The 69,035-nt window shown below is 54.7% G+C and overlaps 4 protein-coding genes across 4 annotated transcripts; 3 read left to right on the top strand and 1 right to left on the bottom strand.

Moving 5' to 3' along the window:
* The first annotated feature begins 107 nt into the window (after positions 1–107).
* On the top strand, positions 108–4,127 carry LOC143384289 (sialic acid-binding Ig-like lectin 13). The gene is made up of 6 exons (XM_076839329.2): positions 108–528; positions 720–998; positions 1,219–1,266; positions 3,070–3,327; positions 3,637–3,730; positions 4,055–4,127. Exons 1-6 carry the CDS (start codon positions 108–110, stop codon positions 4,125–4,127), a joined length of 1,173 nt encoding a protein of 390 aa, XP_076695444.2.
* Positions 4,128–21,413: 17,286 nt separating this feature from the next.
* LOC143638206 (sialic acid-binding Ig-like lectin 13) lies at positions 21,414–29,867 on the top strand. The gene is made up of 7 exons (XM_077105898.1): positions 21,414–21,849; positions 22,034–22,312; positions 22,533–22,580; positions 23,461–23,718; positions 24,311–24,407; positions 24,768–24,849; positions 29,679–29,867. The coding sequence occupies exons 1-7, from the start codon at positions 21,414–21,416 to the stop codon at positions 29,865–29,867; spliced, it is 1,389 nt and encodes a 462-aa protein (XP_076962013.1).
* Positions 29,868–37,195: 7,328 nt separating this feature from the next.
* Ceacam18 (CEA cell adhesion molecule 18) lies at positions 37,196–44,131 on the bottom strand. The gene is made up of 6 exons (XM_077105897.1): positions 44,074–44,131; positions 43,628–43,987; positions 42,158–42,439; positions 40,385–40,657; positions 39,516–39,657; positions 37,196–37,214 (listed from the first exon to the last, which is right to left on the bottom strand). The coding sequence occupies exons 1-6, from the start codon at positions 44,129–44,131 to the stop codon at positions 37,196–37,198; spliced, it is 1,134 nt and encodes a 377-aa protein (XP_076962012.1).
* A 14,217-nt stretch (positions 44,132–58,348) lies between these two features.
* LOC143638205 (myeloid cell surface antigen CD33-like) lies at positions 58,349–68,820 on the top strand. Its single transcript, XM_077105896.1, has 9 exons — positions 58,349–58,492; positions 58,927–58,999; positions 59,190–59,249; positions 59,339–59,860; positions 60,047–60,325; positions 61,871–61,973; positions 62,306–62,387; positions 63,168–63,305; positions 68,779–68,820. Exons 1-9 carry the CDS (start codon positions 58,349–58,351, stop codon positions 68,818–68,820), a joined length of 1,443 nt encoding a protein of 480 aa, XP_076962011.1.
* Positions 68,821–69,035: the final 215 nt, after the last annotated feature.

The raw sequence follows: 69,035 nt of genomic DNA, 5'->3' as shown, positions 1-69,035 counted from the left end.
CACCGTCCCCTCTGTCCCCCCCGTGGGCCTCCTCCTGTGGGCTCTTAGTTCCTCAGAGAGGAGCTCTGGGGGCAGACTTCCCCTGTGGCCCTGCAGCCCTGGCCGACATGCTGCTGCTGCTGCTGCTGCTGCCCCTGCTGCAGGGCTGTGGGCGGGTGGAGGGCCAGGGGGGTTACACCCTGGAGGTGCCCAGGGAGGTGACAGTGCAGGAGGGCCTGTGTGTCCATGTGCCCTGCCAATTCTCCTACCCCTGGAGCAGCTGGACTAACAGGGACCCAGCGCATGGCTACTGGTTCCGGCGACGGGATAGGAACACGGATGCTCCAGTGGCCACCAATGACCCTGCCCGGAAAGTGCGGGAGGAGACCCAGGACCGGTTCCAGCTCCTTGGGGACCCAAGAACCGACAACTGCTCCCTGAGCATCAGAGACGCCAGGAAGACGGACGCGGGGTCCTACTACTTTCAGGTGGAGAGAGGAGACTTGAGACTCAGTTACCTATATGACATGGTCTCAGTGCGTGTGACAGGTAAGGCGCCAGGTCAAGGCAGCCTCAGGGAGGTCACGGGGCAGCAGGGCAGAGCTGGGTGGGACCCTGCCCTGGGGGAGTTTGGGTCAGGCATTAGGGGCTCAGGGAGCAGCTGGGTCAGAGCCTGAGCTTCTCTCAGGGCCCCATCTCCACCCTCCCTCCTGACCCTGCCTGTCCCCTCTGCTCACCAGCCCTGACCCACACCCCTGACATCCTCGTCCCTGGGACCCTGGAGTCTGGCCGTCCCAGCAACCTGACCTGCTCTGTGCCCTGGGCCTGTGAGCAGGGGACGCCCCCCACCTTCTCCTGGGTAGGGCCCTCTGTGTCCTCCCTGGGCCCCAACATCATCCACTCCTCGGTGCTCACCCTCACCCCGCGGCCCCAGGACCATGGCACCAACCTCACCTGCCAGGTGACCCTGCCTGGGGCCCGTGTGACCAGGACAAAGACCGTCCACCTGAACGTCTCATGTGAGAGCTGGGCTGGGACACCTGGGTCTCTGATGGGGCTGATCCCTGAGGGAGCAGGGAGAGGGGTCAGACCCTGGACACTGGGTGCTGGGTCCTGAAGTCATGTGGGGGCTGGGCCAGGAGGATGCAGCCTCCACCCCTCCCCACCATGAGGCTCCTGGGACAGAGGGCTGATGTCCCCAGCCTCCCACTGACAGGTCTGCGTGTCTCCCTGCCCCAGACTCTCCACAGAACCTGACTGTAACTGTGTCCCCAGGAGCTGGCCCAGGTAGGGAGGGGCCTCGCTGGGCCTGGGGGGGCAGGGCCTCTTCAGCTCAGGGCAGGGCTGGGTCCCCTCACCCTGGTGACAGACTCTTTTTTGGGGAACCCAGTGACTCTCCCCACCACAGCCCCATGGCTGACTTGAGCTCCTGTCCCCACCTCCCAGGCTCCCTGGACTCCAGCACCTGCCCCTCACCCCCACAGGGACAGGGTGACACTCTCACAGCAGAACTGGGCTCCCAGCCCCCTCCCAGCCTCTCCTGGACCCGCCTCCAGCCTCCTCTTCTTATTCCCCAACAGCTTTGATCTAAGTGCTTGTGGGAGGAGGCACAGTCCAGGGCACACGCAGAACACGCACTGCAGTCTGTCCCCAGAGCCTAGGTCCCTCCCAGAGGTGGCCAGTGTCCATGCAGGCTGCGCTGAGCCTTGGACTGTGCCCCTGAGGACTGAGAGGTCCCTGCATGTCAGTAGCACTCAGGGTCCTTGTTCTTGGTGGTGAGGGTGTCCCACTGCCCAGATGGACCCTGTTCTGTGGGCGTCCTCTGACAACCAAATTGGTGCCATGCGCCCAGCCCTGGTCATCTCCCAACAGGACTGTGCAGGGAACAGTCTCCTGTGTCCCTCCCGCGTGGTCAGTGGCGTAAATTCCTAAACCACAGGAGCTGGCTCGTCTGTCCCTCTGACCTGGAGGAAAGGCAGAGGGTCTCCAGGGAGTCCCCTCCCAGCACCCAGGGGGAGAGCGGGTCCCAGGCCTCGTTGCCCGTGTTGGTGACGACTGGGTGGCGTGTCTGCATGAGCCCCGTCTTCCCTGGAGGAGGCCTCTTCCCAGGGGCAGTTCCGGGGACTCCCACCCCCTCTGCTCAGTGCCCAGGTGACGCCTGTTTGACCTTGGTCCTGGGAAGCTCTGTCCAGGCCTGGGGGCCCTCCTCCTCACACCACGCCTGGCCTTTCCCTTGGAGCTTGCTGACTGCACAGGGAGTGGGTGGAGGTCTGTCCTGAGTCGTAGTCATCAGCTCTGTGGCAGCTCTGGGGTCCCCCTCTGAATTTCCAAGAACAAGCTCCTCCCCTGACCTCTGAGGCCCTGTGTGAGTCCGCCCCCCACCTCCCTGCACACCCCTCCCACCTCCCTGCAAGTCCTGGGCTCTCCCTGGTGCACTGGGCCTTGGTCCTTGGGCACTCTCTGTTCCCCTTGCGGAGCCCCTTCCTCCTCCACCATCTTTGCCAAACTTGACCTTCACGGGGTACTTTGTGTGTAAGGAAGCTGCGCCTCCTCCAGGAAGCCCTCCTGACCACATCGTCTCACTGTCTCATTTACATTGCTGTCCCCATCACTTGTCACGGGGCCTTAGGGACACCTGCTCCTGGGTCCCCAGTCCATCGGACTCTGAGTGCCTGGGAGTGAGTCCCTCTTAGAAACAGGCTGATAAACCAGAGGCTGGCGTCAGGTGAGGATGTGGTAGAGGGCAAGAGTCTCTAGGAAAGTCTGGCATCTGAAGTGTCACCGAGGGTCCCTGGGGACCTGGAATCTAGGGCTGGACTCACAACTTGCCTGAGGATCCTGTGAAGCCCAAGATGCTTCCTCTGAGAGAGCTGGGGCCTGAGTCCAGGGGACAGAGCCCATCAGGACAGAGCTGGATCTACACCACCCAGGGAGGGGGGCTGAGTCAGGCCCAGGGTCATGCTCTCCATCTCTGGGTCTCTGTTTCTCTCAGTACGTGTCTGTCCCTGAATCGACCCCTCTGCAGTCTCCTGTATTCTTCCTCTTTCCTTTGCTCTTTGTCACTCTGACCCTCTGTCTCTTTCTCCACAGCATCCACAACCCTGGGGAATGGCTCATCTCTTTCCATCCTGGGGGGTCAATCTCTGCGTCTCTTCTGTGTCGTCGACAGCCGTCCCCCTGCCAGGCTGAGCTGGTCCTGGGGGAACCTGACTCTGTATCCCTCGCAGACCATAGACCCTGGGGTGCTGGAGCTGTCTGCAGAGCACCTCAGGGAGGGAGGGGAATTCACCTGCCGTGCTCAGAACCCTCTGGGCTCCCAGCACATCTCCCTGAGCCTGTCACTGCAGAGTGAGTTTCACAGTGGGCTGCTCACCAGACCCCAGCCCAGGAAGGACCTGCAGGTCCCAGGCCTCTGAGCAAATGCCCACATGCGCAGCAGGGGGCATGAGGGTCCTCTGCTCAGCCTCAAGTCAGCTGTGAGGCTGGACAGTGCTTGGGGTCCAGCTGCTGGGCAGTTAGGGCCTGGGGGAGGCCTGGGCTGATGGCCCCACACTAGGTATGAAAGAGGATGGAGGAGCCATGTCCATGGCCTCAGGTGGAGGCGGGACATGGGTTGTGGATTAGCAGGTGACCCTGGCCTCGTCCACTTCTCTGCAGGGAGGTCAGGGCCCATGGCCCAGGTGGTCCTGGTGGCCATTGGGGAGGTGGCTGTCAAGATCCTGCTCCTCGGCCTCTGCCTCATCTTGCTCAGGTCAGCGCTGCCCAGGGGTGGAGAGGAGGTGTGGGCAGGGCAGGCACCTGGCACTGAATCCCAGAGTCCAGAGCTGGGGACCCAAGGGGTGAAGACTGCTCTGGCCAGGCAGGGGCTGAGGGAGTGCTGCCTGGGCCATGGGCCATCGCTGCCTGTCCCCAGTTCTGGCCCAACGTGGGGGGAAACAAGGCTCAACAAGGAGGTCTTCAGTCAGGCCTCCTCGCCTTCCCTTAGTCACCTCCAGTCTCTGAGAGGTCACAGGACAGGCGACCACTGCCCACTGTACCCAGCTGCCCCCCTGAGGGCCCTGGTTTCTTCCCTCAGAGTGAGGTCCCCCAGGAAGAGGGCAGCTAGGCCAGCAATGGGCGTGGACCTCGGAAACAGTGTCACCCGGTAGTCTCAGGTCAGTGACATGGCGTCTCCGCCTCCCACATGATCAGGGACCCCTCCCCCATCATGGCCCTAGGTTGGACACCTCCCCATGGCTGCAAATAAGCTGCCTGTCCCTGTCCTGAAGGCCACCCTTCCTGCTGGGGTCCTGTGTGGCTACTGACTCAGGGTCTCTCTGTACAGCAGAGCCAAGTGGGTCCCCACCTGGACCTTGCTGTACCTCCCTGGTCCCCTCAGTCACCACCTGGAGTTTCTTTCCTCCTAAGCCTGGCCTCCCTGATGTCTGTCCACTCTGACCCTGGTCTCCCTGCTCACTGGATCCACCTCAGCTCCTGCCATCTGTCCCTAGCACCAGCCTCCAGCATGTGCCCACCTCCTCCACGGCTGGACCAGCTGCGTGTCCTCTCCATGGATGGTGACTGGGAAACAAGGGAGCCTGGACGAGAGGGCCTCCCAGTGCCGTGCTGTGGACTCTCCCCCAGAGCTGTCCTCCCTCCTCTGCAGACCCCCACACCTTCAGGGCCAGGCTACTGGGATCCGAGACTTGGCAGGCGCAGACCCTGCTCCCGACACACAGCTCCACCCCTTCCTGCCTCTGCACTTCTTGGTCACCTCCAGGCCTTGGAGTCTGGCCTATGACTCCCAGAATGCACCAGTCCTCGGGGAGCCTGAGGCTGGGGGATTCCCACCAACCCTGGGGTCCAGGCTTCCACTCATGCTGAGTCTCCAAGGGCACTGCTGGGCATCTCTGTGCCTACGCGGGCGCTGAGCAGTCGGTACTGTGGCTGTGTCAGAAGGCTGTGGCTGGTGGATCACATGGAGGCGAAATACCTTTGTCCTGATTTCTGGTTTTGGCGACACTATAGGCTACAGGAATTATAGAATATAGGATTTGCACCCTTTGAGGAGGGGTTGAGGGGAGGGAGTGAAGGGGGTGCAGAGTCTGGGGACTTGTACAGGGCAGAACGCACATGCGCAGGGCAGAGTCTGGGAGGATGGGGACAGAGTGGGTCTGTGTTGGCCCTGGGGGTGGTAGTGGTGCGTGTGCACAGGTGAGTGTGGGAGAGAGCTGCGACGGTGGGTGCAGCAGAGGTCGATGGTGGGTGCAGCTGAGGTCCTCCGTGCAGACCTCGGGCAGTGAGACGACTGCCCTCTGCTTTACCATGGACCTGGGTGGAGCTCAGGGTGGAGGACGGGGGGTGGGACAGGTCTTGATGGGATCCCGAGATGCTGGAGACCCAAAACTGAGGGGCCCAAAGGCTTCCCTGGTCCCCCTTTCTCGAATCTCCGTCAGAACCAGAGTCTTCCCTCAGAGTTCCCAGGTGGACGAGTGTCCCTCCCTGTGAGGACCTGGCAGGCTCCCCAGTGCCATCATGATAAAGCCACCTCCTCAGACTGTGCTGGAGCCCTGCCCACCTCCACCTCCACATGCCTTGCTCTCTCTAGGGTCACTGAAGCAACTGCTGCCTGGTAGAGGGGACAGTGGTCTGGCCCGTCCCTGCCAGGTCTCCATCTTTCTGTGGCCCTGTGGACTTTGGTCCATGCAGTGTCACCTACATTTCTGAGGGTGGCCTCTGCACTGGCCCTGAGGGAGGAACTTGGGGATGCAGAAAAGTAAAGGTATAGTGAGTCTCAAAAGAGAAGCACCCATGAGCCATTGGAATGCCAAACAAGCCCTCCTGAGCCACCAACTCAGGTCCTCAGCCCCTGCCCTGTCTGCAAAGATGGACTCGAGGGCAGTGCACAAGGGCCAGAGAAACAGCCTGCTCCCCTCTATCCGGTCCCTGACTGTTGAGATCCACAAACAAGTCAAGAAGGCGCCTGGCACTTTGCTAAGAGGAGTGATTTGAGAAGTAACGCCAGCAAGTCATTAAGATGATGAGGGTTCCTTAATGACTGGCTGCTGTATCTAGATGATGTTAATTAAGTTAAGCTGTGTGTATTTAGTTGGATATAAGTACCTCTGCTGTCCGGCAGAGAGGCGGCTCCTGCTACCTTGGGTGCTAGCTACTTTGAGTTCTCACAGAGTTCCTGCTGAGTTCACTCACAATAAAGTAGTTCTCGCTTCAACCTTCAAGTTGCTTGTCACCTCTCGGTTATTTTGCCCAGCTGGACTTCCGCAGTTCGTGGCCGGTATGGGGACTGAGGGTAATAGATAAGGTAAACTGCTCGCCCCTGAGGGCAGGGAGAGAGGATGGGTAGCCATTTAAAGATTCTTCTTTCGTTTTGTTTCGCTTTTGTTTTAAGTTGTCTGTCCCTGGAGATGGGTGGGTCGGAAGAAAAACCGCTCACATCTGAGGAAAAACTATTTGCATCTGAGGAATAGATAGGGAGAAAGGATGGATGGACATTTCCAGAGGATAGAAAGGCTGATATAATGAATTTTTGTTCTATTTTTGTTTCATTTTGTCTCAGATTTGTTTTGCATTATCTTAGTGAGCCGTATCTTTGTCACAGAAATATGAGATTAAAAATCAATAAGAACCAAACCCAAAGGGCATTAAGTAAATTGTTAAAGGAAGGAGGCATCTCAGTAAAATCAAGAACAGTCAGGGCATATGTTAAGATGATACAAAAATGTAGCCCATGGTTCATTAAAGAGAGGTTGTTAAACATATCGCAATGGAATCACCATGGTGAAGATTTAAAAAAGATAAAAAAGGAAAACCCAGGAACTCTGCCAGTTGGCACATTACCATTGTGGACGTTGATACAATCCTGTTTGCTTAGTCAAGGAGAGGACATTTTAGATCTAGTCGTTAGTCAAACAGGGGAAGAAGGCTTAGAGAAGGAGGGGCTATCAGGGGAAAAGTTACAACAGGAGGTTGCTACCAGCCCCTTTCTATCACCAGAGGGTATTCGACCAACAGCTCCACCTATGGAAACAACATGTGCTGGGTGGCCCCCAACCCCCATAGTTGATAGATGGGATCCTGAGACAGGACCTTGGAGATTGGCATGTCCTGTATTTCAGAATGAGAAAGGGCAGTGAATTCACCATGCTTTAGATTTCAAAACTGTGAAGCAGCTGAAAAAGGCTGTAATAACCTGTGGTCCTCAAGCACCCTTCACTGTAAGCATGGTCGAATCCATTACCAACTTGAACATGATGCCAGCAGATTGGGCTAATATGTGTAAAGCTGTGCTAAATGGAGGACAATATTCGCTTTGGAAGGTTGCCAATCAGAAATTTTGTACGGAGACGACTAAGCGAAATGCAGCAGCCGGTTATCCTCAGAGAAATCTAGATAGGTTGTTAGGAGAGGGACCTTATGAGGGTGAGCTGCAACAAATTCAATATGATCCTGCCATTCATTCACAAATCACTTCAGTTGCAGTTAAGGCATGGAAAACTTTACAAGGGCATGGAGATTTGCAAGGTCACTTATCCAAAGTAATATAGGGGGGAAATGAACCTTATGCGGAATTTGTAGATAGGCTTTTACAAACAGCTACCAGAGTTTTGGGGGATGCAGACAAGCAATGCCATTAATTAAACAGCTAGCTTATGAACAAGCCAATAGATAGTATAGGAAGGCCATTAGACCATGGAGAAATACAGATTTAACACACATATCAAACTATGTAGAGATATTAATGAACAGGGGCAAGTCTTGGCAGCTGCAGTACAACAGGCATTAGGTGCCAGGCCAAAAACATGCTACTATTGTGGACAAATAGGACATTTAAGAAGGAGTTGCCCCATAGGAGGAGGGTTTAACAAAACTGGGTATCAAAGGGGTAGAATACTGGGTATTTGCCCAAGATGCCATAGAGGGAGACATTGGGCTAATGAATGCCATTCTCAGGCCACTGTGGAGGGTACTCCATTATCAAAAAACAGACAAAAACCAGATATTTATCCACGATACTGTGGAGGAAAAAATTGGACTTCATTGCCAAAAAACGGATATGGGGGCAAAATGCTCCGGGGCCCACGACCACAAATATACGGGGCACTGGAGGAACCCACCAACACCATCAGGGTGGTGCCCAGGACACATTATCCATTAGATCCCTCATCAGACAAACCAGAGGGAGCGCAGGGTTGAACATCTGCGCCTCCGCCAGAGCAGTACTAACTCCAGAGATGGAAGTCCAGGTAATTCCTACAGGGGTAAAAGGACCTCTTCCTAAAGGAACAGTAGTCTTATTATTAGGACACAGTTCTTCTACTCTAAAAGGACTTATGATAAGTCCTGGGATAATTGACCCCAATTATGAAGGTGAAATAAAAATTATAGCCAGTTCTCCAAGGGGTATATCAGTAATTTCACCAGGAGATAGAATAGCACAGTTATTAATAATACCCAGCCTACATGATAAATTTTCCAGTTGTTCTGTAGAAAGAGGTTCCAGGGGATTAGGCTGCACAGGTATAGATTGGGCTATGCTTTCTTTGAATTTGGATTCTCAGCCCATGCTAAAATTAAAAATACAAGGACATGAATTTAATGGGCTATTGTATACAGGCGCAGACCTTAGCATTATCTCCCGCCAAGAATGGCCAAAACATTGGCCATTTTGACAAGCCACTCAAATGCTTCCAGGCCTAGGAATGGAACTAATCCCCATAGAAGTGCAATGGTATTAGATTGGAAGGATCCTGAAGGATGTGAAGGAACTATACAGCCATATGTATTGGATCATCTTCCTATAAATTTATGGGGATGAGATGTTCTAGGTCAATTAGGTTTGACATTAACAATAACATCAATCCAAATGCGCCCACTAATATGGCTAGACAAGGTTTTAAAAAAGAAAAAGGATTAGGAGACAAGGACAAGGACAAGGTGTAGCGGCACCAATACAAACAGAGACAGATAAACAAGGATTGGGTTTTTCAGAAGGGGTCACTGAGACAATAAAAATTATTTGGAAATCAGAAAGGCCAGTATGGGTTCCTCAGTGGCCCCTGACTAAAGAAAAGATACAAGCAGCCCATGACCTGGTCAAACAACAATTAGCAGAGGGACATATACAACCTTCTGTATCTCCCCATAATACTCCCATTTTTGTTATTAAAAAGAAATCTGGCAAATGGAGATTATTGTAAGACCTGAGAGCCATCAATAAAGAGATGGTCATTATGGGACCTGCTCAATTGGGGATTCCTCAATTGACTGCTTTGCCAAAAAACTGGTATGTTTTAGTTATAGATATTAAGGATTGTTTTTTTTTCCATTCCAATTCATCCTGAGGATAGTCCACGTTTTGCATTTACTGTCCCTGTGCTGAATCATGAAGGTCCTGATCAGAGATATGAATGGAAAGTACTCCCTCAAGGGATGGCTAATTGTCCTACTATGTGTCAAATTTATGTTAACAGAGCAATCCAGCCACTAGAAATCAAAATCCTGAACTACAAGTATTTCATTATATGAACAATGTATTATTAGCACACAAAAATAAAGATACATTGCTAGAATGTTATGCCACACTTACAAACTTATTAAAAAGTTATGATCTAGAGATAGCAAAAGATAAAGTACAATTAAATATTCCAATTAATTATTTAGGAATTCTATTATCCTCGACCATGATCCGCCCACCAAAAATTCAAATACGAGTACATCAACTCAAATCACTTAATGATTTTCAAATATTATTGGAAGACATAAATTGGATAAGGCCTTATTTAGACATACCAACAGGAGAGTTGGGACCTTTATTTGATATCTTAAAAGGTCCATCAGATCCAAATTCACCCCGTATGTTAACACCTGAAGCAAGAAAGACATTAAAACTCATTGAAACATATATGGAAAACATGCATTTGGATAGAATTGATATAAATTTGCCTCTGTTATTCATTGTATTGCCAACAAAAAATATTCCTACAGGAGTATTTTGGCAAGAAATTTCATTATTATGGATACATTTACCTTATTCTCCTAACACTATTCTTACTAGTATCCTGAGGCTGTAGGACAATTAATACTCAAAGGAATAAAAGCAGCAAAGGAAGTGTTTGGAATTTCCCCCAATAAAATTATTACTCCATAAACTATAAATCAAATTGATGAGTTAGCTAATGAGTTAAATACTTGGGCAATAATCATGTGTAAATCTATTTGTTCATTTGATAACCACTTACCATCTAATCCTTTGTTATCTTTTTGGTCCTCACATTCTGTAATTTTTCCAAAAATGACAAGAAAAACACCTATCATGAATGCTCCAAATATATTCACTGATGGGTCAAATAATGGTACAGCAGCAGTAGTTACCCCTGATCAAGCTTTTATATTTTTAGTACCCAAACAATCAGCTCAAAAGGTAGAGCTTAATGCAGTATTACAAGCTTTTGTGATGTTTAAAGATTCCATATTTAATTTATTTTCTGACAGTTTATATATAGTTAATGCTATAAAATGCCTTGAAGATGCTGGTAGGATTTCCCCTTCCTCTACTGTTTTCTCTTTGTTTTCTGCTATACAAAGTTTAATCTGGGACAGAAAAGATCCATTCTTTATAGGACATATCAGGGCACATACAGGATTGCCTGAAGCCCTTAGTTTGGACAATGATTTAGCAGATAAAACCACACATGACATACATATTTTTTCTATACTAGAGGAAACTACAAATTTTCACAAATGCTTCCATGTTAATGCTAACACATTACAAAAGCGCTTTAAAATAACTAAGGAACAAGCTAGACATATAACAAAACAATGTAAAAATTGTATAACATTTTTACCTCAAATTAATCTTGGAGTAAATCCTAGAGGACTGATACCTAATCATATATGGCAGATGGATGTCACACATTTGCCGGAATTTAGAAAATTAAAATATTTGCATGTTATAGTTGATACTTATTCTGGATATTTGATGGGCTCCTTCATACCGGAGAAAAAACTAAAGATATTATAGACCATTTTTTACAAAATTTTACCACTGTGAGCATTCCAAAACAGTTAAAAACAGATAATGGCCGTGGCTATACTTCTACTTCTTTCAAACAATTTTGCTCATCATTTGGCATTACTCACATAACAGGTATCCCGTATAATCCACAGGGACAAGGCATAGTTGAAAGAGCTCATCAAACTATTAAAATGTACTTATTAAAACAAAAAGAGGGAATTGGGAAGGGATATATATCCCCCAAAGATAAACTTAACATAACTCTTTTTACATTAAACTTTCTAAATTTGGATTCATCAGGGCTTAGTGCTTCGGAAAGGCACATGTGTCCAAAAAATGTACATAAGCCAAAGGTACTTTGGAAGGATATTCTAACTGGACAATGGAAAGGTCCTGACCCAGTGATTGTCTGGAGTCGGGGGTCTGTTTGTGTGTTTCCACAGGGAGAACAGCAGCCGATTTGGATTCCAGAGAGACTAACTAGAGTGGTTTCTGCAGACCAAAAAGAAGATGCTTTGGCTCAAATCCATAACAACTAATATCCAGAACTCCAGTTTGGTTATCCTTACATCTGTGACAATGGTTTTCCCACACCTGGAAGCTAATGAATAATGAACATCATTAAGGCCTGCAGGCCGGCTCCTGTCCCACGACATCTTGACCAGCCCGTGACCAACTCAGGAGCTCTGCTGAAGTCCTCTCAGGTGTCACACGCTGAGCTGGGGGGGGCCTGGGGGGGGCTGCAGGGCAGGGACCTCAGCACCCAGTGCTCTGAGGAGAGATGCTGGTGGGAATCCCGGGGGACTGTCCTCTGCCACCTGAAGGTTCCCTTGGTAACACTGTACTGTCCTTACCCACCCTGAGGCTCTGCTGCATTCTAGATTTGTTGTATCCCATAAATCTGTGGCTTTAATGGTCTGCCTCTGTGTCACCTACAGTGGGCACAGCCTCCCCAGGGTTCTCAGGTTACAGATGTGAATGGGGTCATGGGACGTTTGGGGACAGGAATCCCGTCCATGACAATACCTGGTGACATGCAGCCCAGCTCCTACTTGCTTTGTATCTGTATGTCACCTGCTGTGATTGGAATGTGTCCCCCAACGTCCACATGGGGAAATGTGGTCCCAAAGCCACAGGAGGAGGGGCCTTGGGGAGTTGAGGAGGATTAGATGAGTTCCTGGGGGTGGGGACCCTGATGGCATTCGTGGCTTTGTCAGAAGAGACCTGGGTGGCGTCCTTGCCCCACCCCACCCTGTGGTGCCCTCTGCCATGTTATGACACAGCAGGGAGCCCCCCAGGGGAGAAGATGGGGCTCCACGCTCTTCATGTGGAGCCTCCAGAGCCATGAGGCAAATGAACTTCTGCTCTTTATAAATCACCAGACTCAGCTGCTTCATTATAGCATCAGAGAAGAGCCTGACTCTGTAGTGTCTGCCTGGCTCTCTCCCCCGCCTCCCCTCTCCCTCTTTCCTTCTCTCCCTCTCTCCCCCCCCTCTCTCTCTGACACACACACACACACACACACACACACTCACACACACCTACCTAGGCACTGGGGATTCTGAGTCCTGAGATGGGCCTCATCCTGCCCTCTTTCCTGGGAGGATGGGGCACTGTGAATAGGACCCTAGAGGTCAGGTCAGAGGTCCTAGGTCACTGTCTTGGCATCAGGGACGACATTTTCCCTGGTTGTTTGCATGTTGCTGTCCATTTCAGTCTCGGCCACTTGGGTCCCCCTGGGCCACCAGTGCTTGCCCCAGCATTCAGTGATCCCTGCTCCAGTGGCTGTCCCCAGGACACTCCTTCTGGCCTGGAAGTTAGGAGCCATTGCGTCTCACCAGTGAGATGACCAACAGATCCTGATGACCTGTGACCCGTCCCTGTAATAGCCCAGCTTCCTGACCCTCCCAGCCCTGTGGCTGCTTCTCCTTCACCTGGTCCTGGGTCCACTTTAGCCTGGAGCATGTAGAGCAAAGGATTCTGGGAATGCAGTTCCGGCCTGGCCAGGCTGACCGAGTGGAGACCTCCAGAGGGTCTCCACACAGGGCTCCTCCTGGCCAGCTGAGAGCAGTCCTCTCAGGTCAGTGAGCAGAAGAGCAGCCCACTGCATCCCTCCTTCTCCCTCAGCTGTGCCCCGTGGCCTGCTGTTCCAGGCAGGTACTGCTGCCCATCAGCCCCAGGACTCATGGGATTGTACGTCCCCTGCTGTGGGTGGGCGGGACCCTGGCTGGGCACTGTGGCTGGTGGTTGGCTCTGGGCTCTCTCAGGCAGCTGCACTGAGATGGTGGCCTCTGTCAGGGTGGGACATGTGACATCTTGGTGCTCCTCCACGTGGGTCTCTGTCCAGCAGAGGCCCAGGATGCCCAGGTGCCCAGGGATCCATGGGTGGGTGGAGGCTGCCTGACCTCCTCAGTCTCAGAACTTCTCAGCCTCCACATCCTATGGGCCAGAGCAGCCCTGGGCTCCATTCACCCCAAGAGGAGGGGCTGTGGGAATGGGGATAACCCTCTAGTGACCGAGGAACCCCTTGTTCTGTGGGTGGTGTCTGGGTGGTGTCTGGAGACTGTTTCCCACAGCTGCTCACCCACCTGCACACCAGCTGCCCCGTCCCCCTGCCAAGGACAATCCCCCCTCTCAGTCAGGGTGTAGGGAGGTGAAATGGGTCAGAGCCAGCAGCCTGGAGTGGTCCATAGGGCATTCCTGAGGGTGGACAGGACAGAAGCAGAGATCTGTCCCCTCCTGAGTGCCCCCTTCCAGGTGGACCTGGGCTCTCCCTGGCACACCTGACGTGCTGACCCCTGACTGCAGACTCTTTTTTTTTAATTAATTTTTATTGTTGGTTGTTCAAAACATTACATAGTTCTTGATATATCATATTTCACACTTTGATTCAAGTGGGATATGAACTCCCATTTTTACCCCGTATACAGATTGCAGAATCACATCAGTTGCACAACCATTGATTTACATATTGCCATTCTGGTGTCTGTTGTATTCTGCTGCCTTTCCTATCCTCTACTATCCCCCCTTCCCCCCTCCCCTCCCCTCTTCTTTATCTACCCCCTCTACTGTAATTCATTTCTCCCCCTTATATTTTTCCCCCTTTCCCCTCACTTCCTCTTGTATGTAATTTTGTATACCCCTGAGGGTCTCCTTCCATTTACATGCAATTTCCCTTCTCTCTCCCTTTCCCTCCCACCTCTCATCATTGTTTAATGTTAGTCTTCTTCTCATGCTCTTTGTCCCTACTCTGTTCTTAGTTACTCTCCTTATATCATAGAAGACATTTGACATTTGTTTTTAAGGGATTGGCTAGCTTCACTTAGCATAATCTGCTCTAATGCCATCCATTTTCCTCCAAATTCTATGATTTTGTCATTTTTTAATGCAGAGTAATACTCCATTGTGTATAAATGCCACATTTTTTTTTATCCATTCGTCTATTGAAGGGCATCTAGGTTGGTTCCACAGTCTTGCTATTGTGAATTGTGCTGCTATGAACATGGATGTAGCAGTGTCCCTATAGTGTGCTCTTTTTAGGTCTTTAGGGAATAGACCGAGTAGGGGAATAGCTGGATCAAATGGTGGTTCCATTCCGAGCTTTCCAAGAAATCTCCATACTGCTTTCCAAATTGGCTGCACCAATTTGCAGTCCCACCAGCAATGTACAAGAGTACCCTTTTCCCCACATCCTCGCCAGCACTTGTTGTTGTTTGACTTCCTATTGGCTGCCAATCTTACTGGAGTGAGATGGTATCTTAGGGTGGTTTTGATTTGCATTTCTCTGACTGCTAGAGATGGTGAGCATTTTTTCATGTACTTGTTGATTGATTGTATGTCCTCCTCTGAGAAATGTCTGTTCAGGTCCTTGGCCCATTTGTTGATTGGGTTATTTGTTATCTTATTGTCTAATTTTTTTAGTTCTTTGTATATTCTGGATATTAGGGCTCTGTCTGAAGTGTGAGGAGTAAAGATTTGTTCCCAGGACGTAGGCTCCCTATTTACCTCTCTTATTGTTTCTTTTGCTGAGAAAAAACTTTTTAGTTTGAGTAAGTCCCATTTGTTGATTCTAGTTATTAACACTTGTGCTATGGGTGTCCTATTGAGGAATTTGGAGCCCGACCCCACAGTATGTAGATCATAGCCAACTTTTTCTTCTATCAGACGCCATGTCTCTGATTTGATATCAAGTTCCTTGATCCACTTTGAGTTAACTTTTGTGCATGGCGAGAGAAAGGGATTCAGTTTCATTTTGTTGCATATGGATTTCCAGTTTTCCCAGCACCATTTATTGAAGATGCTGTCCTTCCTCCATTGCATGCTTTTAGCCCCTTTATCAAATATAAGATAGTTGTAATTTTGTGGATTGGTTTCTGTGTCCTCTATTCTGTACCATTGGTCCACCCGCCTGTTTTGGTACCAGTACCATGCTGTTTTTGTTACTATTGCTCTGTAGTATAGTTTGAAGTCTGGTATAGCTATACCGCCTGATTCACACTTCCTGCTTAGCAATTTTTTTGCTATTCTGGGTCTTTTATTTTTCCATATGAATTTCATGATTGCTTTCTCTATTTCTACAAGAAATGCCGTTGGGATTTTGATTGGCATTGCATTAAACCTATAGAGAACTTTTATTAATATCCCCATTTTGATGATGTTAGTTCTACCTATCCATGAACAGGGTATATTTTTCCATCTTCTAAGATCTTCTTCTATTTCTCTCTTTAGGGTTCTGTAGTTTTCATTGTATAAGTCTTTCACCTCTTTTGTTAGGTTGATTCCCAAGTATTTTATTTTTTTTGAGGATATTGTGAATGGAGTGGTTGTCCTCATTTCCATTTCAGAGGATTTGTCGCTGATATACAGGAATGCCTTTGATTTATGCATGTTGATTTTATATCCTGCCACTTTACTGAATTCATTTATTAGCTCTAATAGTTTCTTTGTAGACCCTTTTGTGTCTGCTAGGTATAGAATCATGTCATCTGCAAATAGTGATAATTTGAGTTCTTCTTTTCCTATTTTTATGCCTTTAATTTCTTTCGTCTGTCTAATTGCTCTGGCCAGTGATTCAAGAACTATGTTGAACAGAAGTGGTGAGAGAGGGCATCCCTGTCTTGTTCCAGATTTTAGAGGGAATGCCTTCAGTTTTTCTCCATTCAGAATGATGCTAGCCTGAGGCTTAGCATATATAGCTTTTACAATATTGAGGTATGTTCCTGTTATCTCTAGTTTTTCTAGAGTTTTGAACATAAAGGGATGCTGTACTTTGTTGAATGCTTTTTCCGCATCTATCGAGATGATCATATGGTTCTTATTTTTAAGCCTATTGATGTGGTGAATAACATTTATTGATTTCCGTATATTGAACCAACCTTGCATCCCAGGGATAAATCCTACCTGATCATGGTGCACAATTTTTTTGATATGTTTTTGTATCCAGTTCGCCAGAAGTTTATTGAGGATTTTTGCATCTAGGTTCATTAGAGATATTGGTCTGTAGTTTTCTTTCTTTGAAGTGTCTTTGTCTGGTTTAGGAATCAGGGTGATGTTGGCCTCGTAGAATGAATTTGGAAGTTCTCCCTCTTTTTCTATTTCCTGAAATAGCTTGAAAAGTATTGGTATTAGTTCCTCTTTAAAGGTTTTGTAAAACTCTGCTGTATACCCATCCGGTCCTGGGCTTTTCTTAGTTGGTAGTCTTTTGATGGTTTCTTCTATTTCCTCAATTGATATTGGTCTGTTTAGGTTGTCAATATCCTCCTGACTCAATCTGGGCAGATCATATGACTTAAGAAATTTATCGATGCCTTCACTATCTTCTATTTTATTGGAGTATAAGGATTCAAAATAATTTCTGATAATCTTCTGTATTTCTGAAGTGTCTGTTGTGATATTGCCTTTTTCATCCCATATGCTAGTAATTTGAGTTCTCTCTCTTCTTCTCTTCATTAGCATGGCTAAGGGTCTGTCGATTTTATTTATTTTTTCAAAGAACCAACTTTTAGTTTTGTCAATTTTTTCAATTGTTTCTTTTGTTTCGATTTCATTAATTTCAGCTCTGATTTTAATTATTTCTTGTCTTCTACTTCTTTTGCTGTTGTTTTGCTCTTCTTTTTCTAGGATTTTGAGTTGAAGTATTAGATCATTTATTTGTTGGTTTTTTCTTTTTTTAAGGAATGAACTCCAAGCAATAAATTTTCCTCTTAGAACTGCTTTCAATGTGTCCCATAGATTCCGATATGTTGTGTCTGTGTTTTCATTTATCTCTAAGAATTTTTTAATTTCCTCCTTGATGTCTTCTATAACCCATTGGTCATTCATTAACCTATTGTTCATTCTCCAAGTGATGCATGATTTTTCCTTACTTCTTTTATCGTTGATTTTCAATTTCATTCCATTATGATCAGATAAGATGCATGGTATTATCTCTACTCCTTTATATTGTCTAAGAGTTGCCCTGTGACATAATATATGATCTATTTTTGAGAAGGATCCATGTGCTGCTGAGAAATAAGTGTAACTGCTTGATCTTGGGTGGTATATTCTATATATGTCAATTAAGTCTAGGTTATTAATTATGTTATTGAGTTCTATAGTTTCCTTATTCAACTTTTGTTTGGAGGATCTGTCCAGTGGTGAGAGAGGTGTGTTGAAGTCTCCCATGATTATTGTATGGTGGTCTATTAGACTCTTGAACTTGAGAAGAGTTTGTTTGATGAACATAGCTGCACCATTGTTTGGGGCATATATATTTATGATTGTTATGTCTTGTTGGTGTATGGTTCCCTTGAGCAGTATGTAGTGTCCCTCTTTATCCCTTTTGATTAACTTTGGCTTGAAATCTATTTTATTTGATATGAGTATGGACACTCCTGCTTGTTTCCGAAGTCCATATGAGTGATATGATTTTTCCCAACCTTTCACCTTCAGTCTATGTATGTCTTTTCCTATCAAATGCGTCTCCTGTAGGCAGCATATTGTTGGGTCTTGTTTTGTGATTCATTCTACTAGCCTGTGTCTCTTAATTGGTGAGTTTAAGCCATTAACATTTAGGGTTATTATTGAGATATGGGTTGTTCTTCCAGCCATATTTGTTTATTTATGTTACTAAACATGGTTTGTTTTCCTCTTTGATTATTCCCCCCCCCCTTTACTGTACTACCTCCCGCTGTTGGTTTTCATTGATATTTTCCATTTCCTCTTCCTGTAATATTTTACCGAGGATGTTTTGAAGAGATGGTTTTCTAGCTGCAAATTCTTTTAACTTTTGTTTATCATGGAAGGTTTTAATTTCATCTTCCATCCTGAAGCTTAATTTCGCTGGATACACAATTCTTGGTTGGAACCCATTTTCTTTCAGTGTTTGAAATATGTTATTCCAGGATCTTCTAGCTTTCAGAGTCTGTGTTGAAAGATCAGCTGTTATCCTGATTGGTTTACCCCTAAATGTAATCTGCTTCCTTTCTCTTGTAGCTTTTAAAATTCTCTCCTTATTCTGTATGTTGGGCATCTTCATTATAATGTGTCTAGGTGTGGATCTCTTATGATTTTGCACATTCGGCGTCCTGTAGGCTTCTAGGATTTGGGATTCTGTCTCATTCTTCAAGTCTGGGAAGTTTTCTCATATTATTTCATTGAATAGATTGCTCATTCCTTTGGTTTGGACCTCTATACCTTCCTGTATCCCAATGACTCTTAAGTTTGGTCTCTTTGTGTTATCCCATATTTCTTGAATGTTCTGCTCATGGTTTCTTAACAGCTTTGCTGAGCTGTCTATGTTCTTCTCCAGTGGAAATACTCTCCTTCCTGTTCTTCTGTTTTTTTTTGCAAATTGGAGACTATGGAAATCATAGGGTCCTGAGCAGCCCTTCTGCCCACTGGGCTCTGCAGTTGCTCTTGCTGGGAGGGTGTCTGGGCAGTGGGGGGCCTAGGAGGCTGCAGGTGGGACTGCAGCTGGCAATGCAGGGGGTGGTGAGGGGGGTCTGCGTGTGGAACCCTGTTCCCTTCCAGCCATCACAGGGCACGACTCCTCCCCAGGTTTTGGGAGCTGGTTCTGGGGGATACCATGGAATGGACAGATCCATGGGGCTGAGTGGACGAACACAGACCAGCTTTCTGTGTGTACAGAGTCTCAGAGGAAGCCCATAGAGTTTGAGTGTTAGGGTGGCCCTAGACCTGAGTCTAAGCAACTCCATTTTAAAAACTCCAGTTTAACCTGCAGTCTCACCAGCATGCCCACAGAGCCCTCCAGTGTGGCCTCAAACAAGTCACTTCCCCTCACCCTGATAAACAGAGTGAAGCCCCTGGCAGGCTGTCCTTGGCCTGATAAGAGGGAAAGGCGAGGAGATCAGGGTGGAGACCAAGGGACCAGATGTTTCTGACCCGAGGGTAAACGATGTCACTGAGAAATCTGGTGGTAGCTGATAAGGATTGATAGTGGGGTCAAAACCCCCCAAATTTAGTATAAATAATAGAGCAAATGATCAGGGATTCAGCCAGCTGAAACAGGGGTGCACTCGAGCTGCAGAGCCTGATGAGGACGTGACATCCCATCACTTGTCATCGTTCCTGATCCTCTGTGTGACTCACTGGTTTCAAACTCTACCTTAGTGAGAGCCACAACTCCTCCCTATGACCCCCTCCTCAACTGTGGTCCACTCCACACCAGGAAAATCCTGCCTTGGTTCCGGACCTGGCCACCGCGGCCTGAGTGAGTGGGCAACTGCTGGACGGAAAGCCTGAGGCTTGAGACTTTTAAACTTAGCACCCAGAGGGGATGTCTGGTAGGAGCCTGATGATGAAGTGTGTCTGCAGTGCCTACAATGAATCTAGAGTTGTTTGCTGTGAATCGACTATGTCTGTTGCAGTGCCTGGCATTAAAGATTGTCCTTTTCTTGATTAAGAACCTATAGAGTGAAGCTGTATTTTGTGATTTGAGGGAATAAAGCATTGAAAAGCGGTAGAAGTGCATGGACATTCTTTATTTCTCCCCTTGACTGCATATGTCACAATTTTGCCCCTTCGCAACATCGAGGCGGTGAGCTCAGATGGGAGAACTGCAGAGGAAGGCCAGGGGCTGCCCTGAGAGGGAGCAGGGGTGGCCACGGGGAGCAGGACAAGGGGTGGCACTGGGTGCTGTGTGGCCTGTCCTGGAGGGCACTCATTTGGCCCTAATACATGGAGTTGTTTATTTTAAATTTTTTTTTTAGCTGTAGATGGACACACAATATCTTTATTTATTTTTATGTGGTGATGAGGGTCACACCCACTGCCTCACACACATGAGGCAAGCGCTTTACCACTGAGCGGCAGCCCCAGCCCCACGTGCAGCTGTTCTTTTGCGCACATTTACCCCATGACACATCTTTCCTGTCTTCCCCAGAAAAAGGTTTCAAGAAAAATTGACACGAGTCACAGGGCTCCCCCTCCCAGGACCCCCACGACTTGCCCCAACTATAGACAACTATATTCAGGCGCATGCTTCTGGTCACACGAAATCCTGGCCACCCCCAGGGTGGACCGTCCACACTGGCATTTCTTGCTGGGTGCCTTCTGTTCCCTGGGACTCCTGGGAGCGGAACCAAACTATCATTGGAGTCCACCAGATCTATGATGCTCTGGAGCAACCGGGCAGCAGAGAGCATGGCGGTGAGGGAGTCCGTCCTGGTGGCTGGAGATTGAGGGGACAGTTTTGCACCTTTTAAAATCTGCCTCTTCCCTTCCCACTGTCTTCCTGGTCAGTCCCCCCTCATGAGGCCTCAGCCTCGGGTCTCTGTCCCTCAGGCCACCTGCCAGCCGGGTCCCTCTGTGTCCTTGGTGTTTTACTGTAGAGAACTCAGCCCAGTGTCTCCTCTGCACAGTCCCCTGGGACCAAAGTCCAGCCAGGGTGGGAGCAGCCCTCCACGCTGCCCAGTGGATCCCACTATTGTCCAGGTGCCTGAATTCTTAGTGTCTGTAGCCTAAGCGGTGACTCCTTGGGGACAGTGTCCAGGTCTGCTGTGCAGAGAGGGTGTCACACTGTGTGGCTGCTGAGGGAGGGAGGAGAGGTGGCCTGCTCACCCCAGTGGCCTCCCTTGTCTCCTTTACCCTGGGGTCACTCAGGGCTCTGGTTAGAGGAAGCCCATTGAGTGACATTGCAGAAAAGTCTCCCAAGAGGAAAGACGTCAACAGGGAGGGAGGAGACGGGTGACTCAGGGAGGTCCCTGTCCTCTCTGTCCTCAGGGCTGCAGGCTGGATGTGGTGGTGGGGGCTGGTCTCCAAGGGCAGAGGCCACCCTGGCAGAGGCTGGCTGAAGGTCCTCCTCTAGGAGGCCACCGTCCCCTCTGTCCCCTTCCCGTGGGCCTCCTCCTGTGAGCTCTTAGTTCCTCAGAGAGGAGCTCTGGGGGCAGACTTCCCCTGTGGCCCTGCAGCCCCGGCCGACATGCTGCTGCTGCTGCTGCTGCTGCCCCTGCTGCAGGGCTGTGGGCGGGTGGAGGGCCAGGGGGGTTACGCCCTGCGGAGTCACACCCTGAAGGTGCCCAGGGAGGTGACAGCGCAGGAGGGGCTGTGTGTCCATGTGCCCTGCCAATTCTCCTACCCCAGGAGCAGCTGGACTACCTGGGACCCAGCTCATGGCTACTGGTTCCGGCGTCAGGACAAGAGCACGGATGCTCCAGTGGCCACCAATGACCCTGCCCGGAAAGTGCGGGAGGAGACCCAGGACCGGTTCTACCTCCTTGGGGACCCAAGAACCGACAACTGCTCCCTGAGCATCAGAGACGCCAGGAAGATGGACGCGGGGTCCTACTACTTTCGGGTGGAGAGAGGACACTTGAGACACAGTTACACAGATCACAGTGTGTCAGTGCGAGTGACAGGTAAGGCACCAGGTCAAGGCAGCCTCAGGGAGGTCACGGGGCAGAGCTGGGTGGGACCCTGCCTGGGGGAGCTGGGGTCAAGCATTAGGGGCTCAGGGAGCAGCTGGGTCACAGCCTGAGCTTCTCTCTGGGCCCCACCTCCCACCCTCCCCCCTGACCCTGCCTGTCCCCCTCTGCTCACCAGCCCTGACCCACACCCCTGACATCCTCGTACCTGGGACCCTGGAGTCTGGCCGTCCCAGCAACCTGACCTGCTCTGTGCCCTGGGCCTGTGAGCAGGGGACGCCCCCCACCTTCTCCTGGGTAGGGCCCTCTGTGTCCTCCCTGGGCCCCAACATCATCCACTCCTCGGTGCTCACCCTCACCCTGTGGCCCCAGGACCATGGCACCAACCTCACCTGCCAGGTGACCCTGCCTGGGGCCCGTGTGACCAGGACAAAGACCGTCCACCTGAACATCTCATGTAAGAGCTGGGCTGGGACACCTGGGTCTCTGATGGGGCTGGTCCCTGAGGGAGCAGGGAGAGGGGTCAGACCCTGGACACTGGGTGCTGGGTCCTGAAGTCATGTGGGGGCTGGGCCAGGAGGATGCAGCCTCCACCCCTCCCCACCATGAGGCTCCTGGGACAGAGGGCTGATGTCCCCAGCCTCCCACTGACAGATCTGCGTGTCTCCCTGCCCCAGACTCTCCACAGAACCTGACTGTAACTGTGTCCCCAGGAGCTGGCCCAGGTAGGGAGGGGCTCGCTGGGGCTGGGGGGGCAGGGCCTGTTCAGCTCAGGGCAGGGCTGGGTCCCCTCACCCTGGTGACAGAGCCCCTTATTGTGGAACCCATTGACCCCTTTCCACCGAAACCTCACGTCTGCCTTGAACACCTGTCCCCACCAACCCAGGCTCCCTGGGGTTCTAGTGCCTGTCCCTCACCCCCACAGGGACAGGGTAATACTCTCACAGCTGAACTGGCCTCCCAGGCCCCCTCCCAGCCTCCTCCTGGACCCGCCTCCAGCATCCTCTTTTTATTCCCCAACTGCTTTGCTCTAAGTACTTGTGGGAGGAGGCACAGTCCAGGGCACACACAGAGCAGTGTGTCCCCAGAGCCTAAGTCCCTCCCAGAAGTGGCCAGTATTCACACAGGCTGCGCTGAGCCTTGGACTGTGCCCCTGAGGACTGAGAGGTCACTGCATGTCAGTAGCACTTGGGGTCCTCGTTCTTGTTGGTGAGGGTGTCCCACTGCCCAGATGGACCCCGTTCTGTGGGCGTCCTCTGCCAACCAGCACTGAGTCCATTCAGCCCACAGGAGTGGGCAGTGGATGGTCCTGAGCCTCTGTCCACAGCTGGGTGTGCATGTCAGTGAGCTCAGCTCCTGAGCACAAAATACAGCTGTGCCACATGTTCTGGTTCAAGAGCTTGAGTCAATATAGCTGAAGGAGGTACAGGAAAACACATCCGTCACAGGAACATCAACTTGGCCATATTCCTGGGCCCAGGTCAAGGGTGTGTTTTCCTGTGCTTCATTCAGTCCATGAGTGTGTGTGGGTCCCCTCTCTGGACTCCAAGGTTCTCTTTCCTTTGCTCTCTTTGTCACTCTGACCCTCTGTCTCTTTCTCCACAGAATCCACAACCCTGGGGAATAGCTCATCTCTTTCCGTCCTGGAGGGTCAATCTCTGCGTCTGCTCTGTGTCGTCGACAGCCGTCCCCCTGCCAGGCTGAGCTGGTCCTGGGGGAACCTGACTCTGTGTCCCTCGCAGACCATGGACCCTGGGGTGCTGGAGCTGTCTGCAGAGCACCTCAGGAGTGGAGGGGAATTCACCTGCCGTGCTCAGAACCCTCTGGGCTCCCAGCACATCTCCCTGAGCCTGTCACCGCAGAGTGAGTGTCACAGTGGGCTGCAGAGGGGCAGGAGGAGGGGGCAGCACCTGCCCCACACCAGTCCCTGCAGCCACCTCCTTGGCTTGAGAGGGAAGCTCATCTCTGTCCTGCCCTCAGCTGGGGGCCTGGGACCCAGAGCCTGGCTGCCCCCTCCCTGCTGGGCCAAGGTGGGTGGTGGATCTTGGAGGCCAGGTGGGCCTTAGACAGGTGGTCTGGGCAGCAGGGCCCTTGCTTTGTGGGCCAGGACTCGTGAGGCATTTGCCTTGGGCACAACATTTAGGATGAAGCCAGAAGCCAGAAGCCAAGAGTAAAAGCAAACAAAACCCCCGTGAGAACAGAACCAGCCCAGACACTGAGCGAAGATAGTATCACGGTGCAATAATTAAAAAGTAAAAATGGAAGAAAAAATTCTATGGTGAACAAAATACCAAATTTTAATAACCACACGGCGCCCCCCCCCCCCATCCTAGTTCTCCTGGTCTGGGAGAGGGACCAGGAAGGCTCAGTCCAGGGTCCTGCAGGGAGCAGCAGGGAGGGAGGAGGGATCCTGGGAGCTGAGTCGGCAAAGCCATTCCCTCTGGTGCGTCCACAGGCAAAGCAGGGCCTCTATCTGGAGTGACGCGGGGGGCCCTCTGGGGCGCTGGAGCTACCTCCCTGCTCTTCCTGTCCTGCACCCTCCTCCTCCTCGGGTGAGCATTGGCGGGCGTCGGGGAGGCCGGGCAGCACCCTGGACAGGAGGAGGGCGAGCGGGGCCTGGCCCTGAGCTGGAGGGACCTGGATGGCCAAGGGCTTGAAGCCAGGGCACCTGAGGTCCAGGGGGGCTCTGGGGGAGCCAGCCACACAGGCCCGTGTCTGAGCAAGGGGCTCCCGGGCTGTCCCCACTCTCAGAGGCCGGAGCCGGGAGCCTGCCTTCCCAGTAGGAGCCTCCAGGACAGGACCGTCCTCTCCCACGTGGCCGCCCTCCTGGGCTCAGCAGGAAGCAGGGTGGGGTGGCCATCTGCCCTCTGTGCCGCCTGGCCCCACTGAGGCTCCTTGGTCTCCCCATTCAGAGCGCGCTCCTACAGGAAGAGGTCCGCCAGGCCAGCGGAGGGCTCGGGGGATGCCAACGCTGTCCAGGGCCCGGCCTCTCAGGTGAGTGACATGGCGCATCCCCACACCTCCCGGAGATGTCCCCAGGACTGCTCTGCTGAGGGTGGCACAGCTGGTCTCCCCTCTTCCCCGGGACAGCCGGCTGTCCAGCTGGATCCCCACACCGTGGGCTGCTGACAGCGCCCTCCTCCCTGCTTTCTCCCAGGCCAGGCCCCAGGGACCCCCCTCTGCTCTGCTGTCCTCCTGTTAAGCCATTGTGTCACATCATGTCTCCTCAGAGCAGCGAGCACCAGCCCCGCACTCCCTGACCCCTCACGGTTAGGGACTCGGGATCTCTTCCCTGGACCTGTTCCCCTCCCGCCTCTGTCTCCCCTTCCACCTGGTGCCATCTTCCAGGCGCCCAGTGTCCACTCCTCTGCACTTGAACACCTGTCTGCAGGGCCAGATGGTAGACCCCTTGGCTGCTGGTCCCCTGTCCCTGTTGTGGCTTCTCAGCTCTGCTACTGTGGCATGAGGATCTGCTGTGTCACAGGGTCTGTGCAAATGGTGACCATGGCCCTGTGCAAGGCTGACCCCCAGGGAAAGTGAGCTCCTCAGCCCCTGGTGGCCCCCTACCTCCCATCAGGTCAGGAGCCTGGGGGAGCCAAGGAGCCACTTGCCTTCAGTGAAAATTTAAGGGGTGCCAAGAAAATCTCAGGAATGGAGACAAATAGTGTCCTAATGAGCTGACAAAACCAGGTAAGGAAAAGTTAGTTAAGGTGACTTAAGGTTGTCATTCCGTCCAGAGACATTGTGCAGCGTGGCCGCATTCCCCTGAACAGAAGGGAATAAAGAGTAGGTTGTAAATACCGTCCCCTGTTCATCTCTAGAGAGCCAGGAGGCACAATGACCTCAGGGCTGGTGGGGACATCAGATCCTCAACTCAGGAAAAGGCTGTGCTACATATTAATGAAACGTGATCATTTCAGTTATTTTAAAGATCTCTAAAAAAGCTGACCATTACAAATGTCACTAAAACATATAATCAGAGTGTTCCTCCAGTTGGCTCAGCTGGACACTTTCACTAATGCTGGGTTTATTTTGTTTTCCATGAATTTTAGCATTAATTTCGATTTTTAAAATTTTTTCATTAAATATTTATCTCAATTTCTGACATTTTTCTCCCCCTTTTAAATTTTTCTCTCCTGGTGAGTACCCAGCTGGCTCGCCTGGCCCGTCCTCCCCACAGCCTGCTCCCGCCCCCCACACTGGGCTCCTCTGCAGAGGGCCTTCACTGTGGTCCCCCAGAACAGAACAAGGTCATTGGTGCCTCTGGGCCTGGGCCTGCCTGTTGCTCCCTCTCAGAGGCTCTTTGCAGTCCCACTATTCATTCCTGTCACCCTCCTTTCTCTAGGGACCTGTCACCCTCCTCCTTTGTGTTTTGTATCTAGAGCCTGCTTTGGAGAGTTTGGCAGCAAAGTAGCCTGCTCTGGAATTCCTTAACCCCTCAGGGAATGTCCCTGAGACCTACCAGGGACCAGCTGTGTAGGGGCCAGGGACCCATCTATGAGACACAGCAGCAAACTGAGGCTCGGAGCTTCTCTTCTAGACAGAGGGATGCAGCAAGCCACCAAGCAAACAGATGGTGGTGCATGGGCACAAGGAGAGAGAGACTGACTCTGGGGAGGAAGGGTGCAGGACTGGGAGGGGCTGAGAGGTTGTGTTTTTTAGATCTGTCCTCCATGGTGAAAACCCATGCAGCCTGAGTTTGACCATCTTAGCTGTGTTGAAGTTAGAGCTGGGCAGCAGACCCCCGGAGCACTCCATCTCCATCCATGAGCACAACCCCTGCCCTCCTGCCCCCCACCCTGCCAGCCACCCTCCTACTCTCTGTCTCTGCCTTTGCCTCCTCTGGGGCTCTCTGAGGTGGACTTGTACAGGATTTGCCCTTTGGTGACTGGCTTATGTCCTGCAGCAGGACCTCAAGGTTTGTCTGTGTTGTAGCAGGTGACAGAAGGTCTTTCTTTTTAAGGGTGAATAATATCCACCACATTTTCTTTGCCCATTTATCTGTTGATGGGCATTCTGGTTGCTACTATTTGTCGGCTACTGTGAATAATGCACAGCGGTGTGAGCATCCTTTCAAGATTCTGTTTTCTAGTCTTCTGGATATGTGCCTATAACTAGGATTTCTGGATTGTATAGTGTTCTATTTTTAATTTTTGAGGAACTTCCTGTTTCTGCAGAAGCTATACAATCTTATATGTACCAGAAGTGTTCGAAGCTTCCCATTTCTCAACATCCTTGGCAACACTTTTTTTTTTTTTTTAAATTTCCTATTATTTTCCTAATACTGTCCATCTAATGCATGTGAGTGACAGTTCTCTGTGGTTCTGACTTGCATTTCTCTGATCACTAGTGACACTGACGATTTTTGTGTGTGTGCTTCTTGGCCATTTCTGTGTCTTTTTGGAGAAATGTCTGGTCACGTTCTTTGCCCACTGTCTACTTGGGCTGTGTTTTGTGCTGACGTGCTGCAGGGGTCCTTCTGCAGCCTGGCTCTTGGGCCCTTATCAGATGGAAGGCTCTCCCAAGTGTCTTCCCACTGTGGCGAGGGCAGTGACGAGGGGGCTCTGGAGTCTGTGGTGTGAGGGATCCAGGCAGAGGGAGCAGTGGGTGCAGTTACTCCAACAGGAGGCTGCCCAGGGGTGGGGGCAGGGCCTGGGCTCTACAGAGGGAGGCAGGTGACCCCAGGAGATCAGTTGGGAGAGGCTGAGCTTATGCAAATCCCCTCTGCTGTGGGGCTGTGCAGGGTCTGCAGGCCTGAGCACCAGGAGGAGTTCTCTGGCTTCTGTGTGCAGGAGAGACCCTGTGTGTGTGTGTGTGTGTGTGTGTGTGGTGTGTGTGTGGTGAGGCCTGGTGTGTGTGTGTGTGCAGGAGAGACCATGTGAATGTGTGTGTGTGTGTGTGTGTGTGTGTGTGGTGGGGAGCAGGTGTGTGTGTGGGGGCAGAGGCTGGAGGTTATAAAGGAGGCTGGGAGGCATTGCCAGGCAGGAGGTCATGCTGGCTGGAACCTTGACTGGCCTCTGGCTGGATCCTGAGGTCAGCTGAGTGGGACCACTGTGGACGGGGAGCGGGGACTGAGTGACAGGATCCAGGATGCTTGACTCCGGGATCTTTGCCCTGAGCAGTCAGAATGGAGGCGCCAACCACTGAGGTCCTGATGAGGTAGGAGGAGGGACTTGGGGAGGGAAGGAGGAGTTCTGTTGAAATAGGTTTTAGCTCTGGACAAGGGAGGGGTTCCAGTACTGACAGCCCCTACTCACAGTGTTTCCATGGACGACTTCTCAACTTTAGGAACATGCAAAGCAGTACCCACTCAGAGAAGCCACATTTCAGATTTAGCATGTTGACCTTCTCCGGGACCAGGGATGGGTGGTACGTGACACGCTGTGGCCCTGGGCAGGGGCAGCATCCCCCCACAAGCCGAGGTAGACCAGCACTCTGTGGAGGACTGCGTTGCCCTGTTGTGGATGCGGTGTTGAGTGACTCCGCGGCTGTTCAAACTCGCTACAAAACAGGCTTTGTGTGAGAGCTCTCCCAGTGCCAGGCTCACGTGAGTGTGCTGAGCGTGCTTAAAGGTCGGGAGGTAAACTGGTGCTCCTGGCCGTCCAGTGCACTAAGCTCACTTTTGACCTTGACCTTTTTAGTTATGGTAGGTTTATTGGCTGTAACTTGAGGAGCGTCTGCACACAGTTGGCCCAGTCTGTGGTCAGAAGGGGGAGCAGGTCTTGATGGCGAGGGGCCGTGGGGACTGACCGTGACCACCAAGGAATGTTGCAGAGAAGAATGCGACGACTCTGAGGTTCAGGGATCAGGAGGTGTGGACAGGACAGAGGGCTGCCAGGCGGTGGATGGGCCTGGAGGTGTCCCGTAGCTCAGTGCAGAGGGCCTCTGCGTGGGGAAGGTGTGCTGCTGCGTCCTGGGCTTCTGCAGAGCCCGGGAGGAGCAGGGCTCGGGGGGCCTCAGGGTGGAGAAGCAGCTTGAGTGTGAATCCTCAGAGAATCACGAGGCAGGGGGCGGAGCCAAGTCACTGTGGCTCTGTGGTGCCATCTGCTGTCCAGGGTGGGCAGAGAAAGGCCTAAGAAGGGGACCCCTGGGGGAGCCCCTGTGGTTCTCTGCAGCCTGACCTGCTCTATTAGCTTCCCGCTGCTGCTGGAAGACTTGCCACAGATTTAGTGCCTTCAAACAAAAATACGTGTCACCTTACCATTCAGGAGGTCACAAGTCCTCTTCCTCTTGGGGGGGATACCATATCTTTGACTGGCGCCTGCCCCAACCCTTCAGGCTGTAAGCATCTCGGGGCGGGCGCCATGTCTGGTCCAGGCACGGCCTCTCCCAGGTGCCCTGTTCCTGCCTATCTTATCATAATGCACGATTTAATTTTTGTGTTTTGATTAGTCCTTATTGTGACCACCGTCCATTAAGAAATGAGCTGCAAGAGGCCAGGCCTAGGTCTGCTGTGTCCACAGGGTGCACTGAGCACCCAGCTTAGGATCTGGCACCGGGGCCCTCAGGAGGACACTGGGCTTTGGGGTCAGGAAGAAACAGATGAGACCCTGATTTTACCTGGGAGTTCGGGTGTGCTGCGTCCCTACTTCAACCTCGGTTTTCACTTCTATGAAATGGAGACGAAATAACCCCTCCCCCATGGAGCTGTTGGGGGGAGTTCACGAGCCTGGGTGCGCGTGGAGCATTCGGTGCTTGGGGAAGTGTCCATGAGGGACAGTTCAACTCTGGCGCACAGGGCTGTGTGGATGAAGGACACAGGGCACCCCTGCAGCCCTGGCCTCCTCCCCCTGTCCACCTGACTCTCTCCTCTCTCCACTCAGAGCCGCCGGGTCCAGTCCCAGGCAGAGGAACGCTCCCCAGAGCCAGCTGCCCTGGCCGTGGCCACCCGCCCCTCAGAGGATGAGGAGATCCATTATGCAGCCCTCAGGTTTCATGAGGTGAAGGCCAGCGAGCCGCAGGGAGAGCAGGCCCCCGACAGTGAGTACGCGGAGATCCACATCCAGCCATGAGAGTCTGAGACCGGCCCGGCTCAAGGAGGCGCAGCCTCTTCCAGGCCAAGGAAAAGTCAGGTCCCTGTAGAGGGACGCCTCTAGGTCCTGGCGCCACGCAGAGCTGGAACCCAGACCTATTCCCAGCTGCGCTCCGTGCTGTGCCTCCTCCTCCTCCCGCCCACCTGCCCACCCTGGGTATGAAGCTATTGAAACATCACATTGTCCCCGATAAATGCACACAGTTACTATTTGTACATCAAAACAAAACAAAACTTTAAAAAGCCCTACAGTGAGGAATGGAGGGACAGAAAGTCTCTCTGAACCTGGGCTGAGACGTCCGCCTGCCGGGTGGGGGTTAAGGAGTCAGGTCCTGTCAGCAGGGCGCCTGGAGGTGGGTGCTGAGCCCCTACGGGTCCCTGTGCTCTGAGCAGCAGGACCTGCGGGCTCCTCCTCTGGAGGCAGCAGTGGGCACCTGCCTGTGCCCTTGGCCACACATGGCCATTCCACAGCTTTCCAGGAAGTGACCGTGCCTTAGGGTCAGGCCTGCGCAGCTCTGGCCTGGCCTCCTTCCCTCCTTCCTGCCTTGGCCTCCCAGCTCTCCGTAGCTGTCACCTGCGTGCAGTCAGGGGGCATGGACACAGGAGCTCTCTGCTCTGCTCGCAGCTCACCGGGGCTCCCTGGTCCTGAGTGGCCCATCCCAGCCTCCTGCGGCCTCCCTCCACGCCCTCTCGGTCCTCACTGCTGCCCACGCCTCCCCTGGCCTTTCTGAGCCCTTTTCCGTCGGCCCCATGACGCATCCATGGTCCCTGGACACTGGTTCCCCCTGGAAGGCTGTCCTCCTGGTCTCCTGTTCCTGTGAGCGTGGAGCTCCAGGGGGGAGCTGAGAGGGGGAAGGAGCCATGGTCTCCCCCCTCCAGGGCCAAACCAGGGAGTGAGAAAAGTGTCCCACAGTTGGAGGGTCATCCCCAGAATGAACCACGTGACCTAAAGTCTTACCGACACCTGTCACCCCAACAAGGGAAGGAGTGGGTCATGGCAGTCACTTCACAAGTAGGCGGGAAGCAAGGACCCCAGGACTGGGGGGAGCACTCAGAGCCCTAAACCTGGGTCCCAGCCCACTCACAGCAGCGTCACAAATATCAAGGGACAGGATTGAGAACCGTGGAATACATCTGTCCCCACCCCACAGAGCACTGCCGCGGGAGTGGAAGGAAGATGCAAGGAATGCGTGGGGGACACCATGTCCACGGGTTGGAAGACTCCTAGGTGAGGTGTCACCTTCTCCATGTGGGTTTCAAATACCCAGTCACAACCCTACCCTCTGAGTGTGAGTAGGTGCACGTGTTAGTAGACACAGGTGTGTGAGTAGATGTGTGTATGTGAACATACAGGAGGTGACGGTCACCTCCATGTGTATAAATGCACAAGTGACTGTGAATCTTCATGGAAATATAAAGGGCCCAGAATAATGCGACCATCTTACAGAAGAAGAGCTGGAGGGTCAGAGTCCTTTTCAGGCAGAGTCACCAGGCAGTGCAGTGGGACGGTGGACTCCATGAATGGCCCTGCACCCTGTCAGTGGACTTCAAGTTCATTCCCTTGGGAGAGGAGAGACTTTTCAATTAGTGGAGTAGAAGGAGAGGATCAAGGGTTGGAGGTGGAAACTCTGACTCTCACCACGTCACACCCGAGAAACGTCTGCGGTGAGTCAGGGACCTGGAGGTGAGCGTGAACCTGTAAAGCGTCTACACTGGGTGGTCCACGAGGTAGCTGCCAGCCCCCAGGCCTGGGCACCCCCAGTGTGGCGCGTTGATTAGGCCAAAGAACACCGTGCTTCCTTAGTGATCTTAATACTTGATATTTTAATGTGTTAAATAAAACATCATTAAGTGATTCCACCTTTGACTTTATTGTGACCACTAAGACACTAACCCACATGTGGGCCTTGCCTTGTACCTCTACCTGGGGCAGCTCTGGTGAAGACCTGGAGGACATCGTCGGGTGTGCAAGGATTTCCTAGAGCAGATCCCAACCCTAAGCAGGAAAGGAAAGTCGCATGAATTAGACGCCATCCAAACGCCTAAAAGTCCCTCTGTGAATTACAGGAGCCGAGTAAGAAGATGAACGGGAAGTCCCCACCTGGGAGAGAGTGTGTACCCACATGTGTACCCCCACCTACACACATGTACACACACACCACACCTACACACATGTACACACACACCACATACACACATTTACACACACACCCCACCTACACACATGTACACACACTCCCCACATATACACACATGTACACACACCCCACCTACACACATTTACACACACACCCCACCTACACACATGTACACACACCCCACCTACACACATGTACACACACCCCACCTACACACATGTACACACACCACATACACACATGTACACACACCACCTACACACATGTGCACACACACTCCACACCTACACACATGTACACACACACCCCACCTACACACATGTACACACACACCCCACCTACACACATGTACACACACCCCACCTACACACATGTACACACACCACCTACACACATGTGCACACACTCCACACCTACACACATGTACACACACACCCCACCTACACACATGTACACACACCCCACCTACACACATGTACACACACCACCTACACATATGTGCACACACACTCCACACCTACACACATGTACACTCACACCACATACACACATGTACAGACACACCACCTACACACATGTACACACACACTCCACATATACACATATACACCCACACCACATACACACATTTACACACACACCCCACCTACACACATGTACACACACTCCCCACATACACACACATGTACACACACCACCTACACACATGTGCACACACACTCCACACCTACACACATGTACACACACACCCCACCTACACACATGTACACACACACCGCACCTACACACATGTACACACACCCCACCTACACACATGTACACACACCACCTACACACATGTGCACACACACTCCACACCTACACACATGTACACACACACCCCACCTACACACATGTACACACACACCCCACCTACACACATGTACACACACCCCACCTACACACATGTACACACACCACCTACACACATGTGCACACACACTCCACACCTACACACATGTACACACACACCCCACCTACACACATGTACACACACCCCACCTACACACATGTACACACACCACCTACACACATGTGCACACACACTCCACACCTACACACATGTACACTCACACCACATACACACATGTACAGACACACCACCTACACACATGTACACACACACTCCACATATACACATATACACCCACACCACATATACACATGTACACACACTCCCCACATACACACACATGTACACACACACCGCACATACACACCCCCCACACACGTACACACACTGCATACACACATATATAAACACCCTACATACACACATGTACACACACATTCCACATACACACACACCCCACATACACACATGTACACACACATTCCACATACACACACATACACACACAGCCCATATACACACACGTACACACACACCCCACATACACACACGTATACACACCCCCACATACACACATGTACACCCCCCACATACACACATGTACACACACACACCCTGCATACACATACACACACACACACACACCCCACATACACACATGTACACACCCCCCACACACCCCCTCACACGTGGCTGTGCACCATGTCACTGAACCTAGAACATACACAGAATACACACAGAATTCCCAGCTCTCAGGGCCTCTGGGTGCTGGGAGCAGTTGTTGGATTGGGATTCTGGCCACTTGGGTCTGTACTTCTCAGGACCTGGAGTTGCACATGGAGATGTTCACATTTCACTGTGTGGGATTGTACTTTGGGTGAAAACAGAAGTTAGTTTTTAAAGGATGAAAGGTGTTGGGTGAGATCTGAGCCCTTTCTAGTGGACACTGGGAGGTGAGAGGGGTGGACGTGGAGTCCCTCTCTCAGGAGTGCGGGGGCGCAGCTGCCTCCGAGTTCAGGGAAGTGGGGGGTCACTGGGCTGCGTTACCTTTTCTCCTGTTCACGTGGGGTGGGGGGCGTCAGGGGAGTGTCTGTGACGGCGCCTGTCAGTCACAGTTACGGCAGGTACAGAGACCACTGGACACTCGCATGAGCTGCGGTCCCAACAGCCCACAGCTGTTTCCAGTCTGTCCACCCAGGCTGAGGATGGTTCAGGAGACAGTGGTCAGCTCCTCTGAGGACCTGCCATCCCCTCAGGGGGACAGAGGTGCGCACCACCCCTCCCCCATGGTTCTGCCTGCGGGGGGAGGGCTCAGGAGTCAGCTTCCCAGCTCAGGACCCGTGGGGGGGGGTCCAGAGGCAGGACAGGAGTAAGGAGGGGACAGTCAGCGAGTGACGGGGAGGAGCTTCAGCGTCTTTCTGGGGACAGGTGGGGACCTGGGGGACCTGGGGCCTCCTCTTCCGGGTGTTGTGCCCTGTGCTGTAGGCAGGCTGTTGTGGTTACTGACAGGCGCAGACGCTCTGCCCCTGGGTTCCTGAGCTTCCTGGGGAAAGCTCCAGCCTCTCCCAGGGACAAAGGTCCCCATGTGCATGACGTGGAGTGGCTGCTGCCCAGCCCACCCGGGAGGCTCCCTGGGCTTCCCTGGGGGAATTCATAACCTGCCCCCCTGCCCCTGTGGAGCCAGGCGTTGATCCCCAGTTCCAGGAGACTTCTGCACCTGTCTGCAGGGATGGACTGGGGTGTCACGGTGGCAGATCACAGGGTGTCCTTGCTGGGCCACAGGTAGCCTTGCATTCAGGTATCAGCTTTCCCCTGAAAAACAAACCCAACGCACGTGCATCCACCTTCCAGGGGCTTTTATGTGGCCCTGGGCTGTGCTGTGGGAGTCTCCAGCCAGGGGCTTTGCTGTCAGTGCACTCATGTGCTGGAGCGTCCTGTAAGATGATCACCCCACAGTGCAGATGAAGAGACTGAGGTTCAGAGAGGCTATGCCACTGTCTCAGGGTTCCTGTGCTGCTCGGGGCAGGGCTGGAATTGGAACTCCAGCCTGATTCTGAGGTCTCTTCCCATCTGACATGGAGGGAGGCAGAGGGGACACATGTGCAGGGGACAACATTCCTTGGTGCTTCTCAGGGAGAGGGGCAGCTGCCGAGGAGAAGCCTAGAGACTCACCCTATGAGCTGCTCTTAGTCCTCACCGGCGTTTTTGTTTGTTGTTTGTTTGTTTTTTTAAATAAATCACAGGTTGCCCTCCCCCCCTGAAATGTCCACCTTTGATTGAGTCAGCCTGGTGATTACAGGACGCTTGGGGGTGGCCTGGTAGAGCTGTAGACCTGGGGGTAGCTGCCCGGGAGGGAGAGTGGCCTGGGAGTGACCGCCTGGGACAGTGGGTGGAGCCCAGGAGTCAGGACCTCACTCCTGCCCTTTGGGACCCTCTGCTCCCTGCGCGTCCTTCCTGCCCCACCTCCGGGCTGTGCCCAGCGGGCAGCGCAGGGAGCAGTTGGCGCTGTGTTCTGAGACTCATGCCACCGTGAGCAGCATGTCTGTCCCTTTGTGTGGCCAGAGGGTGACCTGGACGAGTCCATCCGGGCTCACTCACTCCCGTGCTCTTCCCGGGGCTGTGGATGGCTTCAGTCAGGGCTGTATGGGGACAGCGGCTGTGACCCTGTGTCCAATGCTGTGGGGGGCAGGGCCACCATGGAGGCCATGACAGCAGAGTCCAGGGCTCTGGGCCTCCTCCCAAGTCCATGGGGACCACCAGGAGGGAGGGAGGGAGTGGAGGGCCTTGGGGAGCATCAGGGTGTCTGTCATCCTGCTCACTGACACCCAGAGCTGTGGGTGCAGCCGCCGCCAGAGACGTGAGTTCAAGTCCTGAGCCAGGCTGTGAACGTGACTTGTCACCAGGTTAATATGAGGTCCTGCTGGATTCGAGTGACCTAGACCCAGTGCCTAGTGTCCTTATCCCAGGAGAAACTTTGGCAATGACCACAGAGTCCCATGTCCAGGTTCCAGGGCTCCAGGGCCCTCTGGACAGAGACACAGGGAAGCAGCCAGTGGACATGGAGGGCAGGATGGACCAGCAGCAACCCCAGAGCTGGAAGAAGCAGGCGGAGTCTTTCTAGAGACTTCAGAGGAGCGTGGCCAGCCACCAGGGAGCTCAGACCTGGCCTCCACAGGGAGTCTGGGGCTGCCTCCCTGGGGCCTCCCTGGCCAGGCCCTGTCCTAGCTGCTGTCTGGCAGTACCCTGTGAAGGGGGTCTGTCAGGTAGCCCCCGAGGGCAGGGACCCCTGAGCTGGCCAGGCGGCTGGCACCTGCCCGGGATTGGCCACTGAGGAATGTCTGCCCCCTCCCCCCGTTCCCATCCCCTTCCCCTGAGTCTTTGTCCCTGTGTGGTGCCATGTGATCAGCACACTGAGTTAGACGTTTGGGGACATTCAAGAGGACAGCTCAGAAGAGCCCCGATGTCCTATCATGGGCCCTGAGCTCAGGGCTCCTTAACTGTCCCAACTTTATTGTCTTTTTTTCTGGTTGTGAAGAGCTCAGGCCCTTGGTGAGGGGAGAGACCACTTAAGAAGAAACAGGAAAGTTTAAGGAGAGCAATTGGCACAGAGATAGCCCTGCACATCTGAGCCCCCCACAGTTTGTTGCAGGTGCGACACATAAACTGGGGACACCCCATGCCCACACTGCGCCTGCCCCTCATGTCCACTGATCCATACGTGTTCCTACGGGATCCTCTCAGCTGCCGCTGTGCGTTGAAGGTCTCCACCTTAGAATTCAGCACCTGAGTCTCTAACACGGCACAGAAGCTCAGCAAGTGCAGCGCCCCGGGAAGCCACTGTCTGTCTTTGGGCATTTGTGGGCTGCTTCCTTTCCCGTCCTCAGCAGTGCTGACCTGGGGACCCTTCCAGCCCCTCTGGTGACTCCAGGGCATGGGATGATGGAGATGAAGTGGGAAGGGAAACACTGAGGCAGATGGAGGAGGTGAAGGGTTAGAGTCAGAGCTCAGCCCAGGACCCGCCCAGCCTGCTCCCATTGGTCAGCTCTGACTGACAAGCCGAGTGGCCAGTGGCCATGCTGCCCATGATGTCATCTCTCAGGTCCCAGATGGGTCTTCAGACTTGTAGGAGCCTCTGTCTCCAAGCTCCCTCCCTGACTGTCCCTGCAGGGAGACCCTGAGGCCTTCCCAGTGCAGTTGTCCCTGGTTGGGACTCTGAGCTCTTCCCCGTCGCTCTCCACTCACCCCCTTGCTGGACGGGGCTGTCCTCCAGGTCTCAGGTCAGGTAGCCCGATTCCTCCTGGGGAAGAATGAAGGAGTCAGGTCCAAGGTCCTTAAGTCCTGGGGACACTGAGCATGAAGGAGCCCAAGGTCTCTCCAAGCCCCGTCTCAGGGGACCTAGGGGCTGGAGGAGATGAACTGCGGGCGTCCCCTCTGCTCTAGTCCTCAACACCCCAGACCTGACTTTAATACCAGGTTGTCTTGACCTCAGAAGAAGGACGAGCAGGATCCGCCCTGGACGGTGCCCTTCCTTATCCCAGTGCAGGTGAGGGTCAGAGGTGCTGATGGTGTCCTCCTAGAGGAGGGTCCAGGACCCCTGGCCACGTGGGCTCCCTGCTCCCCTCCAGCCTCCAGCCCCTGAGATCAGGAGGGGCCTGCTCCAGGAGGGATGTGGCCTCAGTGGGTCCCCCCTGCTCAGCGGGAAGCTCTGAGACCTGGTGTCCTCTGAGCCCTGCCTTGTGGAGGTCAGCAGCCCGCCTTTCCCCTGCCCTCCCAGGCTCCTGGCCTGCCCTGCCCTGCTCCTCCTCCTGCGTCCTGGACACTCTCAGTCTCCCTCCCAGCTGCCCCCTCTCTGCCCTGTTGAGGATGAGGTTCTGTCCCCCCTGGGCCTTTCCTTGTCCCATGCAGGGTGCTTTCTCATGGGGTGGTGGGAGGGGTCATTTGTGGTTCTCTCTCTACTTTTTATTGATAAAGACGTTGTTTTTTACTCTTTAAAACATCTCGTGTAACTGGCCTAGAGCAACTGTGCAGTGGAACCTTTGCAATGGTGCAGAAGGTCTGTGTCTGCATGTCCCATGTGGTGGCCACTGGCCACGCAGGGCAGCCAAGCACTTGACGGATGGTGGGACTGAGGACCTGAATTTTTTGCTTATTTAATTTTAAGCCATTTTAAATTTAAAGACCTGCATATGGCTAGTGTCCCCCATATGTTAACTCAAGCCTAGAGACCCTCCCTTTAAGGTCGCATAAATTAAATATTCAATGAAGCCAGTACTAAATGTCTTCAAATGTGTGACCTTTACATTAGAAGACCTTTCAAATAATTGTGATCTCAAGGTTTGCATTTCAGTTAGGTTTAAGTTTAGCTTTAATTTTGAAATGAAGGTTTGTTCAGTGAAGAAGAATTTTGGTGTGCTGGATACCTGGGTGTATGGGAGGGTCCTTGGGGACTGAACTGAGCCTGGACATGCCAATTCCAGGTGATGAGGACTGGCTGGTTGCCGTGGGTGACCAGCATGGTCTACCACACACTCTGCTGTGACGTGCTGCCTCGCCACAGGCCCCAGGACAGGGGATCAACTAACCAGGACTGACTTCCCAACACTGTGTTCCAACATCAACCTTCATCTGTACAAGTTGCCTCTCTCAGGTGTTTTGTTGCAGTGACAGAAGGCTGACAGTCACCATTGTCAGCATTATTACCACCATCACAGGGACCGTCTCCCTGTTACAGGACTGAATCACCATGATTGTCAATGTCACCATGGTCACCACCATTGTAACCAGCCTGGCCATCACCATCATTACCAACATGACCAGTGTCACTGCTATTTATTAACATCCACTCCAGTGGTTCTCAGCCAGGGGCATCTTGCCCTCCACATGGACTTCATGGTGCCTGGAGAGATTTAGTGGTCTAACCTGGGGGTGGTAGTGGTTTTTATTACTGGCCTTGAGTGGGCAGGGGCCAGGGACCTACAAGGCACAGGACAACCTTACCCCCACCTTGAAGAGTTTTCTGTCCCTAAATATCGGTGGTGCCAAGGTGAGACACTGGTCTACTTTCTGCCCAGGACACTGGGATCCCTGTCCTCCAGTGCATGTCCAATCCCCACATCATCCTGCAGGGCAGGTGGGACTCTCAGCGTCCTCCAGGAGGGGCTGGGGAAGCTCTGGGAGAAGTGGCCTGCTCAGGACCCCTGTCCAGCTAGTGCAGGGCGGGGTCTTGACCACACTGTCCATCTCTCCCTGCCTGGACGACCTCTGGCCCCTGTGTCCCCACTTCCTTGGCAACATGTGACCACTGGGTCCCTGACACATGCTGGATGCCTGATGTGACCCTCCCACTGTCAGCCCTGCCCTCGAGGCAGAGACCGAGACCCACAGTTTAAACACAGAGAAACTGGGCTGAGGAGAAGGGGTCCCTGCAGCTACCTGGAGTCGTGGCCAGCGCTCACACCCACCGTGTCCACCCCTCTGGCCTGGGTTCTGTCCACCTGCTCCAGCTCCTGGCCTGTGTCCCCTCCAGCTTTCCCTTCTGCAGCCAGAGCTGGCCTTGAGTCCAGCCCAGCCAGGTCCCCCCTGCCAGAGCCATGGGCACCTGCGGAGGTAGAGTTTGACCAGGCCGTAGACCAGGATCCCACAGAGGTAGCCGCAGCCCAGGGACGTCACCAAAACGAGGAACACCACCAAGGGGCCCGAGATGGAGAAGCCAGGAGGAGGCGGAGGAGCAGGCGAGGGTCCTGGGGAGAGACCACCCGGGTCAGGACCCCACGCAGCCTCATTCACCCCCTCCCTGGGCCCACCCCCCTCTGTGCTTCAAAGACTTATCAGCGCCTCCTCTGGGCCCAGCACATGGTGCCTGGCCCACTGTGGGGTGTGACCTAGTCTCCAGCCCACATCCTGCCCCTGCTCGCAGCTGGCTCTGGGGTGACCGGCTGGCAGCCCCCTGGGCCCTTCCTTGCAGTCCCACGCTGTGTGGGGACTGTCCTGACACTGCAGATGGGGACCTGAGTCTGGAACCTGAGCTGCCTGCTCCTGCTCCGTGTGATGGCCAGGGCAGGGCCAGGATGTGACCTGGGTCTGGACCCCAGATTCCTCCTGCTCCTTGGCCTGTCCTGGGCTCTCTGGGCCTGTCGGCCTCTCCCCTCGACACAGAAACCTGGATGTGTGGATGGGGAGGAGCCCTTCCCTGTCTTAGACTCAAGTCCAGGATTCCGTGACAGGCACACAGGTAGCATGGTGGCCAGCACGGGACACGTGCTCAGTAAATGACAGCTCCCACTGTCCCCAGGATTCTCCCTGGTCCCTATGTGAGGGGTCTGGGGCATTCAGAGGAGGCAGCTTTGGACCTGGACACTGAGGACAGGGAGGACACCACCGGAAGCCGTTAGCATGGGATGGCACTGTCTAGGCACAGCAGGGAGGGGAGACCTGGAGAGGTGACCTGTGAGGGGCTGTGGCACTCACGGGGAGGCTGGATCCTGACGTCCCCGTAGAAGGCCAGCTGGGTCACCAGGTTCTCTCCGACGCATCGGTAATTTCCCATCTGCTCCCAGGCCAAGAGGGAGAAGTTCAAGTTTGCATCCGAGCTCAGCAGGGAGCCATTGTGGAGCCAGTGGTACTTGGGACTTGGGTGGGAATCGCAAGAGCATTCCAGCTGCACCTGGGAGCCGATGCCAGCAGTCAGGGCGCCGTCGAAGCCCTGGAGGTTGGTGGACAGGCTCACGTAGTCAGGCCCATCTGCAGAGACAGGGCAGGAGACCTGCAGCTGCGCTTCTGCCCTCTGCAGCCAGGAGTGCCCCCACTCTGTGCCCCAAGCTGGTCAGGACCCCTGCTACCAAGCAGGGGAGCCGTGTCAGCGACTTTAGGAGCAGTGACAGCATCTGTCACCCTTAGCCCTAGGGGCCCCTCGGTCCCAGGGAGATGGCCTCCGGTGACAGCGCAGGTTGGTGTGCCGCAGGCCAGGGAGTGTGCTGGTCTCTGGGCACCTCCACACGCCTGTTGAGTTCCCTCAACTCATTGGTCAGTGCCAGTTGTGCTCCATTCACAGGTGAAATGCGACTCAGAGGAGAGGACTCGGGGTCTGGGCACTCTGTGGACACCGCAGCAGGCAAGTCGGGGGCTCAGAAGCCATCAGCCCGAGTCGCTGCAGCCTGTGTGCCCTGGTCTTGTTCCAAACCTCTGACCCATAAAGGGCCACATGGGGGTGAGAAGTTGCCTGTCTAGTGACTTTAGCGTCCTCAGATGGTCCCATGGCCTGCACCTTAGGAAATAAGAAGGACCACAGAGCAGTTCCGGGTGGACATGTGAGTGTGATTTGGACACGTGACTTTTCCAAATGGTTTTTTTTTTAGTTGTTGGTGGACACAATATCTTAATTTTATTGATTTATTTTTTGTGTGGTGCTGAGGATGGATCCCAGGTCCTCACACGTGCCAGGCAAGCCCCTACCACTGAGCCACAGCCCAGGCGGATGTGTGCTTCTTGTTGTCATTATTATTATTACATATTTCTGTTTTTGAAGACTCTGAGGACCTCTGGATCAGCAGTCCTGGGCACAGTCAAGATCAAGTGTGACGTATTTCCAAGCCCCGGATGTGATTGACAAGAGCTGTTGGGGAATGTGAGGTCGTGGGGGGCCGTGGCCTTGCCTTGGTGGGCAGTGGACCTTTCCCATGAGGGACAAGGACATGTGAGATGCAGGAGGAAGACTTTCCTTTCAGAGCCTCTAACTCTGGGCAGGGCTCCCCCGCTGGCCCACAGCCGCCCTCTGACGGGTTTGAAATCCAGACTCCTGTTGTAACAGGAGTGTCCTCAATTCCACTGAGTAAAGGGGCCTGGAGGAGGGAGGCTGGGTCTAGAGGAGTGCTGCGAGGGGAAGGCCCAGCGTGGAGGCTCCCGGGTCACCAGCTTGGAAACTTAATCGACGGAATCAACTCAAACTGATCCTCTGAGAACCGCTTTCTTGTAAGCAGCCCCCTCTGTACAAAGCCAGAGCTCAATGACCTCCCAGAGCCCATTTCTAATCACAGAAATGGGGACATGGGTTCCCCTTGAGAACCGAGTCAGCATGGTGCTGTGTGGGGTGGGGACAGTTCCGGATCCAGAGCAGAAGATCCGGAGCCGGGATTCGAACCTGCACCAAGTAGGCTTGCTGGCTCTCCTGATCCGCCTGCCTCATGGCCACGTCCCAGGAAGTCCTTGCCCCTGGCCTCTCGCCCACCCCCCCGGAGCACTCACAGGCCACAGTCAGAGAGACGGTGTCACTTTTCTGAAGAATGTCTGGGAAGCTCTCGTATCTCTGTATGACACACTGCAGAGTCCTGTCTTGGCGGCTGACCCTGCGGATGACCAGCGTCCTGCCGTCTGCAGATATTGCTATGCGCTGACTGGCCGAGATGGGCACGCTGTTCCGGTACCACTCGATGTGGGAGGCGTTGGTGTGGCATTCGGCCGCCACGGAATCCAAGTTCTCCACCACGGAGCTGGTGTTGGCCGAGATGACCGGTGGGGGCCCCAACTCTGGGTGAAGCGGGAGAAGAGGGTTAGGTGTGGGGACTGCCTCCCCAGCTCTGCTCTCCCAGGGTGGTTTTGGGGTGTGTGGAAGAGAAGCCAAGAGCTTGGAGCTCAGAGCGTCGGAGAAACAGGGCGTGGGCAATCAGCTGCCCAGGTGGGCCCTTACCTGGGCCCCTACTGTCCATCTGCTGCAATATGATGAGCTCTTGGCATAACAATAGGGACTGATGGTTTTGAACCCCAAACCAGGGTCCCTCATCCGAGGAGCCATGAGAGATGGCAACTGGACCCCCCATGGGGCTCCTGTTACCTGGGTCTGGTTCACTTTACAAGTGCTCCCTCCGACCTACAGCAGACACATGGTGGGAATCTCCCCATGCCACGGAGGAGGACACTGGGGGTCACAGAGAGAAGACACCTGGCTCAGGGCTGTGTAGCACTCTGAGTCAGAGGCGACCACAGGCTCCCTGTCTACCACGTGGACAGTCTCCTCCCCTGGCTCTGGGGAGCCCTGGAGCTGTCTGGTGGCCCCTGGGTTAAGCTCTGTAAAATCTCCACCCTGAAGCATGGGAGGGGCTGGTGGTTTGTGTCCCATCTGTAGATAGGTGAGGGGTGACATCCTATCACTGCTTTTTGTTATATAGGATTCTGTCTCAGCCAACTAGAGAGAGATTCCCACTGACCCTAAAGCCATATGAGAAATGCCCTTGGACAGAGCCACAAGGTGAGTAATCGCAGTGTCTTCTAGGACCCCAGAGCCTCTGCTAAGCAGCCACAAGAAACAAATTCGGTCATCAGCCTGCAAGAGCCTGGACGTGGCTTCTCCCCCAGCTAATCCTCTACAAGGGACCAGCGCTGGCCAGAGTCCTTGGGAGACTCAGAACAGAGACCAGCTGAGCGTCACCGGGACCTCTGGCCAGCAGGAGCTGTGTGGTAGTGCAGGGGTGGCTTTAGGCAGCTGGCCTGTGGCTGGTGTTACGCAGCAGTAAAAAGTCCCACTTTCCCACAGTGAAACCAGAGCCCTGGAGGTGGCGAGCGGCCCTGTGCGCAGGAGAAGCTGGCGGCCATCGCCAAGGCTCCCTGTGCCGCGCCTTCCAGAGACACTCAGACTGCATGATCTCCAATGTGTCCTCTCCTAGAGTCCCCGGATCCAGCTTCTATCTGCGGTGGGCAAAGGGACCACCTGCCATTCACCTAGAACCTCCAGCCAGCCAGTGGCTCTTTGGGTCCCGTTGGCAGTGTCCACCCGAGCTGTGTAGTTCCCCGTGTCATTTAAGGTGCACTTCCTGAAGGACAGGTAGCCTTTGCTGGTCACCGTCAGCAGGTTGCTGTACAAGGGCCCAGGGACCTCGGAATCGGGGGGCCTGAAGCTGATGATCATGGTCTCCGCGCTGTCCTCTGCGCCCCGGTACCAGCTGTATTCCTGAACATCCTCGGGCACGTTCTCCAGGGCCAGGACAGTCCTGTGTCTCTCAACGGCAGTGAGTGAGTCTGGGCTGATGAAGAGCTGCCCGGAGGCCTGGCAGGGCCCACAGGCCAGCAGGCTGGCTGCCACTGGTAAGAGAGGAGGAGAGACTGAGTCCTGAGCCACCCAGGGGTGGCCCCGGAACGCTGTGTGCGAGGGAGAGCGACTCCCTGGCCTGGCCCTTCCTCTCCGCTGCCCTTGGCCGCTGCCGGGTCCATTATTTCCTTCGTCATCTCCTAGCCTGCCCTCCCCCTTGGTCCCTCAGCTCCCACCCACCCTCACAGGACCGTCACGTGGACCTCAACGAAGCCCAATGGTGACCCTGCTGTCACCTCCAGTGCCTCCTCTGGCCCAGTGTTCTCAGGTCAGGTTCTGACTCAGCACATCCTCAGGACTTTCTCAGCAAGAGGTGATTAGGGTCGCCTCCTTTGGCCTCACCTGCCCCACTCCTGCCTCACACCTCTGCACACCTTCAGTCCTCCATGTATTTAGTTTTGAGAAGACGTGGCTTCGGGCTCTGCCCAGGCACACGGGGCTCTCTGGATGCACCGCGCTCTCCTAGTGCCAGCTTGGCCCCCGCTGTTCCCCTTCCTGACACAGCGCCTGCTCCCCGCTGCACCCTCACTTCTCGGCTCTGATGTCCCCCCCAGCCTGGGTCAGGAGCCCTGCCAGGCTTTCCCAGCTCCCTGGACTTCCCTCATCCCAGCCAGGGGCACTGCTGTCAGGGCCTGGTGACGGGTCCCTCTGTCACCCTGTGCCTAGAGGTCCAGGGGGTGCAGGGCCGGGCACGTCTTGCTGAGCCCTGAGTGTGCAGCACCCTGAGCGGAACCCGGGGTGCTCGGCAGGGGCTGTCGGGGTGCTATTACTCTGACACGGTCCACACTCGTCCAGGGTCTCGGGAGTGGGTGTGCGTGGGGGTGGGACCTGTTAACACCCAGGACTCTGGCAGGTGTCCCCTGCTCTGTGCAGCCCACACCTTGGCTGTGGGAAGAGGCAAAGGAGCTTGAGACCCTGCTGCAGGCCTGGGTGGGGCACTGGACATGTTCCAGGCCTGCGTGGGGGACACTGGACATGTTCAGGGACAGCACTTGTGACCTCCAGTGAAGGATGACAGTTGTACAGGTTCAGGGCCCAGAGGGTGTTGGGAAGGAGGGGTTGGGTGGGATCCACCCGGGAGCTGGTGCAGGGCCAGGCAGACAGGCGCAGGGAGAGGTGGTGGCAGGTCACGGGTGGTCCAGGTTCAGGGCTCTGTGGTGTCGGGACTCAGAGCTGCGTGTGTCCCCGGGGCTGCGTGTGCCTGCGCAGGCGTCCTGCGGTCTGTGTGCGTCTGTGGCCTGTGTCTGTGGTGGGGGTGCCCAGGTGTGTGAGCCCAGGAGGGTCCTGTGGGGTCCTTCCCCTCCCTCCCCACCGTCCTGGGAGTGGGGCTGGCCCTGGATGGGGAGGTTTCTGGCTCCCTCCCAGCCTGACTCCCCAGCTGACCTTCCCTGGTCCTGGAAAACAGGTCTGGTCCCGCTTACCCACAAGGAACAGGGGCCTGCAGGGGCCGCGCCTGGGGACGGGAAGGTCCATGAACTGCTGGGGTCCCCAGGAAGAGTGTCCCCCCAGAGCCGGCAGCCTCTCTCCTCCCCCGACCTGCGTCTTCTGAGATGTGCTCTGTCCTGTCCCCTCTTCCTGGTGCTGGTCCTCCCAGGGTGGACTCTGCCCCGCAGGGCGGGAGTCGGGGAGGAGGGGCCCCGGGAGGAGGTCATTATCTTCATGGCCTCCTGTTGCCTTGAGCTCATTACTGGACTCTAATTGTCCCTGTGTCTGTATTATATTTATGACCCAGACTTGCTGCTGGTGAGCCAGGAGACACAGAAAAGCACATGAAAGACAGCAGAGAGCACTTTACCTGGCGTCTCGTTTCCCTTTGATCTGGGCTTCCTTCCAGGGCTGGGCCCACGTTTTCCGTGTCCTCTCGGGTTCTGGCCGGCTGCTGTGGCCCCTCCACCCTGTTCTTCCCTCCCTTGGGGGCAGTGGACATGTTCAGGGACAGCACTTGTGACCGCCAGTGAAGGGTGACAGACTTCCTTCCCCAGGGCCGTGTGGATGGCTGCAAGGTGTGCGTCAGACACCCAGACCCAACTCAGTGCAGGTGCGTTCCCTGCCAGGGGACCACAGGGTGATGTTGGTCCCTTGGGTCACCACAAGACTGGGACGCTCTCATCGCCTAGTGACCGCGCAGCCATCCCCACCTCCTACCACAGGGCATTATCCACATTTGTGTTGGGGCCAGTGTAAACCAGCCCACGTCCCCAAAGCCACCCGCAAGCCAGGTGGGTCAGTGACACATGGTGCATGGTACAGAGGTGACCGACCCTGTGTTGGGGCTGACGTGTTCCCTGTGCTCAACTTCACGTCATCATTTCAGCCTGCACTTCCACTTACCAAAAACTGACTCCCGTGGAACACAATGCCCCTCACGCCTGCAGCCTCCCACGGCCCAGTTCCTGTGTGTCTTGACCACATCATTTTCTTTCTTTGTTTTTTTTTTCTTTTGCATGTGTGTAATTTAATCTGATGTTTTGTTTATAGTGACCCTAGAAGCAATAAGCTCCATATACACAATGTCACTTGTTACATATAGTGTTTGTGTGCATGTTCATAATGTAACTGTTTGCAGTCCTAGTGTGTCTAGAGGAACTTGTTACACATAATATAACTTGTTATATAATGTGGATGTGTGCATGAGTGTGTGTGTGTGACTAGGCAGGTCATAGGCCACACCATGTGGTGTGTGTGAGTGTACTCTATGCTATTCACACTATAACAAACTGCCCCTGGACACATTTCCCAAACCTAACTGGGTCCTTAAGCAACATGGGACTGTATGCAAACAGGGTACAGGAACGGGATGTCCCTGGTGAGGGATGGTTGTCTGAGACCTTCAAAACCCAGGACTGCACCGTGCAGAGGGAAGTCTGTGGCTATGTTGGTGACTCATATCAGCACCCAGTTATCAAAGTCATGAACTCCCAGACCTGGCTCTAAAGCTGTTATGGTCCAGTGGTTAAATCTTGCTATTGTTCATAAACCCCAGGTGGACCACATGAATCTCAGTAGCATCATCCAGAAGATGCCTCCACCTTCAGGAACTCACGCCCCTTCCTCAGGGGACCCCCGACTGGGCCTGGCCACCCCTTCTTGGATCCTCCATGACTTGGAGTGTCTCATCTGAAACCTGTCCCTTTAGTCAGGAGTGGTGGCATCCAGTGACCACCCAGGGACAGGTGGGAACTTGGTGAGAAGCCCCAAGGAAGCTTTAACCTCTTCTGGGGTCTAATGTTGTTCCTTCTTGTTTATCAAAATAGCAAAACATCACCGTCCCTCCCAGGGCAAAGTGCGGCCCAGCCCAGCCAGAGTGGACCTGCTGTGCCCTGCCCCTCCCTGTTGTCAGGTTGCAGCCTGCAGGAATGGTGACTCGTGATATCTGGGGAGAGGAAGGCAGGGGGCTTCTCACCCCCCCACCCCATCTGGGCAAGCCCCGTCACCCCAAGCCTCGCAGCACGAGGAGAAGCCAGGGGTTAGGGGAAACAGCCTCCTTGACCTTGTTGTGCATCCTCCTGGGAGGAATCCCTCCTGGAGCAAGAACTGGATAAAGATGGGGAGAGTCAGGAGCCCCCCACCAGATTTCAGAGAGGACGAGGCTCAGGGGACAGTAGAATAACATCACCAACCACAGCACTAACAGCACCAAGTGTGCCCTGTCGCTCTCTTTCCTCCTGGTGAGACTGTAAGTCTTGAGGCAGGAGAGTCTCTGGTGGGCAGGGTCAGAGCCAGGCAGCAGGAGGCACTGGGTGGAAAAAGAGGATGGGTCCCGGGAGGCAGAGCTGACCCCTGTAGCCTGGTGGGCAGCAGAGGGGCCCTCACCACAGTACCCACCTGCGTTGGGTGCACAGGGGGCTCCCCTACAGAAGGAAAGCTGCCTGACCTTTCTGTGGCCCCAGGTCCTCGTCTTAGAGTGGACACCTCGGCCACTACCTTTATAAACCCGAGATCTGAAACCAGGCAGAATAAAGTCAATGACCAGAGGAACAAGAACACACAGAAGCAAGGAAAACCGAGGGGAGAGACAGGCCTTCTTCATGGACACCTGGAGTCCAGTCCACCAGAGCCACGTCTATCCGCAGATGTCCCAGGCAAGAGATTTGGTGTATTTTTTTTTTTCATTTAAAAAAGCATAAGGTCATATTGGACGGGTGACAACTGGGACTTTTGTGAGAACATTGATTCCATGGTGGTGGTTCCTGGACCTGGCGCACACATTGTGGGAGAGGCTGTGACAGCAGATGTGGGGTCCAGGAGATGAAGATCCAGAAACAGCAAATGTCCAAGGGCTGCTGAAGGTCGTAGCATGCCTGTCCTGACAGGTGACAGTGACATGTCCACACCAAACCTGTGCCCATCTGACCAGTGGTGTTGTGCCCCTGGAGACCTCCAGTGGGCTCTGCCCAGGAGATGGGGGTCTGGTTGTGCCCATGTGCTCTGTTTCACCTGCTGGAACCTGTTTTTCTATGGGCGCCACATTTTCAATGATCACTAAGAAGAAACTCCTCAAATCTACCAAGGCTTGGCTGACTCATGCTCTGTGAGCCTGCAAGTCTCCATGACTCACCACAATCTCTCTCTACTTCTCTTTTGAGCTTCAACTTCCTGGGAGCCATGCAATAACCTCAGCACAGGCAGGAAGGAAGGAGACGGTGTTGGTTTCATTTGGCACACTCCACAGAAGCCAATCCAGAATGCATTTGTGCTGGGTGTGGGGGTGCACACCTGTAATCTCAGGGTTCGGGAGGCTGAGACAGGAGGATCACGAGTTCAAAGCCACCCTCAGCAAAAGTGAGGTGCTAAGCATCTCTGTGAGACCCTGTTTCTCAATAAAACACAAAATAGAGCTGGGGATGTGACTCCGTGGCTGAGTGCTGTGGAGTTCAACCCCAGGTATTGTTGTTCGTTGCCATCAGGAATTGAGTTTTCACCTGTAGCCCGACTCTCCTCTCTTCTCCAAGAAGCATTTCAGTACAGATCTTACTCCTTGTTCCCAGCAACTTGACACTTTTTCTGAGAATTGTCTCTGAACAAAATTGAAATGCAAATCTTTGGATGTCTGTTAATGCCTAAAATAAATTAACTGGGTGTCTTCATGCCTTGGAGGGGTCAGGGTTGTGGAACTGCATTCCCTTCCTTGGATATTGTCACTGGGCTTAGCATGTGTGTGACCAATGGGTCTGTCCCAGTGTGTGCATGTGCTTTTCATTCTACATACTAGGTCAGTTTTCCTTGAATACAGGTTTCCAATCCTCTTGGAAGATGTCTCCAAAATTAAACCCAGAGGAGAATTTTAAAGTCACAAATGAACAATATCGTCAGAATGGAATGCAACTATTTTTTTTTAAGATTAGACATCACTATTAAATACAAATAGGTGATCAATATAACAGTCAGATTTAGTGTGCTGGGGCATATCTCTGTGATGATAGTGAGTCTGCCTCTAACAGGTAGTGGAATTGAGAATTGCTATTTATTCTCTGACTAATGATAAACTTGAACGTTCATCCAGGACCGTTGCTGAAAAGCCTTTAGCTGAGCTTCTCTCAGAGACCTGTCCCATACTCCAAATCAGTCCTTTAATTTACTTTTTTACTTGTTGAGATCCCAGATGCACGCTTGACTTCCATTTTTGAGAGAATAAAGTGAACAGCTCAATTCTTCTCCAAATGCTTGGCCCCAGACTGAACAGGAGGAAAGTGCCAGGAAGTTCCAGTAGAGGGCGCCCTACAAGTCACCTGCCCCTGCAGCTCAGAACCACCCAGGCCAGCCCAGCCCAGGGAAGCCAGGACACAAGGCTGAAGGGGATGTGGCGTCCTGGGGGGCCAGGGAGGAGGGCAGTGGGCAGCACAAATCAGCTATGGACTTGACTCATTGGTAAAGGACTGATAATGATGTCTTCACTGTAACCCATGTTCCATGCTAAAGTGAGATGTCCATCACAAGGGGAGGGGCGGGACCAGGGGAAGGTCTGGGGCTTCCAGTGTTCTGAGAGCCACACCAGCTCTGAAAAGGAGTCTACTCTGTTTTAATTTAAATCAGATGTATTTTAAACTGCTACTTAAAACATAAAACTCTAGACACTGATGGGAACCACGTGCTGTTCAGCACCTGCAAACGCTGCATCGTGTTGGAGACGGCCAAACTCAGCTCCTGGGACACTCACCATTTCTTTATGGTGAGAGCACACAGTCCTTGGTGCCCTTGTGGTCTGCAGTTTGCAGACCCTCTCTGCAGTGTCCCCCCATGTCTCCCACCTTAAGGACAACAGATGCATTGGATTAGCAACCACCCTGGTGACTTTCTCTTGATGACAAGGGCAGAGACTTGTTACCAAGCAAGGAAGGTGTAAACCAGTGAATACTAAATAAAGGCTCTTGGGCAAGTTTTCTAACACCCAGCAGCCTCAGTTCTCCCTTTAGTAAAAGAGATAATAGCATCTTCATAATAGAGTGGCTGTAATTCTAAGAGATTAAGAAGCCATTGCTCTCATAAGCTTTTGCGATAAGCAATTGTTATCAGGTTATTTTGGAATACAGAATGAAGAAAGCAGCCTCAGGACACGTGCTCAGATGAATGGTAAGTGAGTAACTCTGTGCCATTTCTGGTCCCCTCCTGAAGCGTCTCTCCTCCTCCCAGGTCCTCCAACCTTCTTTCACTCTCTTCTTGCTTCTACTCAAGGTCTGTAATTTAGACCATTTCCTGAGCCTGTAGCAAAGCACCTGAAACTGGATGCTTTGTAAAGAAGCAGAGTTCTTTAGCTCACAGCTTTGGAGGCTGAAAGTCCAGGCTTGGGAGCCTTAACTATGGCCCCTTTTTTTGATAATGACCTTCTTTTTCAACAATCAACTGGAGTCCTGTGACAACTACATTCATTCCTTCTGAGGGTTATGCCCAGTGACCTTATCAGGTCCCAGTAGGCCCACCACCTCCCAACATGGCCACACTGGGAACAAGCTTCCAACACATGGTGGTGGCCCCAGCAACCTGACCTGCTCTGTTTCCTGGGCCTGTGAGCAGGGGATGCCCCCCACCTTCTCCTGGAATTCAGCTGCCCTCATTTCCCTGGTCTCTGGACCCACCCACCCCTCAGTGCTCACCCTCGCCCTGTGGCCCCAGGACCATGGCACCAACCTCACCTGTCAGGTGAAGTTCCCTGCAGCTGGCGTGACCACAGAGAGAACCATCCAGCTCAATGTCACCTGTGAGTGATGGGCCAGGACACCTGGGTCCCTGGGGCTGTGAGGGGCAGGGAAGGAGGCTTGGGTCCCAGGGCTGCGGATAAATTGTGTCCATGTCCTGGGGGCCTAGTTGAGTCAGGGACCTTGGAGGGCACAGGCCTGTCCCTCTGTGTGTCTGTGGTCATGGGGTGGGTGTGGGGAGTGCTGCCTCATCTTCAATCCAACTAAAAGGGGAAACAAACCACCGTCCTGTCTATTATGCTGCAGAGAACCCTGCAGTGAGTGTCTCCCCACGGGCAGCCCAGGCAGGGGGCAGCCTCCCAGGGACTGGGAGAGCAGGGCCTCTTCAGTTCAGGGCAGAGCTGGGTCCCCCTCATGCTGGACTAACCTGGTGACGGAGCCCCTTGTTGGGGAATCCAGTGACCACTCCCCACTCTCAGCCCCACAACTGCCTTGAGCACCTGTCCCCACCCTCCTAGGCTCCCTGGGACTCTAGCACCTGCCCCTCACCACCACAGGGACAGGGTGACACTCTCACAGCAGAACTGGGCTTCCCAGGCCCCTCCCAGCCTCCTCCTTGACCTGCCTCCAGCCTCTTTTATTCCCCAACAGCTTTGATCTAAGTGTTTGTGGGAGGAGGCACAGTCTAGGGCACACGCAGAACACGGACAGCAGTCTGTCCCCAGAGCTCAGGTCCCTCCCAGAGGTGACCAGTGTCCATGCAGGCTATGCTGAGCCTTGGATTATCCACCTGAGGACTGAGAGGTCACTGGATGCCAGTAGCACTCATGTCCTTGTTCCTGGTGGTGTCCCACAGCATAGATGGACCCTGTTCTGTGGGCAGCTTCCAACAACTGGCCATCCTGGATCTGAGTCCATTCAGCCCAGAGGAGTGGGCAGTGGATGGTCCTGAGCCTCCGTCCACAGCTGGGTGTGCACTCAGTGAGCTCAGCTCCTGAACGCAGAGGCACCTGGGTCCCAAGCTCTTCTCATTCTGGGGCATGACCAGGTGCTTCTCCCCTCAGAGTGGAGACAGTAACTCCCACCAGCAAGGGGCCAGTGAGGGTGTCCACCAGGCCAGGTGGGGAGGACCCCTGTCTGGTTGTGCTTCTGGTGCTGGGGATTGAACCCAGGGCTCGGGACCTAGTCACCACTGAGCGACACCCTCTACTCCTGGAAGAACCCTTGGATCTCTGCCCATGTCAGGCCAATTTCAAATCTCCCTGTAGTTTATAAATGTACATCCACACATTTTTATTGAGATAAAACCCACCACAATCCACTTTACACAAGACGTGGCATCTTGTGCCTGTGCAGTGATGTGACCCACAACCTCTGTGAAGTCCCAGAACACGTTCATCACCCAGAAGGAAGCCCTGCACCCAGGAAGCAGGTCTCCTCCTCTGGCCAACACTATCCTGATCTAGTCTCTGTGGATTTGCTCTCTGGACGATGCATAGAAGTGCAATCACATAAGAGTGGCTTCTGTTCTGGCCTCGCTCACCAGACAGTGATGTAAGGTTCTTCCCTGTAACAGAGAGGAGCACTGCACTCCTTCCCAAGGGTCCAGTATCTATTGTGGGCAAGACCACGATTGCTCATCTGTTTACCAGTTGATGGACAGGAGGGCTGTTCCCTCCCTTTGGCCATTAGGAACATTTGTGGGAGGGCTGGTGTAAGAGATTTCCTTTGAGCTAAGTTTTCCTCTTCCTTCAGCAGTTACAACCAGTGGAGCTACCAAGGCTCTTGTCACTGTCCCTTTCTCAGATCCCCCAGCCCCTCCCCCAGCGTCCGACACTGAATTCCCACCAGCACTGTCTACGCGTCCTGAATTCTCCACACTCTCACCAACACTGGGGTTTTCCTTGTGCAAACTGTGCTCTGCTGTGGGTGTGAAGGGGACACTCACTGCAGCTTTGACTGTCATGAAGGTCCCCGTGGAGGGAGATGGGGACATTTTCCTGTACGTGTGGTCATTTGTAGGTCCTTCAGAAGGGGGTGTTTTCAAATCCCGGAATCCTGCTTTAGCCTGGGTGTGTGGGTCCTTGGTCACTGGAGCCCTAGGAGGGTTTTCCACACACTGGACAGTGACCTGTCCACCCCCACCCTGTGACTGGCCACTCTGTGCTCCAGTTCTGTGTGTTGTCTTTCATTTTCTTGATGGTGAAATCGATTGACGAAAGACTTCGTTGTGACAATGAGGAAGTTATGTCCTGTCTGTCCAGCTGCTGTTCAGTCAGGGCCTGGGGGCGGCCTGGGCTGATGGCCCCACACTAGGGATGGAGGAGGCCTGAGGAGCCATGTCCATGGCCTCAGGTGGAGGAGGGACTCGGGTTGTGGATTAGCAGGTGACCCTGGCCTCGTCCACTTCTCTGCATGGAGGTCAGGGCCCATGGCCCAGGTGGTCCTGGTGGCCGTCGGGAGGTGGCTGTCAATATCCTGCTCCTCGGCCTCTGCCTCATCTTGCTCAGGTCAGCGCTGCCCAGGGGTGGAGAGGAGGTGTGGGCAGGGCAGGCACCTGGCACTGAATCCCAGAGTCCCAGAGCTGGGGACCCAAGGGGTCAAGAACGAGTGCTGAGGACTCTGCCTGGGCCATGGGCCGTCGCTGTCTGTCCCCAGTTCTGGCCCAATGTGGGGGAAGTGGGTCTCTCAATGAGGTCTTAGGCCAGGCCTCCTCGGCTTCCCTCAGTCACCTCCAGCCCCTGACAGGGCACAGGGCAGGGACCACTGCCCATTGCACCAAGCTGCCCTCTGAAGGCCCTGGTCTCTTCCCTCAGGGTGAGGTCCTGCAGGAAGAGGGCAGCTGGGCCAGCAATGGGCGAGGAGCTTGCAAACGCTGTCACCAGTTAGTCCCAGGTCAGTGACGAAGCGTCTCTGCATCCCACATGCCCAGGGGCCCCTCCCCTCTGATGTCCACAGGTTGCCCAGCTCCACAATGAGCTGTCTCTCCTGTCTTGAAGCCCACCTTCCTGCCTGGGTCCCCTGTGACCCTGGCTCAGGCCCCGTCTCTACAGCAGAGCCAGGTGGGTCCCCACCACGGCCTTGCTGAACTCCCTGGTCCCCTCAGCACCTGGCCTTTCTTTCCTCCTAAGCCTGGCCTCCCTCATGTCTATTCCCCCTGACCCTGGTCACTTGTGCTGCTCGTCTCCCCTGCTCACTGTGTCCGACTCAGCTCCTGCCATCTGTACCCCGTACCAGCCTCTAGGCTGTGCCCACTTCCTCCATGGCATGACCAGCTGCGTGTCCCCTCCATGGACGGTGACAGGGGAACAGGGGAGCCTGGAGGAGAGGGCCTCCCAGGGCCGTGCTGTGGACTCTCCCCCAGAGCCGTCCTCCCTCCTCTGCTGACCCCCACACCCTCAAGGCCAGGCTGCTGGGATCCAAGACTTGGCAGGCGCAGACCCTGCTCCCGACACGCAGCTCTGCCCCCTCCTGCCTCTGCCCTCTTGGTCCTCCTTTGGGTCCAGGTGTGTGTGTGTGTGTGTGAGTGTGTGTGTGTGTGGTTCCTGCAGGTGTTGGGGTAGCGTCCACCCGTGATTAGGGCTGTGACGTCACTGATGTGGAGGTCCTCCCTGTCCCAGGGTCTCCCTGGGAGCTGCCATCAAGCAGCCGTCCTTGCAGAGGTGGCAGGAATGGAAACCATCATAAACAGTGGGCAAGGACACATGGCACTGACGGGCGTCTGTCGGAGGTGGAGCAGGGGGCAGCTGGTGGCGGGGGACAGGCTCTGGGGCCATGGCTGTGGGTGGCCTTTGGGCAAAGCTGGTGGGGGGCGGGGAGACAGGCTGGTGCTCCCTGAGGAAGGGACCTGGGAAGGGGTACAGGGAGCAGGGCGCCCTGACTCAGACCAGAGGCCACCGCTGTGCTCTGTGGAGTGACTGGGCACAGAGGGGGGGGAGAGCAGAGGTGGGAGGATGCGGACTGGCCCTGCAGGCTGAGCCCAGGACCCAGGGCCTGCGAGGACAGCAGGACCTGCGAGGACAGCAGGCCCTAGGTGCACGTGGCATTAGCAGGACCCTGAGCTTCCGTGGTTGTTGGCCAGAGTGGGTCCTGGGTGCCCAGAGAAGGGAAGGGGACACGCAGCCTCCTGAGGAGCTGGGGAGGAAGGGCCAGGCAGGGTGTGGGGAGGACGCGCTGGGAAGAGCTGGAAGGTCAGAGTGTCCAGGGATGTGGTCAGTGTGGGAAGAAGGGCAGGGGTGGTGGCAGCAGGCTTCCCTGAGCAACCAATGGACACAGATGGGCAGGGCTATGGGAGGAGGGGGGTTCTGAGATGCCTGCAGCTGAACTAAGGTCGCCATGTGAATTTGCAGGGACCCAAAATAAAACACAGACACAACTGACCTTCACACAGGCTTCAGGACAGTGGGGGGGGTAGAGAGAGGGAGAGGGAGGGAGAGGGGGAGGGAGGGAGAGGGAGAGAGCGGGAGAGGGAGGGAGAGGGATAGAGAGAGAGGGAGGAAAGGAGGGAGGGACAGAGGGAGGGAGAGAGAGAGGACTTCAGAAGTCAGCTTTCATGTGGGGGGACACTTTGCTTAAAAAGTTCTATCCATAAAAAGGCAGAAGGGGCAGGGATACCAGGGAACAGGTGAGTGGAACCTGTTCATTCTGCTGCGATCCCATCCATCTTGTTCAGTTCTTGTCACCTGTGCTTTGGGGTTACCCAGGAAATGATACCCCTGCCACAGCCAGGGTCAGGGCACTGTCCCCGTGTTCCCTCCAGCGTGTGACAGCTCCAGGTCTCACACTGGGTTCTTCCACCTGTTGTGGTGGCCTTTGTGCAGGGCGAGGATCGTGGGCAACAGCAGTTCCAACGCAGCGATGGGGACGGGTGTGGAGACTTCCCTGGAGAACGTTCAGGAAACCTGGAAGGAGGGGCGGGCTGGGAGTACAAGGCATCTAGAAGAGTTTGGTTGCAAAAAGGGACACACAAATGCCTCTGGGGACAGAGGACTTTTCTTGGATCCTGCTCCACACCCTCCATAGCTGCCCTGAGAATCCCCTCCATGTGCCCATTGGTCTGTGATGGCCACGGGGGGGACAATTCCCACACTGTCTCTGCAGAGCTGGGGCGGGGTCCACACCTGCTTCTCCCAGGGTGTAGCCTGGACCCCTGGCTGCCGCCCCCCAGTCTCTTCCTCTGCGGATGCCTGGTCTCCTGCCCTAGAACATGTGCCTCCTCTCCCACGGAGAGACTCCTTGATTGGATTCAGGCACCCACTGGATAATCCTGGAGGATCATCGCTACTCAGGGTCATTACCTGGTCTCATCTGCAAACCCCTTTTTAACAGCAAACATCTACAGCTCTGGTGGCTAAGGCCTGGGCCTCTTTGGATGGCTCCCTTCAGCCCACAGTCCTGTCCTGTGACCTTCTGCTCCTGAGTGGCCCCCTGTCCTATGTTCCTGACCTTTGTTCGGCTTTTCCAGCCCCGACACACTAGTGGGCTCCTGTGTGCAACACCCACGCAGGGGAACAGGGACCTGCTCTGCTGATGAGGTCATTCAAGAGGAGAGAAAAAGTCACACATGAGAGGAAACCCTGGGACTAGGGCGTGTCCTGTGTCCAGAGCAGGTCAAGGTGGACCCTCTGGGATGGGCTGGAACTCAGTGGTGCAGTGCTGGCCCAGCACGTGTGGGACACTGGGTTCAATCCTCAAGGAAGGACCTCAAAACCAGGCCTTCTACAAATAACAAAGGAACAAAAATGGTCCCCACCTGATTGATAAATGGTCACTCTGTAAGGAAATCACACATGGCCGTGTGACATGGGGGGAAAGGACTTGGAGACATTTCTCCAAGGTATACAAATGGTGCCTATCATGAGGACGTGCACATACACCAGCATCAGGAGTCACCAGCGAAGTGCAACCCCAAACCTCCACGTCACCCTTCACACTGCACCTGTTAAATACGTGCCCCTCACACCCACCATGAGGGTCCTACTTTAAAATGGGCAATGCCAGTGAGGAGGAGGACGTGGGGGCTGGAGGCTTGTGCTCTGTGCTGAGAAGGAGAAAGGGGGCAGCCGCTGTGGAGGGCAGAGCCATGGTTCCTCAAAAGACCAGGAACAGCTGATCCGGTCCCCAGAGGTTCCACTGTGACCACCCCCCAGGGAGCCCACACAGACCTGGGAGGCAACGTGTCCACCCCAGGGTCACTGTGGCAGCATTCACTGTAGCTAAGGGGAAGCGGCCACCTGTCCCTCAGCAGCTGCTGGACCAACCCAGCCTGCCCTCACCTGCAGGGGAGGAGGACCCAGCAGGAGCCTCAGCAGGGTGCCCCCTGAGCACAGGAGGCCAGGCACAGGGACAGCACCATCTCCACTGAGGGCGCCTGGAGCAGGAGAGTTCACAGGGGACTGGGGTCTCCATGGCGGGGCCCAGGAAGAGGCTCCACTGGGCACAGAGAATCCAGGGCAGTCAGTGAGGAGACGCTGCTCAGCAGCCTTGGCCTGTGGGGCTGGAGACTGCAGCCAGGGGCGGTGCGCGGCCTGCTCCAGGGGAATACAGCGACCAGAGGGGAGGACCGTGGGCTGCAGTGGACCAAGTCCTGCTGTGCGTCCCCAGGAACTGGCCCTGAATCCCACCTTGTCCTGCTCCAACAGAGCCCCAAGGAGAGGACAGTGAATCAGTAGAAGAGCCCAGGGGGTGGGGGAGGGGACAGGTGGAGGACAGAGGGAGGGGACAGCATGGGACTGAGTGGAGCCAGTCACCTTCCCTGCCCAGATGATGGTGTCCCAGTGACCCTGCTCTCGGGCTCAACTGTGATGCACCAAGGAAACCTTCACAAAGGAACAAGGAGGGTTGACATGACATAAGTTTAGGGACACCCCATTGTCCCCAAATGCTGAAGAGGACCTGCAGCCACCAGAGGTCCCCGAGGCTGACAGCGGGACAATGAACTGTACTGCCCCGTGGGGAGGACTTGGCAGATGTCACCTAAATGGGAACCTACACTCTTGCCAGGGATCCAGCCAACCTCTCCCAAATCTTCACCAAGTGACATGGGGACTTTCCTCCACACATAAGCGGCTTGTCCTTGTGTTTCTCTATTTAGAGCAGCTTTCTGTCACTGTCACCAGGCCTGACACAACCCCACTGTCACCTGGTGAGTGTGTGGAGGTGTCACAGAAGCCACGTGGGTGGTCATCATGAAAGGAGCTCCTGGGACACAGCCAACCCGCGATGACCCTGGACTATGAGGAGCCAGGAGAGTGGAGCAGACCTGAGCCCCCGCTGGGGGAGGGGACCTGCGAGCTGAGCACTGCGTCTTGTCCTGTGACACTGGGGCTGTCTGGACACCTGACGTCCCTCGGGGGCCACTTCACAGTGAGAGGCAGACTAATGTGGAAGTGCCAATGTGTGTGACGAGGACGTCCCCAAATGGCCCCAGTGCTCGCCCAGCAGGCAGCACTCTTGGGAGAGAGGCCCCTCAGCTCTGGTGGAGGACACTGCCCCTCTCTGTGCCTCCTGAGGACACCGTGTGGCCCCTGTTCTAGAGGGTCACTGACCTGTTGTCTGCACTGGACACTGGGACAGCTCTGTGCCCTATTGAACCCCACCCTCATGCTACCAAGGCAGGTGGCCGACTCCCCAGCACCTGGGGCTCTGGGGCAGGCAGCTGAGGCTGAGCTCCTGCGTGGGGCGCCCCAGGTGGGGACCAGGGGGCAGCCTCTGGTGGCCTCACCAGCAGTGCAGGGAGCGCCTGGTGGTTTGCACAGAGTGTCTGGCTGGCTGTGTCCCTCTGCCTTTCTTGTGCTCAGACGCAGCCCCACAGAGTCCCTCCTGCAGGACTGACCACTCCACGGAATGAGATGAGTCTGGCCCCAGGTCCAGGTAGGAGTTGGCCAGCTCCTGGGGTGACCAGTACACACAGAAAAGCCCTCAGGGTGAGAGGACTCAGAACCCTGCCAGTGTCACGGACTCCCAGTGTCCCCAGGGTCCTGGTCCTGTCCTGAGTGTACCAAGGAAGCACCCAAGATGGGGCAGGGCCTGGTCTCCTCTCTCCTCTGCCCCTCTCTGGCAGGCCTCTGGGTCTCTGGCTGTGGGGTGTCCCTCCTCAGCACAGAGCAGATGGACTGCAGTGGTGAGCGGGTCTGAGGTTCCTCTTCTGAGAACCGCCCAGGCCTTGGCCCCTCCCCAGCTTCCGTGTGTCCTGCAGCTTCCCCTCCGCAGGTTCTCACTGCTCTGCTCAGTCCCAGGAGCCCAGGACCTTCTGCCTCCCGATGCTGCGGCTGCTGCTGCTGTCCCTGCTGTGGGCAGTGGAGGGGGCCTCTGCAGAGGGGCCAAGGAGTGTGCACCGTGATGACCTTCAGCTTCTCAAAAGGCCCTCCCCTCAGGATCCAGAACACAAAGTGGATGTGCCCAAGTCCGTGACGGTGCAGGAGGGTCTGTGTGTCCTGGTGCCCTGCAGCTTCTCCTACCGCGGCTCAGAGACTGGCCCTGTCTCTCTCTACTGGTTCCATGCAGGGGACAATACAAGCTCCAATTCTCCAGTGGCCACCAACAACCCTGATAGAGGAGTGCAGATGGAGACGCAGGGCCGGTTCCACCTCCTCGGGGACCCAGGAACCAACAACTGCTCCCTGAGCATCAGAGACGCCAAGCGCAGCGACAGTGACTCCTACTTGTTTAGGTTCGAGAAAGGAAGGTTTAAGTGGAATTATTATTACAACAAGGTCTCAGTGAAGGTGACAGGTGAGGTTCCAATTCCGGCCCAGCCTCAGGAAGGTCACAGGACAGGGCTGGGTGGGACCCTGCCCTGGGGGAGCTGGGGCTCAAGCATTAGGGGCTCAGGGAGCAGCTGGGTCAGAGGCTGAGCTTCTCTCAGGGCCCCACCTCCCCCCCTCCCCCCTGACCCTCCCTGTCCCCTCTGCTCACCAGCCCTGACCCACACCCCTGACATCCTCGTCCCTGGGACCCTGGAGTCTTGTCATCCCAGCAACCTGACCTGCTCTGTGCCCTGGGCCTGTGAGCAGGGGACACCCCCCACCTTCTCCTGGGATGGGCCCTCTGTGTCCTCCCTGGGCCCCAACATTATCCACTCCTCGGTGCTCACCCTCACCCCACGGCCCCAGGACCATGGCACCAACCTCACCTGTCAGGTGAAGTTCCCTGCAGCTGGCGTGACCACAGAGAGAACCATCCAGCTCAATGTCACCTGTGAGTGATGGGCCAGGACACCTGGGTCCCTGGGGCTGTGAGGGGCAGGGAAGGAGGCTTGGGTCCCAGGGGTAGGAACACTTTGTGTCCATGTCCTGGGGACCTAGTTGAGTCAGGGACTTGGAGGGCACAGGCCCTGTCCCTCTGTGTGTCTGTGGTCATGGGGTGGGTGTGGGGAGTGCTGCCTCATCTTCAATCCAACTAAAGGGGAAACAAACCACCTTCCTGTCCACATGCTGCAGAGAACCCTGCAGTCAGTGTCTCCCCAGGGGTGGCCCAGGCAGGGGGAGGGCCTCCCCGGGGCTGTTAGTGCTGTGCTCTCTGAGCCAGGCTGGTGGACACCTGGCTTCCAGGTGTTGGAATACTGGAGAGGCTGCAGGTCCCCCCAGGAAGCTCCCCTCATTTCTCATTCCTCAAGTATCCTCCTATAATTAGATAAGGAAATTAGGGCATGACCAGCAGCTAGCTCTTTGAATACCCTAAAGAATTTTTTGTTTGTTTGTTTGTTTGTTTTTTCAATCACTGAAGGTCTCAGGGACATTTGAAAAATAGTCTTTAGGTTTTAGAGGAGTTGAAGGTTCACTGCAAAATCAAGCGACGGGTGCAGAGATTTCCCACACACCTGCTGCCCCTGTGTGTGCACCACGCCCTTAGTCAGTGACATCCCGCTCTAGAGTCTAGAGTCTACAGAGGGTCATTTACTACAGTCCACGAACCTACGTGGACACGTCACTGTCACCTGGAGGCCTCAGTCTCGGCAGGGCCACCCTTGGAGTCGTACGTTCTGTGGGGTTTGACCCCATAGCACAGTCGCACAGAAGAGCCCTTGAAACATCTCTGGGACTCTCTGCTTTTCCTGTCAATCCCTCCTCCCTTGGCCCTGACCTCTGCCCAGAGATCAGCACCACGGCCTCTTCCCATCGCAATGGCATCTGGTCCCCTCCCTGGACAGTGAGACCCCAGGGCAGGGGTGGTCCCTCAGGAGTCCTCCTCAACTGTGGACCTCCACTGCCCAGGGACACCCCGACTCCAGGTGTCGAGGTCCCGGGAGGCTGCCCAGGTCTGACCCGAGGCCTGACATGGATTCCCTGCTCCACCTGCTTCTCGTCCCTTCTGCAGGCCCAGGGAGCCCTCTGACCCTGAGTGACAGGGCCAGCAGAGACCAGGAGAGGGGACTAGGGACGAGGGAGGGATGAGGTCCGTCAGGGTCCTGCACCTTCTCTGTCCCTGTCCCTGTCTCTAATGGAAAGTCCTTGTCCCCTATAGCTTCATGGCCCCACTGTGGCCAGGTCTGGGGTCTGTGGCATGGAGTCCCTGGGTGGAGAGAGTCTGGGGTCCCAGGTCTGGGCAAGAGCCTGGGTGGACAGGAGGCACAGGGTGAGCTGTGTCCTCCTCCTAAGGTCCCTGACAGGCTGACGTCTTCTGAGGGTGGGAAGACTTAGGGGCTGAACCCACGTGGGAGGTGAGGCCCCCGAGTGCTGGGGAGGAGGGGACACGTGCCTGGTCACCAAGATTGGAGGTCACCCAAGTCTCTTCTCTCTGCAGGGAGTCAGGGGACAGACGCAGCAGCAGGAGTGCTCTGGGGGGCCATCGGGGGGGCTGGCGTCATAGCCCTGGTGGCCCTTGGTCTCTGTCTCACCTTCTCCATGTGAGCCTCAGCCTGGGGTCGGGGGTGGGTCAGGGGTGGAGAGGGGGGATCCAAGGTTGGAGGGACCTGGAGGGGTTCTGAGGGCCTGGGACCAAGATGGGGTGCAGTGGTGTTGAGGATCCAGGCTGCAGCCTCTGGGCAAGCCTGTCCCCTCCCAGCCCCAGCCTCAGATGCCCAGGAAGCAGGGTGGAGAGGGGACCTTGTCACAAAGTCCCATGGTGAAGGCCACTAGGCCACCACTGACCTAAACCTGCCATAGTCACGTACTCCAGTCTATGACAGTGACCCAGCATCTGAGCAAACCAGGCTCAAAGACACCCGTGTCCCCTCAGAGTGAAGTCCCACAGGAGGAAGGCAGCCAGGGCAGCAGAGGACATGAGTGACACCCAGCCTGCCCTCCAGCCAGCCTCCCTGGTAAGTGCCCTGTGCACCCTGGGATCCAGCCTGTCCCCAGGGCATGTCCCCAGGTGGCCACGGTGGTGCCCACTCAGCATGCCTAGAACTGAGCTGGTCGCTGTCCCTTGTTTTAGAGTTTAGGTCTCAGTGTTGAGACATGGCAAGGCCAGTCTGCAGGGGACCATGGCCTTGTGTGAAGACAGTGTGTGACTCCCAGTTCCTAGAGGAACGGGCAGGCCACGCCACACAAGGCCACTCGTGGAGCAGGAGGGCTGGTCAGGGACAGGGTGAGGGGAAGACGTGGGCAGGAGCCCATGCTGAGGGCCTGGGCGAGACTGGGCAGGCAGCGGGTAGGACTGGCTGCTCTGTGTCCTGCCACAGGCAAACTGCAGGCTAGCACTGAGAGAACTTTCTAGAACTCAGGGCTGACCCTTCAGCCGCCACTGGTCCCCTCTGACACTGACCCACAGGGCTCCCTCTGCACTGCCCCCTCCTGTGCACCCAGTGCTGGGCACAGAGGCCCAGGACCCCAGTGGCGTTCGGGATGGAGGGTGCGTGAGGGGAAGCCCCTCCTCTCTGAGTCAGTTCCCGGGTCTGTGAGACGGCAGAACAGGGGTCTGCACCCAGGTCTGTGAATGCAGAGCAGGACTGGGAGCAGAGGGGACTCCTGTGTTGTGAGGCATCAGGCCACCTGGGGAGGAGGAGGAGGGGCAGGAGGGTCCTGCCAGGGTGGACCCCCCCCCAGCCCCTCCAGCTTCCCCACCCTGCCCTGTGTGACCCTCTCTCCTCTCCACACAGGGGTGTCAGCAGGAGCCCCCGCTGCCTGGCCCTGCTGACCCCTGCAGCTCCTCAGGAGCTGGCCCTGGCTTGGAGCAGGAGCAGGAGCTGCACTACGCCACCCTCAGCTTTCACCAGGCCTCTCGCAACGTCCACGGGGCAAGTCCTGCAGAGGACACCTCCACCCAGTACTCAGAGATCAGGGCACAGGGAGGGACCAGCAGGAGCCTGTCTCAGCAGAGGACGCCTGCTGTGGAGCCACACTGAGTGACCAGGCCCTCCAGTCCTGATGCCCCAGGCTCTGGCCAACCCTGAATTCCTGTGGCTTGGTCAGAGACCCAAGGGGTCAGCAAGGAGGGCTTCTGTGTGGGTATGTCCCTAGGGTGGAGTCACACTCACCTGTTCCCTTGTAGTCCTGCCCCTCTGCCCTTCTATGGATAGAACTTTCTAAGAACAGAGTCCCCCAATAAAAGATGACTTCCAAGTGTTCTCGCCCCCCCCCCTCTCTCTCTCTCTCTCTCTCTCTCATCAGCCTTTTGTGACTTTCTCTTGCTCTCGCTTAGGGGAACCTGAGGCAAAGAGCCAGGGAATCTGTTCAGAAGCTTCTGTGAAGGTAAATTGTGTCTGTGTTTTATTTTGTGTCCCTGCAAATTCACAGGAGCCACCTTAGATCAGCTGCCTGAGCTGCTAGGGGACAGCATCCTACCCTTCCTGGAATGAGAGGCTGATGACTGGAGACTGACACCCCATAGAGAAGGGGTCTGTAACAGCCCTGTTTGCAGAGTGGAGAAAAAGTGGGGTCCCAGGTCTGGGCAGGAGCCTGGGGTGGACAGGAGGCACAGGGTGAGCTGTGCGATTCCTGGTGTAATTATATTTTCTGAGAATTTCCTACCAGAGACTTGGATCACACCTGTGCTCCCTCCTGATGAACCCTGTGACAAAGGCCAGCCACTCTGCCCTCCGTGTACCAGATTCCAGGTCTGCATTAGTGTAACAGTGACTGTGAGGTCAGCAGAGGTGCTCCCAGCATGCACCTGCAGGAGCCCATGACAGTGCATCCTGGTCCTTCCCCCTGACCTTAGTCCAGAGGCCCCTGAGCACAGACACTGAGTCAGCAGCTCAGGCTCCCTCTGCCCACACCCTGCAGGGGGCGCTCTCCCCCTGACCTGCACCACCTCCCTCCACTCCCAGCCTCCTTCTCTCCATCCCTCCTCTCTCCTACTCAGCCTTCCCAGCTCCTTTATGTCCTGCCACAGGCAAACTGCAGGCTAGCACTGAGAGAACTTTCTAGAACTCAGAGCTGACCACAGGTGGGCTAAAACCTCTGTGCCCTTCAGAATGAGCTCAAAGGCAGATGCTGGGTAGAGTGGTGAAGTAGAGCTCATGACTGTCCTTCTAGAAAGCCCCATTATAATAATGAAAGCTAGTTCAGGACTAACTGCCCAACATGCACCAAGCAGCACCAAACCATGGCAGGGACAGCATTACGCCAGAAATTCATGAGGACCAGTAAACAATGGTGGACTCTGGCCGTGAGTGAAAAGCACCTGTGGCCTGGACGCCACTCCCAGGTCCTCAGCAGAGCGGCTGAGTCAGGCTCCTGTCCAGGCTGGTGGCAGGTGTGACCAGCTCGACTTCACTGCTGAGACACTGAGAGGTGGCTGTGAGGCTTCTGGTCCCGAGAAGTTGGCACTGCCCCATGTCCCCTGCTCCTCCCACCTCAGCACAACTAGGAACCTGTAAATGGTGCAAGACACAGAGGGACTCAGAGAAGTGGGCGAGGCCAGCTGGTCAGGACCCTGGACTGGAGAGACCCACGGAGACAGAGCCTCTTCTGCCCCTTCAGCCGCCACCACCCCACAGTGGCAGGTCCCTCAGAACCACGGCCCCCACCCCTGACCAGCATCAGAAGGCAGCCACGTGGGCTCCTGGTAGAAGAGGATCCCTCTGATGGCCTCAGGCAGGACCGGCATTTCCTGGAAGGGGAGCCAATCAGAGTTGAATCCGTGGTCACAGGTGGTCCCCTCCCCATCAGGCCTGAGCCATGGCGACTGGTATTTCTGACCCTCAGTTTTCTTCTTGGTCAAAGTCATGAGGCTGGTGAGAAGCCAGATGGTAAAGGGGCAGCTCAGGGGCCAGCAGAGGGCCTCATCAAGCACAGCCCCTTCCCTGTGGCCCAGCCAGGGGGCAGATGACCTTGCCCTCAGGAGGACATTGCCTGAGGGGGACAGGCAGCTGCAGGGGGTGCTCAGCACAACCCACCTCTGATGTCTGGTCCCCCGTGACTCCACCTGTGCCTCTGAAGCAGGCCTGGCCGTCCCCTCCTGGGCCACACTGGGCTCCTCAGGCTCTGGGCTCAGCCCTCTGCAGAGCTGGGGCAGCTGAGCTGATCCTGATCCTATTTCAGCACCACGGTCAGTGGCAGCCCCTCTGCAGGGATGTCCCTGGGCCAGAGACTCCTGGTGGATGGAGGTCCCTGAGCAGAGCCTTGGCCACACTCCAGTGCAGTCGTGGGTTAGAGAGGGGCCTGGTGACACGCTGTCTGTGAGCTGGTCCAGGGTGTCCAGGACCCTGTGGGTGTGTGTCCAGGCTGGGGCTTCTTGTCCCCGGGGGTGTTCGCTAGGGATTCAGGCTGTCCTGAGGTGAGGGTGAGTTAGCCAGGGACATCCCCAGTGACCAGGTGGGAGTGGCCGTGCTGTGTTGGGACAGCATTGGTAAGGACCATGAGTCACTCACAGTGGCATTTAGAGCACGCCCAGACCCTGGGAGACTCAGGTTGGCTCTGGAGAGCAGCCTGCTCCAGGCAGCCCACACCCGCAGGGCTTCCCCCTCTTAGTCTGAATTTATCCCCTCTTTCCCCTCAGAGGTTTCCCTCTGTCTTCCCCCATTTCTGTCTGGAGAGTCCATCTTGCCAGGTGGTCTCAGGCACCGCAGGCCCCCACCCAATTTCTGCCCAGATGCTTCCTGCAGTTTCTTCTCAGCCCAGGCTGACCTGAGCCCAGAGTCCTGGAGGGGCAGGGAGTCTGGGTGCCACTGAGACCTGGGCATGGGGACCTCATGCCTGCACCCCCACCTCCCTGTGCCCCTCTCCTTCTGATCCCTGCCTGCGTGGGGGGCCACCTGGGCCAGCTTCCTCCTCACCTGTGGCCTCCCCAGGATCTGCTCCACCTGGAGGCCTGGGGTGCTGTCTCTAAGGCCAAGGGCACAGACCTAGCAGGGACCCCGTGCACAGAGGCACAGCTGGGTTTCTTCACTACTCCATCCAAGGACGATTTTCCCCAAAGAGGGACACCACCATGACTATCACACAGGGAAAATTAACACATTGATATTTTACTTCACTCATTACTAATGAGAGAACCAGAAAGGAGGGAAAGAAACACAAGTGTTTTGATAGGAATTTGTGGATGAACCAGGAAACCAGCTCACTGTGTGGGCACCAAGGGCCTCCAGGAGACAGAAGGCAGGTGCATGTGTGGGAGGAATGGTTTGCCCTTCTCCATCTCCCCTTAGGGCATGGTCACACAGCACAGAGGCACAGCAGGCTGGGATCAGATCACTGCAGACAGGATGCTCTAAGAGCACAGAGTCGTCCCTTGGAGAAGCAATCTCATTTTGCATTTCTGTATTTCCTTACCATTCGTAAAGTAACTAGTGAGCACCTCACATATGCCACACATTGTTCTAAGAAGGATTCAGCAGTAAGCAGAAGAGATACAAAATCTTTCATTATGTACACAACTTAATAGTGAGAAAGACAGGTAAATAAAAACTAAGTGTATTACATGTTATTCCGGTCGGTGACAAGAAGTTTGGAGTGAAACAAAATAGGATTATTTTTATGGGGAATGAGGGATGAACTGGACTCTTAAATATGTTTCCCAAGGATATCATCCCTGAGAAACTAATATTTGCAAATGCACACACATAACATGGCAATCATACAAATGCACACACAATCCACACAAACACACACACAGACCACAGATATACACACACAGACACAAAGAAATTCCATATGCACATACAGAGGGTGACCATATCACATGCACCCGCACACACAAATTCAAACACATATTCACACATATAAACAGGCACATCTCAAAATTCACACATATTCCGCATGCAGACACACATGCACTAAGAGATGAGATGCATACGCACCTCAGACACATCACAGCTCAAACATGCAAAAATCCACATGCACACTTCAGACATGTGCACAAAGACAATGGACACACATGCAGACACACATGCAGGACACATATATACTCCAGATGCTGATGTGCACACCACATATGCACACACACACACCTCCAACACAAACAGAGGCCACAGATACCAACACAAACACACCACAATGCACAAACCCTGGCCATGGACACGGGCAGGACCCGCTCATGCTACAACACACACAGCAGGGCAGCAGCCACCCTGGGTCCTGAGGGCTCCTTCACTCTGCCCTGGGACACTGGAGCTCTGGCCCTCAGGCTAGCCAGACCCAATGTCCTGGTAGGAGAGAAATGACAGTGTCACTGTGCCTCTGGCCACTATCTGCCATCTGGATGACTTAGCTCCCAGGGCCCAGCTGCCCTGCTCACTGACGTCACCATTCTCCTCCTGCTGCTGAGATCCAGGGACCCCATGGCCTCACGACCCTGGTGCTGGCCCAACGTCGAGCACCAGCTGCATACTCGCTCGAGTGACCAGTGCAGGATGGACAGGGCCAGGCAGCTTGCTCAGGAATGCAGGAAGGGACCAGCCAGGCCAGGTGGGAGGGGAACTGGCCCCCTACAGGTGTGGGGAGTAGAGAGGCAGGAGGCTAAGAGGGGGGTCCTGGGTCCCAGGCCAGCAGGGAGCCCGGAGCACTGGGAAGTGAATCTGTCCCTGGAGCCCCTGTCCTAGCCCTGCCTGAGGGTCCCATGAAGGTGTGGTGGACTCACAGGATGTTCTGAGAGCCCCTCAGGGTGTCTGGAAAGTTCTTCTCGTCTCCTGGTCCACCCCAGCCCCAGAGGAACATCCCTTTGGAGAGTGTCCCTTCTCCTGCCAGGTCTCCAGGCTCTTGGAGGGGCCCAGTGTGCTGATGAAGGGGCTGAACAGGAGGGAACCAGAGTGTCACACGTGGGACAGCTGTGAGGGCTGTTGGCTGCAGAGCTCACCTGGTGGCTCAGTCTCCACCCATGTCCCCAGAGAGGAGGAGGAGGAGGAAGATTAGGAGGTGGTGATGAAGGAAGAGGTTGAGACTTGGGTTTCCTATGACCCCAGAGCAGACAGGATAAGAACATGACTGAAGAGGAAGGGACAGGGGTGGAGTGGGACAGCAGACAACTCCTGACGCCCTGTGGGCGCCTGTCCCAAAGTGAGACCTTCTAGGGGAGCAGATGGGCTGCAGTGAAACCCATTACCTACCTTAACCATGGGACAGGCACAGGGCTGGGGACTGGTGACCTAGAGCAGGACTATCTTAGGAAGACAAAAGTGGAGCCTAATGGTGCCTCGGCCTGGCAGACTGGGGGTGACCACATGAACCGATCCTCAAGGGGAAGAGCTTTCCACGCTTCAGGACAGGGACTTGGTCATTAGCACACACTGGCTGCCTTGTGACTGGTGACCCACTGACTGTCTTCTGCAGATCCAGGTGACTGAGAGGGACATGCTAAAAACGGACCATTGACCAGTAAATGGATGGGCTCTGAGCGAATTGACCAGTAGTCTGTGCTCTTGGGGTCCGATCATCAGGAGCTGGTCATGCACACCCGACAGGCCGGCAGGGCGGTGGTGAGGGTCTTGGACACGGGGCTTGGATGGCCGGTGGCTGCCTGGCTGGCTACAGTGGCCCATCAGAGACCAGCCCGGCCTAATGCAGCCCAGTTTATGGGTGCTCACTCA

Source organism: Callospermophilus lateralis, chromosome 18 (assembly GCF_048772815.1).
Source record: "Callospermophilus lateralis isolate mCalLat2 chromosome 18, mCalLat2.hap1, whole genome shotgun sequence".
Lineage (NCBI taxonomy): Eukaryota > Metazoa > Chordata > Mammalia > Rodentia > Sciuridae > Callospermophilus > Callospermophilus lateralis.
This window is presented reverse-complemented; position numbering and strand designations above follow the sequence as displayed.

Coding starts and splice junctions, on each gene's coding strand:
- LOC143384289 (XM_076839329.2), top strand. CDS start 108: ATGCTGCTGCTGCTGCTGCTGCTGCCCCTGCTGCAGGGCTGTGGGCGG. Junction 999..1,218: donor CGTCCACCTGAACGTCTCAT/GTGAGAGCTGGG, acceptor TCCCTGCCCCAG/ACTCTCCACAGAACCTGACT. Junction 3,328..3,636: donor CCTGAGCCTGTCACTGCAGA/GTGAGTTTCACA, acceptor ACTTCTCTGCAG/GGAGGTCAGGGCCCATGGCC.
- Ceacam18 (XM_077105897.1), bottom strand. CDS start 44,131: ATGACGAAGGAAATAATGGACCCGGCAGCGGCCAAGGGCAGCGGAGAG. Junction 42,440..43,627: donor TGGCTGGCTGGAGGTTCTAG/GTGAATGGCAGG, acceptor CGCTTCACCCAG/AGTTGGGGCCCCCACCGGTC. Junction 40,658..42,157: donor CGTCTCTCTGACTGTGGCCT/GTGAGTGCTCCG, acceptor CTGTCTCTGCAG/ATGGGCCTGACTACGTGAGC.
- LOC143638205 (XM_077105896.1), top strand. CDS start 58,349: ATGACCCTGGACTATGAGGAGCCAGGAGAGTGGAGCAGACCTGAGCCC. Junction 59,250..59,338: donor AGAGCAGATGGACTGCAGTG/GTGAGCGGGTCT, acceptor TCCCCTCCGCAG/GTTCTCACTGCTCTGCTCAG. Junction 62,388..63,167: donor CCCTCCAGCCAGCCTCCCTG/GTAAGTGCCCTG, acceptor CTCTCCACACAG/GGGTGTCAGCAGGAGCCCCC.
- LOC143638206 (XM_077105898.1), top strand. CDS start 21,414: ATGCTGCTGCTGCTGCTGCTGCTGCCCCTGCTGCAGGGCTGTGGGCGG. Junction 21,850..22,033: donor TGTGTCAGTGCGAGTGACAG/GTAAGGCACCAG, acceptor TCTGCTCACCAG/CCCTGACCCACACCCCTGAC. Junction 23,719..24,310: donor CCTGAGCCTGTCACCGCAGA/GTGAGTGTCACA, acceptor GTGCGTCCACAG/GCAAAGCAGGGCCTCTATCT.